This window comes from Miscanthus floridulus, chromosome 3, assembly GCF_019320115.1.
Source record: "Miscanthus floridulus cultivar M001 chromosome 3, ASM1932011v1, whole genome shotgun sequence".
Taxonomy (NCBI): Eukaryota; Viridiplantae; Streptophyta; class Magnoliopsida; order Poales; family Poaceae; genus Miscanthus; species Miscanthus floridulus.
In genome coordinates this window covers 116,247,633-116,318,265 of record NC_089582.1, presented here as the reverse complement: position 1 = coordinate 116,318,265, position 70,633 = coordinate 116,247,633, and the positions used below count along the sequence as shown (strand labels likewise).

At 48.3% G+C, this 70,633-nt stretch overlaps 5 protein-coding genes and 3 pseudogenes across 5 annotated transcripts in view; 6 read left to right on the top strand and 2 right to left on the bottom strand.

The window, feature by feature from the left end:
- The first annotated feature begins 7,425 nt into the window (after positions 1–7,425).
- LOC136544257 (uncharacterized) lies at positions 7,426–8,051 on the top strand (annotated as a pseudogene).
- A 6,618-nt stretch (positions 8,052–14,669) lies between these two features.
- LOC136544256 (uncharacterized) lies at positions 14,670–15,295 on the top strand (annotated as a pseudogene).
- An 18,547-nt stretch (positions 15,296–33,842) lies between these two features.
- LOC136546610 (UDP-glycosyltransferase 79-like) lies at positions 33,843–35,755 on the top strand (annotated as a pseudogene).
- Positions 35,756–39,214: 3,459 nt separating this feature from the next.
- Positions 39,215–41,861, bottom strand: LOC136546609 (UDP-glucosyltransferase UGT13248-like). The gene is made up of 2 exons (XM_066538579.1): positions 40,971–41,861; positions 39,215–40,096 (listed from the first exon to the last, which is right to left on the bottom strand). The coding sequence occupies exons 1-2, from the start codon at positions 41,703–41,705 to the stop codon at positions 39,368–39,370; spliced, it is 1,464 nt and encodes a 487-aa protein (XP_066394676.1). The 5' UTR covers positions 41,706–41,861; the 3' UTR covers positions 39,215–39,367.
- Positions 41,862–43,329: 1,468 nt separating this feature from the next.
- LOC136546608 (acyl-coenzyme A thioesterase 2, chloroplastic) lies at positions 43,330–46,779 on the top strand. Its single transcript, XM_066538578.1, has 5 exons — positions 43,330–44,023; positions 45,138–45,315; positions 45,442–45,929; positions 46,115–46,243; positions 46,363–46,779. The coding sequence occupies exons 1-5, from the start codon at positions 43,430–43,432 to the stop codon at positions 46,504–46,506; spliced, it is 1,533 nt and encodes a 510-aa protein (XP_066394675.1). The 5' UTR covers positions 43,330–43,429; the 3' UTR covers positions 46,507–46,779.
- A 283-nt stretch (positions 46,780–47,062) lies between these two features.
- LOC136546607 (formin-like protein 15) lies at positions 47,063–50,523 on the bottom strand. Its single transcript, XM_066538577.1, has 4 exons — positions 49,282–50,523; positions 48,964–49,163; positions 48,594–48,838; positions 47,063–48,179 (listed from the first exon to the last, which is right to left on the bottom strand). Exons 1-4 carry the CDS (start codon positions 50,346–50,348, stop codon positions 47,385–47,387), a joined length of 2,307 nt encoding a protein of 768 aa, XP_066394674.1. The 5' UTR covers positions 50,349–50,523; the 3' UTR covers positions 47,063–47,384.
- A 5,333-nt stretch (positions 50,524–55,856) lies between these two features.
- On the top strand, positions 55,857–56,556 carry LOC136546606 (uncharacterized). The gene is made up of 3 exons (XM_066538575.1): positions 55,857–56,173; positions 56,241–56,357; positions 56,433–56,556. Exons 1-3 carry the CDS (start codon positions 55,857–55,859, stop codon positions 56,554–56,556), a joined length of 558 nt encoding a protein of 185 aa, XP_066394672.1.
- A 13,808-nt stretch (positions 56,557–70,364) lies between these two features.
- The window catches only part of LOC136544255 (ribonuclease 2-like), a 1,973-nt gene continuing 1,704 nt past the window's right edge, over positions 70,365–70,633 (top strand). The window contains exon 1 of the mRNA XM_066536479.1: positions 70,365–70,551. Coding sequence (XP_066392576.1) covers positions 70,365–70,551 — 187 coding nt within the window. The remainder of the gene's footprint in view (positions 70,552–70,633) is intronic.

Below are 70,633 nucleotides of genomic sequence, written 5' to 3'. Positions count from 1 at the left end.
AAAGCGTTATATTTTTATTGCAACTGATGCTAGAAAAACGGGCCGATGGGTCCGATCGAGAAAAAATTGCAGCTGATGCTAGTTGAGACAGAAGCATGCATTTTCAAGCATGGAGTTTTGCACCTTGTCCAGAAAGTTTACTCATACCAAATTGTTGCAGGGACGTTTTATATGACAGAGGCCACAACTGACCACACCCGGAGTTAGGTTTGCCATACTGAGTCTAATGTTTAGTTCAGAGTAACAGTTCAGTGTGCCACAAAACTGAAGCTACAAAAAAAAGTTGATTTTGCATATCAACTGATGGATGCCAAAGTGCTACGGCCACTTGGTGGTCTAATAATGTCTATTAGGTGTGCCCAGCTGGGAATCTAGAAACATATGTTAAAAGATTCTCCTTATTTTCTACATTTAGCCTCTCCTTATTTTTCATAAAGGAAATATTAATGGTACTAGGGGCCTACTTGGTTGACATCCAAAATTTGCTATGCCAAAAATTTGACAAGTCAAAAGTTGGACAAAAATATTGCCATAGATTTAGCAAGCCAAATGTGAGAGTTTGACAAGTTTTGATAGCAAACCAAATACTAGCCAAAATCATGGCTTGCCAAATCATTGATATGATAAATTTTGGAAGCGAACCAACCTAAAGTAATCATGCTTGCGGACTTGAAGACTCCAACACAGCCTCCACGTCATGCACCACTCGCACCAATAATATGGAATCATCTTATAGACAACAGTTGTCTAGATCACTACGCTTGTCCTAAGCAGAGGCGGTTGTGTTGCTTTTATAACTTTTGCGGGCATATATGAAACTTATATTAATGGAGCAATCACATTGGGTCATTGGCCTAGCAATTGTCATACAAATTTAAACCTACAACTCGATCGCTGTTCGATTTGGACTTTTTTTTTTTTTGAGCCTTGTTCGATTTGGACTTCTTCGTGCTAATAGTGGAGCTAAGATTTATCACACGGTGGTTGAGTCATCGTCAGCCCGATTTGATCTTGTTGTTATTATATAATGTTTTGCGGCGATAGACTAAGTCACGGGTTTGTTTTCCTTATATAAATAAGTCTAATTTGATAGGTAGTATATGCATATTACCAGAGCAATCATGTTGACAGCTATCTGTCCTGAAAATTTTGAACTTCTAATAAGATGCTCAGTTTGGATTTTTCTCCGTTTTCGAGAGAAGACTTTCATGGTTGTACAGTCACCAGATCCCTATTTGGTCAGAAAGGATTCGAAACTCTGAGCTGATATTGGCTAGCACCAATGAACAAACTGTGACGTAGCTTTCTGGCGGGTACACGCACGTTATGGAAACAATCAAGATTTTGACCTTGTCTTGCCAAGCTACAATCATTGTGATGGGTGATGTCGTCGTCGATAGGATCTGGACAAGTTCTCAACTACACATGGAAACACGGATTGGTGCGAGTGGTGCAGATGTTGTGACTTGCATAACCGGCCATGTGATGGGAGGCATGACGCATGAGTGCATGACTACTGAACCTCAAAGAAAACTGAGGTGAAATTTCATAGGTCCATTGGAACTATAAAAAAAATCAAAGGTCCGTTATTTGGGGCGCTCTTTTATAGGGATTCAGCTTTCTGAGATGAACAATAAAATGCACACTCATATCAGGAATAAAATTAGCTGAGGTACTGTTTGGATCTTCAGCTAATGTCACTCTTACCTACCACTCAACCAATAATTAGATATTATAGCTGGTTTTTTGGACATGTTTGAATGCATAGGGCTAATTGTTAGCCAGCTAATTTTTAGTCCTATCTCATCAAAATAAAATAGGGATTAATATGAGGGTTAATTTGTCAACCAAGTTTACAACTAGTGTTCATACTTCTTTTTTTTCGAAAGCGTGCATTAGCACGTGTTTCATTAAGTGAAGTGGGAAATGTTACATGTCCCGTTGCCAATGGTGGCGAGATGCCTCAGTCAGCAAGCGGAACGAACACAGACAGGGAGCATCGGCTTGAACGGTGGCGCTAAGAAGGTGTACTAAGGGGTTAACAAATTGCGCGATAGGAAGTTAGGGGAACGACCCACTCCTAGGTGACCGCGGCGAGCAGTAACGCAAGGGCCCGGAACCCGGCGGCGACACAGGCGTCTGCTCCCTCACGGATGACGGCGAGGGCCTGTGTGGTAGTTCTCGCGAGATGGTTGAAGGTTCGCCTGTTGTGCTCTTTCCATATGATCCATGAGACGAGCAGGATGAGGGAGTCGAATCCGTGCCGGAACGTCTTCGGGAAGTCGGCCCTAGTCTGCAGCCACTAATCGGCCATGGTGGAATCAATGGGTGGCCCAAGATGTTGGAGTCCCACCGACGCAAGGAGCCGCATCTAGACCTCGCGCGTGAACGGGCAGGATGCCAGGAGATGGTCGGTGGTCTCATCGTCTTGATCACAAAGCACGCAGACAGCATCCGCTTGGAGTCCATGGTGCTTTCGGCGTTCAGTGGTCCACAGACGGTCGTGGAGCGCGAGCCAGAAGAAGAACTTCACCTTTGGCAGCATGGAGGCCCTCTAGATGAACATGGCTCCAGGCAACGAAGTCATGCCAAAGAAGAACGCTCTATACGCAGAGGAGGCAGAGTAGTTTCCGCTTGGAGTCCACTTCCAGATATAGCGGTCGGCGACTTGTGGCGACAGCTGGACTGCCTCGACCAAGTCCCAAACAGGGACGTACTCATAGAGTACGGCTACCGTCATAGCACCGGAGATATCCCTCACCCATTGATGGTTCGTGAGGGCTTCCTAATGGTGCGCTTACGCCGGAGGCAACCGACCGCCATGAAGAGGTTGGGCGCGAAGCTACAGATGGCTCCATCCGGAAGCCATGAGTATGTCCAGAAGCACGCAGAGGCACCGTCTCCCACCAGGACGGAGACCGACACCCTAAACATGTGGTCCACTTTTCTCTCGGCCTTGGAAGGCAAGGAAGCCTAGGCGCTGTCCGACTGCGTTCGGCGCAGCCACTCCCACCGTAGGCGTAGGGCGAAGCCGAGAATACGGAGGTCCGGCAACCCCAGTCCGCCAACCTCCTTTGGTGAGCAGACAACGGGCCAAGCGACCTTGCATTTGCCGCCGGTGATGGTGTCCATTCCCGTCCAAAGAAAAGCGCACCTCCTCTTATCGATTTCCTCGATTGCCCAGGCGGACAAGCTACAACAGATGGAGACATAGACCGGGATCGCGGAAAGCATTATCCATGTCAGTGTGGCTCTCCCCGTGGTCGTGAGAAGGCCGGCCTTCCATGTCGGGATTCGGGCGGCGACGGCATCAATTAGTCCTTGCTTGATGTTGCGGCTTAGCTGGGACACCGACAGTGGGGCTCCCAGGTACTTCGTCGGAAAATCCTGGAGCCGACATGGGAACACCTCCTGGATAGCCATGATCTCCTTGATGGAGCACGAAATAGGGGTGATGGCGCACTTCTCTAGGTTGGTCGAGAGGCCAGACGAGCCTGCGAAGAGCTTCAGGATGTGGCGGGTGCAGGCGAAGTCCTGAGGCGTCGGTGCAAGGAAGACGATGAGGTCGTCAGCGTATACCGAGGCACGATACTTGATCACATTGCCCGGTAGAGGAGTTAGCGCCGCGCGATGGTCCGCCTCAGCGATCAGCGCGTTGAGGACCTCCATGGCAATTACAAATAGGAGAGGCGACAGGGGGTCGCCCTGCCGTAGGCCACGGGCATGGCAGATCCGATGGCCAGGCCTGCCGTCGATGAGAACCTTGGTGCTCGCCGTCCCCAGCATCGCCGAGAGCCAGTCACACCACCGCGCGGGGAAGCCGACGTGCTCGAACACCTCGAGCTGGAACGGCCAAGCCACCGTGTCGAAGGCCTTCGCCAGATCGACTTTGAGCAGAACCGTGGGGTGGTTTTTGGCATGGAGCTAATGACAGGAGAGCTGTATTATGCGGAAATTCTCGTGGATACGGCGGCCCTGGATGAACGTGGACTGGTTGATCCTAACGATCTTCGGCATGCGTGGTGCCAGACGCCGAGCGAGCGCCTTGGCGAACAGTTTGCCAACCGAGTGGATTTGGCTGATGGGCCTGTAGTCCTTGAGGCCATCCGGCGCATGCGTCTTGTGGAGTGGAGCACACGGACGATGCACTACCGGAGACGGCTGCCGAGTGTCTCATACTTTGCCGAGTGTTTTTTATTGGACGCTCAGCAAAGAGGCTATTTGCGAGTGCCAGGGAGAAAACACTCGGCAAAAAACTGGCACTCGGCAAATAGGTAGTTTGCCGAGTGCCGAGCACTCGGCAAATAATAACACTCGGCAAAGACCATGTTTGCCGAGTGTCGGGCACTCGGCAAACCAGAACACTCGGTAAAGGGCCGCCACCATTAACGGCTGGCAGCCGCCATTAACCCTTTGCCGAGTGTCTTCTCCTGACACTCGGCAAAGCGCTGATTTGCCGAGTGTCATTTTTTCACACTCGGCAAACCAATTTGTTTTCACTTTTAACCTCCAAACTTTTTCGGCAGTCCTCATACAATATGTGGTACTCTATGTTCCAATGTGGCACATTTCTTGGACCTTTCCTATATTTCTTTCATTTATTTTATTTAATTGAATTTTCTTGGATAATTCAAATTATAACCGCTAGTCATTCGAATAATGAAAAAAATGAATGGAAAAATGATATTCATGTTATTTAGTATAATGTGAGGCCGTATCCAGGAACAGACCACCAATTTCGAACATCTTGTTCCCGAAACATGACCACGAACTTGCGGTCGAGTTGTTTTTAAATTCTATAAAAAAGCAAACGAAGACCGAAAATCTTGAAACTTGTCAAGATGTCATGATATAAAAAGCAAACAAAGAATTCGGTTTGCAAGAATCGTACGTGACAACTTGTGCGAAACCTTATCACTTTTTTATCACAGCCTTCACGTATGATATTATTCTTCGGTTTATAAGCATCATACGTGACAATTTGCGCGAAACCTTATCACTTTTTATCACAACCTCCATGTATGATATCATGACATCTCGACAAGTTTCAAGATTTTCGGTCTTCATTTGCTTTTTATAGAATTTAAAAACAACTCGACCGCAAGTTCGTGGTCATGTTTCGTGAATAAGATGTTCGAAATTAGTGGTCTGTTCCTGGATACGGCCTCATATTATACTAAATAACATAAATATCATTTTTCCATTCATTTTTTATTATTCGAATGACTAGTTGTTATAATTTGAATTATCCAATAAAATTCAATTAAATGAAATAAATGAAAGAAATATGAAAAAAGTCTGAGAAATGTGCCACAATGGAACATGAAGTACCAGGTATTGTATGAGGACTACAGAAAAAGTTTGGAGGTCAAAAGTGAAAAAAAAATGGTTTGTCGAATGTGAAAAAATGACACTCGGTAAATCAGCGTTTTGCCGAGTGTCAGGAGAAGACACTCGGCAAAGGAAATTTTTTTTTAAAAAAAAAACTCTTTGCCGAGTGCTAGTCTGGGTGGCACTTGGCAAAAAAAATTTAAAAATAAAAAAAATACTTTGCCGAATGCCAAATCGGGGGAACTCGGCAAAGGGGGATTTAACCCGCCGACCCAACCGGCCCACACACATCGCACACACGCACGCAGGCACGCCCGCGCCACCGCCGTAGCCGCCCCCACGCGCGCCCACGGCAGCGCCGCCGCCGCACCCCCCCCCCCCCATGCCAGCGCCACCGCTGCCCGCGCCGCCGGAGGAGGAGGAGGAGAAAGAGAGGAGGAGGAAGAAGGAGGAAGAGAAGGAGGAGGAGGAGGGGGGGGGGGCGCCCCAGCCACCGTTGCCACGTCCCCGGTGCTTCCCCAGCCGTCGCCTTGTCCACCGGCGCCCTGGCCCCTTCACCACTATCGTCCTACGTCGCCCACTAGGTATGCCCTACCGTCATCATCGTCGTAGTATTACTAGTAGTTGCGGTAGTAGTAGTGGTGGAGTTGGAGTGGTGGTAGTCATAGGAGTTGTAGTAGTGGTTGTGACATTGTTATATATATGTGGTTGGATATAATCTTCTGCATGTCGGCCATCGTGCCGTTCATATATATGTGTATGTCGGCCATCATGCCGTTGATTTTCTTGCATGTTTTGGAAACCTCACCGTGTAGGGGAGGTGCTGCAGAAATTTTGTATTGACAGTTTTATGTTTCTTTTTTGCAGAGAAGAGCCCGTCGGAGCGAAGCCGAGTACCTCGGCGACCCCGATCGCCTTCCTCGCCGTTGCGGGTCTACCTGTACCGCGTCGCCTCGCCACTGCACTGACCCACCATGGCCCCGCTAGCCTGACTCCATCGCCACCCTAGATATAACCCCTCTTTCCGTATCATGGTCGTAGATCACGTAACCCAGTTAGGCGTCTCCCGTTCGAAAGAGGTACGGTTGAAAATATGCAGATATTTCCATATCTAAAACTGTATCTGTTTCGAATTGTCCACTACTTTATATGATATGTTGAAAATCAAAATAGAAACTAATAATTTTTCTTAATCACTTGGGCAGGAACTGGACGATTGTGGCGAGTGGAGGTGCTCACACACGCCAAGTCAATGGCATCCTCAGTCTTCTGTGCAAGGAGCACTTCTCTAGCCTGGTTGAGTACGCCGGAGTGATGGGGTCGGCCTACTCGTTTGACCACTACGCCACCACCCCCGATGCTATAGATCGGGACCGTAGGGTATTCAACAGCAAAGCAGAGCGGGTGAAGCAAGAGCTGTGGGTAAGTCTTCCACGCACTACATTGTTCAATACATCGCATTCATTGGACATTCTTGAAATAATGAATGGATACATCATGTTTGTATGCAGGATTTCTTTAGATGCTAGGATGGACATGAGGCCAGGGTGGATGCGGTGGCTACCAAATGCTGCAAAAAACTGGTCGTGGACATGCATTACGAGCCGCGCATCCAGGCCGTCGTAACTTACCACGGGACCGTCCTTGGAACAAAGGTCACCAAAAGGGACGCAAGAACCATGACGCTCACCCAGGACTATTACCTGTAGGTAAATACAGAACATTAATACTGATTCCTTTTGAGATTAAGTAGGCTTAATTTTATCTTCTGATATGTCATGTACTTGATGGCATGTAGATGATTCCTTATTGGTATGCCGCGCATCCTCAGTGCTGGGTACAGATGGTGGATAAGTGGTGCTCACACGAGTGGGAGGAGACGCACAACTTGTGCCGGGAGCGGCGTTTGATGATGCCAGGTGTAGCACACCATCAAGGCAGCCGCAGCCTCAGCAGATACGCAGAAACATGGATACGTGAATTCATTTATTTATTCTAACACTCAATTCTACAAGATTTCTAATCATCTTGCTATTTTTCTCGTAGTCGGTGTCACATGATGGCTAGCCTTGCTCCATCTTCAAGGCATTTGCTATGGCCCACAAGGGCAAGGCGACGTCCAACGTCGACTACAACCCGAAGGACGGGCCCGAGGCGTACAACAATGCGACCGTCCACAACCGCCTCAGTGAGTACACATCGATGGCAAGGGAGATCCATAGGCCAGAGTATGATCCGAGCACTGAGGACCTTAATGGAGAAGTCGTCATGAGGGTGGGAGGAGGCAAGAAGCATGGGCAGTACTAGATTAGCGACGGCGCAATCGACTCGGCCGCTACTCCCAGTCTCTTCCAGATTCGAGCAAGAAGCATGAGCACGAGCCTGGCCATACGACATCGGCAGGACACTTCACACCACCGAGTGGAGGTACTAGAGGTTATTCCTGGTTTATTCGTCATTCATTGGTTTTTTCATACCTTTCCTTTGCATTATTGTAACATTGGGGTGAATATATTGTAGGCCCAGCTGGAACAAGAGAGGAGGATACGGGAGCAGATGCAGGCGAAGATGGAGAGGGTGGAGGCCGAGCGGGAGGTCGAGCAGCGGAGGATGGCGGACATTCTTCAGTACATGCAAAGTCTTGGCGCCGCTACGGGTGTAGTTCTACCACCTTCATGATTCGCTCCACCTCCACCTCCTCACTATTCTACTCCTATTAGTATAAATGTTTTAGTTTGTATGTTCATGCTTACGGTCAAACCTAGTGGAGTATGAAAGTTTTATTCATGTATGGTATATATTTATCTTGTCTCACACATGCAATCTCTTCTCCTTTGTGCAGAATCAATCGGCGACATCGAATGATCCTCATGCTTCAGCGAATCCTTCACCAAATCAGTCTCATTGGCCATCTTGATGATGATACTTGTGGTTGTTAATGGTACTTCTATTTGCAATTGTTGTGTAGATGATGGAGCACTTGGATTACTTGTGAACTTATTTGTGTTATATTGTGAGACATGTGATGTTTGTGATATATATGTGGTGTTGGTGATATATATGTGTTGTTGATGATATATATGTGATGTTGGTGATGTTTGTTATATATATATCTTCTGTTTGTTTGGATGGGATGTAAAAAACAAATAAAAAATATTGTTTTCAGTCACTTTACCAAGTGCAATGGCCATGACACTCGGCAAAGTGGCTACCTGGGAACATGCTTTGTCGAGTGCAAAGGCCATTGCACTCGGCAAAGATCACATATTTGCCGAGTGCCACGGGCAGGGCACTCGGCAAAGGTCGTCTGTTTGCCGGGTGTCTTGCCGGTGGCACTCGGCACAGCGGCCAGTTTTGCCGTGTGTCTGAGTCAACGGCGCTCGGCAAAGCGTCGACCTTTGCCAAGTGCTTGACCTTGATACTCGGTAAAGCCGCCATCACGGTGGCGCTCGCCGTCACGGTGACTTTTCTTTGTCGAGTGTCAGATTAGCACTCGGCAAAGGCTTTACTGAGTGTCCGATAAAGTGCACTCGACAAAGAGGTCTTTACTGATAAACTATTTATCGAGCGCCCTTTGCCGAGTGCCCGAGGCACTCGGCAAAGAAGCTGAATCCGGTAGTGATGTCTGGGCCAACAATGTCCCAGGCCGCCCGGAAGAAGGCTCCCGGGAACCCATCAGGGCCCGGAGCCCTGTCAGCCAGCGTTTCCCGGATTACCCGAGCCACCTCGTCCGCCGTGAATGAGGCTGCCTGCTCGTCGAGGTGCAGCCGGGGGAGGTCCAGCTGTGATAGATCGATGCGGTGCTGTCTGGTGAACGGCGTGCCCAGGAGCGCGTTGTAGTAATCGAAGACGATGTTGGCCTTAGCTTCCTCCTCGCTGAACGTTTGCCCACTATGAGATAGGGCGAAGAGGTAGTTCTTAGGTCTACGATGGCAGGCCTGCAGATGAAAATATTTCGTGCAGGCATCACCCTCCCGGAGATGCCTGGATCTTGCGCGTTGCCGAGCCATGGAGCGCTCGAGGGATGCCAGGCCGAGGGTATTCGCCTTGAGTTCACGTCGCAGCTGAATCTCCTCAGACGACAGAGGTCCGGACTCCTGCGCCAAGTCCAGCTCATAGACGACAGCCCGGGCCGCAGCCAGTTGCAAATCGGATGTTTCCAACGCAGGAGGCGCGCCAGGTTTGGAGGGCTTTAGCCAGCGCGTGCAGCCTTGTGGTCTAGGCACCGGCAGATGTCCGCGTCGACTAGACGGCCACCCCAGGCGGTTTTGACGACATCCACGAACCCCTCGATCCTCGTCCAATATTGGTCGAACCGAAAGCGTGGTCTCGCCCATGGCTAAGAGTTGAGCACGAGGAGGAGCGGGGCATGGTCGGAGCAGTCGGAGGAGAGGCATCGGAGGTGGTAGGAAGAGAATTGCTCTAAGCCACTCAAGAGAGGCGAAAGCCCGGTCAAGGCGCTCCAACGTCGGCTCGTCACGCCCGTTGGACCAGGTGAACAGGCGGCCGGAGAGGTGCAGTTCTTCAATCTGTAAGTCGTCGATGACCCCGCGGAATCGGCGCATGTTCGGCGCGGTCCAATCTTCCGTTGCTCTTGTCACTGGCTTTATAAATTAGGTTGAAATCACCACACAGAAGCCATGGGCCCCCAGATGCGGCGCGCACGTCCCTGATCTCCGAGAGGAAGCCTGGCTTATCAGCTCTGGCCGATGGGCCAGACACGTTAGTGAGCCACCACGGCAGGCCCGGTCCGTTGAGAGGAGTGAGCTCGACGGTGATCGAGAAGCGGCGCACGACGGGCGCAGGCGTGCCACGGATCGCGACGCCAGCAGACGACAGCTCCACCGGCGACGCCAGTCGCCGGGAGGTACACATAGTCAAAGTCGACCCCTGTTATTTCATGGCACAAGGTTACACCGAAGTTCGCGACCTTGGACTCCTGCACGCAGACTATCGAAGCTCTCTGCTGGGCGACGGTGTTCCTAACGACAGAACGGCGTGCACGACTGTTTAGGCCGCGTGCGTTCCAGACTAGTGGATGGTCAGCACTCATAACTGAACGATCAGGGGCGACGACTAGAACAACCTTGCCGCGGCCAGCGCGCCGGGGGAAGAGCTCACGCATTCCGGCCCTCTTGGATGACGAGAGCGGCGCCGTGAAGGTGTCGTGGAACTTGGAGGCGATGGCCGTGTCGGGCGTGGAAGATGGCGCGTACAACCAGGAAGCAATATACATGTAAATATTTTGACACGTAGCACCAGCAGTAAGACTAGCTAGCAGTTGTCTATGAAATCAAGTCGTAGGAGAAATTTTTTATTTTGCTAGTTCTGTAGAGGTAGAGCTTAGTTTGCAAACCGGCCATGTACTATATATTTAAACAACCGGTTGTCCAATAGCAATTCTGTATATTTATATATGCATATGTAATAGAACAAGAAGCTTAAAAGCTCAAAGATCAGAGTGTGTACTAACCTGAGTTCCAGCCACTTCAGTGAGCTGAGTGGTTTGCTCCTCTCCTCCCCTGCTGAAAGACCGACGCACAACGCTGCAACTGAAGGCCCATAGACAGCTGGCTGAAAAGGTATAACAACACTTGTCGATGTAGAAAAAGCACCAAGAAGATTTTTTAACGTTCAGAGACATCTCATAGTGGAGGTTTTGTACCTGATTTCAGAATCGTCAAGGTTGTATAATTTGTGCACAGGGGTAAAAGCAGATGCTAAATCAAATATATATGTGAAGAATTACTAAGAAGAAAAAGAGAATAATTTCAGGGAAAGTGAGGCTTTTAATTTTCCATTCAGCATGGCAGATTCAAAAAGTAAACTGGTGATCAAAATGCTTTGTAATTGATGTAACATGTAAGAGAAGCTATGCCTACATAGCCTTCTCTAAATTCCCTTTATTATTTCATTTTTTCATAACAAAATAGTTTTGGACAAAAAACTCCATCCGAGGCTACTACTATAATATATACGGAGTAATTCCTACTGATTTTACTGTTAGGTTAATGATGTCACTCCTTAACTTGCAATCAACATTAGATTTCATTGTTCGGTTGATGATGTCACTCCTTAACTACATAATCATGGCCCCAACATGCTTGTTCCATTTCTGACCACAGCGTGCGGCTTCATTTTTTCCATCTCAATGGGCCCCGCGACCAGTAAAAGAAGAGCAAAGTTAATGCCCTGCGTTTTTTAGATAATGAAAGAAGTACTACGGCAAACGAGTTCTTTGCCGAGTGCAAACTTCTTTGTCGAGTGTCAAAAATCGGACACTCAGCAAAGACCTTCTTTGCCGAGTGCCGCACTCGGCAAAGAATTGCACTCGGCAAAGAATTCTTTGCCGAGTGCCGGGCACTCAGCAAAGAAGGGCACTCAGCATAGACTGTCCCGCGTAACGGTGTTCGGCCACGTCATTCTTTGCCGAGTGTCTGCTGTTAGGCACTCGACAAAGATTTTTTTTTCGAAAAATACTTTGCCGAGTGCCCCTGACACGGCGCTCGGCAAAGTTTAAATAATTTTTATTTGAAATGTCTTTGCCGAGTGCCTGATTCTTGGCACTCGGCAAAGACCCCATTTGCCGAGTTCCATGCCCGGCTCTTGGCAAAAAAAAAATTGTTTTTGGCCTCTAAATTTTTTGTGCAGACCTTTTTAAGTACTAGGAACTCCTCATTAGAATTTGGGGATTTTTTTGTGGCTTTTTTATATATTTAGTTACTTTATTTCGTTTACTTGAATTTTTTCGAAAAAATATAAATTTGAACTGCACGTGGTACGAATAATGGAATTTAATGATTCAAAAAATGATAGTCATGTTACTGAATGTAGTGTGAGGCTGTATCCAGGAACGGACCTGAAATTTCGGACATCTTGTTCACGAAACATGACCGTGAATTTACGTTCGAAGTATTTTTAAATTCTATAAAAAGAAAACGAAGTCCGAAAATTATGAAACTTGTTGAGATGTCGTGATATCGTATGTGGAGGCTATGATAAAAATTTTAGAAGATTTCGTGCACGTTATCACGTACGATGCTTACAAACCAAGACATCTCCACATGTGATATCAAGACACTCGGCAAAGAGGCGGTTAAAAAAATTAAAAACCCCTTTGCCGAGTGCCAGATCTGGGGCACTCGGCAAAGGGGGATTTAACCCCGTCGGCTGGACCAGCCCACACACCCCGCACGCACGCACACACGCACACGCCACCGCCCACGCCGTCGCCGCCACTGCCACCACGCCCGCGCCGCCCGGCCGTCCGTGCCCGCGCCGCCCTGCCCGCGATGCCAGGCCACGCCCGCACCGCCCGCGACGCCAGGCCGCCCGCGCGCCCGCCAGCCACCGGGCCGCCGCCGACGCCACGCGCTGCTGCCCCTCCCCGCGCCGCACGCTGGCGCTTGCCCCCTACCTCGCCAGCCCACGCCCCTACGCCCGAGTGTGGTAAAAAAAATACTTTGCCGAATGCCAAATCGGGGGAACTCGGCAAAGGGGGATTTAACCCGCCGACCCAACCGGCCCACACACATCGCACACACGCACGCAGGCACGCCCGCGCCACCGCCGTAGCCGCCCCCACGCGCGCCCACGGCAGCGCCGCCGCCGCACCCCCCCCCCCCCATGCCAGCGCCACCGCTGCCCGCGCCGCCGGAGGAGGAGGAGGAGAAAGAGAGGAGGAGGAAGAAGGAGGAAGAGAAGGAGGAGGAGGAGGGGGGGGGGGCGCCCCAGCCACCGTTGCCACGTCCCCGGTGCTTCCCCAGCCGTCGCCTTGTCCACCGGCGCCCTGGCCCCTTCACCACTATCGTCCTACGTCGCCCACTAGGTATGCCCTACCGTCATCATCGTCGTAGTATTACTAGTAGTTGCGGTAGTAGTAGTGGTGGAGTTGGAGTGGTGGTAGTCATAGGAGTTGTAGTAGTGGTTGTGACATTGTTATATATATGTGGTTGGATATAATCTTCTGCATGTCGGCCATCGTGCCGTTCATATATATGTGTATGTCGGCCATCATGCCGTTGATTTTCTTGCATGTTTTGGAAACCTCACCGTGTAGGGGAGGTGCTGCAGAAATTTTGTATTGACAGTTTTATGTTTCTTTTTTGCAGAGAAGAGCCCGTCGGAGCGAAGCCGAGTACCTCGGCGACCCCGATCGCCTTCCTCGCCGTTGCGGGTCTACCTGTACCGCGTCGCCTCGCCACTGCACTGACCCACCATGGCCCCGCTAGCCTGACTCCATCGCCACCCTAGATATAACCCCTCTTTCCGTATCATGGTCGTAGATCACGTAACCCAGTTAGGCGTCTCCCGTTCGAAAGAGGTACGGTTGAAAATATGCAGATATTTCCATATCTAAAACTGTATCTGTTTCGAATTGTCCACTACTTTATATGATATGTTGAAAATCAAAATAGAAACTAATAATTTTTCTTAATCACTTGGGCAGGAACTGGACGATTGTGGCGAGTGGAGGTGCTCACACACGCCAAGTCAATGGCATCCTCAGTCTTCTGTGCAAGGAGCACTTCTCTAGCCTGGTTGAGTACGCCGGAGTGATGGGGTCGGCCTACTCGTTTGACCACTACGCCACCACCCCCGATGCTATAGATCGGGACCGTAGGGTATTCAACAGCAAAGCAGAGCGGGTGAAGCAAGAGCTGTGGGTAAGTCTTCCACGCACTACATTGTTCAATACATCGCATTCATTGGACATTCTTGAAATAATGAATGGATACATCATGTTTGTATGCAGGATTTCTTTAGATGCTAGGATGGACATGAGGCCAGGGTGGATGCGGTGGCTACCAAATGCTGCAAAAAACTGGTCGTGGACATGCATTACGAGCCGCGCATCCAGGCCGTCGTAACTTACCACGGGACCGTCCTTGGAACAAAGGTCACCAAAAGGGACGCAAGAACCATGACGCTCACCCAGGACTATTACCTGTAGGTAAATACAGAACATTAATACTGATTCCTTTTGAGATTAAGTAGGCTTAATTTTATCTTCTGATATGTCATGTACTTGATGGCATGTAGATGATTCCTTATTGGTATGCCGCGCATCCTCAGTGCTGGGTACAGATGGTGGATAAGTGGTGCTCACACGAGTGGGAGGAGACGCACAACTTGTGCCGGGAGCGGCGTTTGATGATGCCAGGTGTAGCACACCATCAAGGCAGCCGCAGCCTCAGCAGATACGCAGAAACATGGATACGTGAATTCATTTATTTATTCTAACACTCAATTCTACAAGATTTCTAATCATCTTGCTATTTTTCTCGTAGTCGGTGTCACATGATGGCTAGCCTTGCTCCATCTTCAAGGCATTTGCTATGGCCCACAAGGGCAAGGCGACGTCCAACGTCGACTACAACCCGAAGGACGGGCCCGAGGCGTACAACAATGCGACCGTCCACAACCGCCTCAGTGAGTACACATCGATGGCAAGGGAGATCCATAGGCCAGAGTATGATCCGAGCACTGAGGACCTTAATGGAGAAGTCGTCATGAGGGTGGGAGGAGGCAAGAAGCATGGGCAGTACTAGATTAGCGACGGCGCAATCGACTCGGCCGCTACTCCCAGTCTCTTCCAGATTCGAGCAAGAAGCATGAGCACGAGCCTGGCCATACGACATCGGCAGGACACTTCACACCACCGAGTGGAGGTACTAGAGGTTATTCCTGGTTTATTCGTCATTCATTGGTTTTTTCATACCTTTCCTTTGCATTATTGTAACATTGGGGTGAATATATTGTAGGCCCAGCTGGAACAAGAGAGGAGGATACGGGAGCAGATGCAGGCGAAGATGGAGAGGGTGGAGGCCGAGCGGGAGGTCGAGCAGCGGAGGATGGCGGACATTCTTCAGTACATGCAAAGTCTTGGCGCCGCTACGGGTGTAGTTCTACCACCTTCATGATTCGCTCCACCTCCACCTCCTCACTATTCTACTCCTATTAGTATAAATGTTTTAGTTTGTATGTTCATGCTTACGGTCAAACCTAGTGGAGTATGAAAGTTTTATTCATGTATGGTATATATTTATCTTGTCTCACACATGCAATCTCTTCTCCTTTGTGCAGAATCAATCGGCGACATCGAATGATCCTCATGCTTCAGCGAATCCTTCACCAAATCAGTCTCATTGGCCATCTTGATGATGATACTTGTGGTTGTTAATGGTACTTCTATTTGCAATTGTTGTGTAGATGATGGAGCACTTGGATTACTTGTGAACTTATTTGTGTTATATTGTGAGACATGTGATGTTTGTGATATATATGTGGTGTTGGTGATATATATGTGTTGTTGATGATATATATGTGATGTTGGTGATGTTTGTTATATATATATCTTCTGTTTGTTTGGATGGGATGTAAAAAACAAATAAAAAATATTGTTTTCAGTCACTTTACCAAGTGCAATGGCCATGACACTCGGCAAAGTGGCTACCTGGGAACATGCTTTGTCGAGTGCAAAGGCCATTGCACTCGGCAAAGATCACATATTTGCCGAGTGCCACGGGCAGGGCACTCGGCAAAGGTCGTCTGTTTGCCGGGTGTCTTGCCGGTGGCACTCGGCACAGCGGCCAGTTTTGCCGTGTGTCTGAGTCAACGGCGCTCGGCAAAGCGTCGACCTTTGCCAAGTGCTTGACCTTGATACTCGGTAAAGCCGCCATCACGGTGGCGCTCGCCGTCACGGTGACTTTTCTTTGTCGAGTGTCAGATTAGCACTCGGCAAAGGCTTTACTGAGTGTCCGATAAAGTGCACTCGACAAAGAGGTCTTTACTGATAAACTATTTATCGAGCGCCCTTTGCCGAGTGCCCGAGGCACTCGGCAAAGAAGCTGAATCCGGTAGTGATGTCTGGGCCAACAATGTCCCAGGCCGCCCGGAAGAAGGCTCCCGGGAACCCATCAGGGCCCGGAGCCCTGTCAGCCAGCGTTTCCCGGATTACCCGAGCCACCTCGTCCGCCGTGAATGAGGCTGCCTGCTCGTCGAGGTGCAGCCGGGGGAGGTCCAGCTGTGATAGATCGATGCGGTGCTGTCTGGTGAACGGCGTGCCCAGGAGCGCGTTGTAGTAATCGAAGACGATGTTGGCCTTAGCTTCCTCCTCGCTGAACGTTTGCCCACTATGAGATAGGGCGAAGAGGTAGTTCTTAGGTCTACGATGGCAGGCCTGCAGATGAAAATATTTCGTGCAGGCATCACCCTCCCGGAGATGCCTGGATCTTGCGCGTTGCCGAGCCATGGAGCGCTCGAGGGATGCCAGGCCGAGGGTATTCGCCTTGAGTTCACGTCGCAGCTGAATCTCCTCAGACGACAGAGGTCCGGACTCCTGCGCCAAGTCCAGCTCATAGACGACAGCCCGGGCCGCAGCCAGTTGCAAATCGGATGTTTCCAACGCAGGAGGCGCGCCAGGTTTGGAGGGCTTTAGCCAGCGCGTGCAGCCTGTGGTCTAGGCACCGGCAGATGTCCGCGTCGACTAGACGGCCACCCCAGGCGGTTTTGACGACATCCACGAACCCCTCGATCCTCGTCCAATATTGGTCGAACCGAAAGCGTGGTCTCGCCCATGGCTAAGAGTTGAGCACGAGGAGGAGCGGGGCGTGGTCGGAGCAGTCGGAGGAGAGGCATCGGAGGTGGTAGGAAGAGAATTGCTCTAGCCACTCAAGAGAGGCGAAAGCCCGGTCAAGGCGCTCCAACGTCGGCTCGTCACGCCCGTTGGACCAGGTGAACAGGCGGCCGGAGAGGTGCAGTTCTTCAAGCTAGCTGTAAGTCGTCGATGACCCCGCGGAATCGGCGCATGTCGGCGCGGTCCAATCTTCCGTTGTTCTTGTCACTGGCTTTATAAATTAGGTTGAAATCACCACACAGAAGCCATGGGCTCCCAGATGCGGCGCGCACGTCCCTGATCTCCGAGAGGAAGCCTGGCTTATCAGCTCTGGCCGATGGGCCATACACGTTAGTGAGACACCACGGCAGGCCCGGTCCGTTGAGAGGAGTGAGCTCGACGGTGATCGAGAAGCGGCGCACGACGGGCGCAGGCGTGCCACGGATCGCGACGCCAGCAGACGACAGCTCCACCGGCGACGCCAGTCGCCGGGAGGTACACATAGTCAAAGTCGACCCCTGTTATTTCATGGCACAAGGTTACACCGAAGTTCGCGACCTTGGACTCCTGCACGCAGACTATCGAAGCTCTCTGCTGGGCGACGGTGTTCCTAACGACAGAACGGCGTGCACGACTGTTTAGGCCGCGTGCGTTCCAGACTAGTGGATGGTCAGCACTCATAACTGAACGATCAGGGGCGACGACTAGAACAACCTTGCCGCGGCCAGCGCGCCGGGGGAAGAGCTCACGCATTCCGGCCCTCTTGGATGACGAGAGCGGCGCCGTGAAGGTGTCGTGGAACTTGGAGGCGATGGCCGTGTCGGGCGTGGAAGATGGCGCGTACAACCAGGAAGCAATATACATGTAAATATTTTGACACGTAGCACCAGCAGTAAGACTAGCTAGCAGTTGTCTATGAAATCAAGTCGTAGGAGAAATTTTTTATTTTGCTAGTTCTGTAGAGGTAGAGCTTAGTTTGCAAACCGGCCATGTACTATATATTTAAACAACCGGTTGTCCAATAGCAATTCTGTATATTTATATATGCATATGTAATAGAACAAGAAGCTTAAAAGCTCAAAGATCAGAGTGTGTACTAACCTGAGTTCCAGCCACTTCAGTGAGCTGAGTGGTTTGCTCCTCTCCTCCCCTGCTGAAAGACCGACGCACAACGCTGCAACTGAAGGCCCATAGACAGCTGGCTGAAAAGGTATAACAACACTTGTCGATGTAGAAAAAGCACCAAGAAGATTTTTTAACGTTCAGAGACATCTCATAGTGGAGGTTTTGTACCTGATTTCAGAATCGTCAAGGTTGTATAATTTGTGCACAGGGGTAAAAGCAGATGCTAAATCAAATATATATGTGAAGAATTACTAAGAAGAAAAAGAGAATAATTTCAGGGAAAGTGAGGCTTTTAATTTTCCATTCAGCATGGCAGATTCAAAAAGTAAACTGGTGATCAAAATGCTTTGTAATTGATGTAACATGTAAGAGAAGCTATGCCTACATAGCCTTCTCTAAATTCCCTTTATTATTTCATTTTTTCATAACAAAATAGTTTTGGACAAAAAACTCCATCCGAGGCTACTACTATAATATATACGGAGTAATTCCTACTGATTTTACTGTTAGGTTAATGATGTCACTCCTTAACTTGCAATCAACATTAGATTTCATTGTTCGGTTGATGATGTCACTCCTTAACTACATAATCATGGCCCCAACATGCTTGTTCCATTTCTGACCACAGCGTGCGGCTTCATTTTTTCCATCTCAATGGGCCCCGCGACCAGTAAAAGAAGAGCAAAGTTAATGCCCTGCGTTTTTTAGATAATGAAAGAAGTACTACGGCAAACGAGTTCTTTGCCGAGTGCAAACTTCTTTGTCGAGTGTCAAAAATCGGACACTCAGCAAAGACCTTCTTTGCCGAGTGCCGCACTCGGCAAAGAATTGCACTCGGCAAAGAATTCTTTGCCGAGTGCCGGGCACTCAGCAAAGAAGGGCACTCAGCATAGACTGTCCCGCGTAACGGTGTTCGGCCACGTCATTCTTTGCCGAGTGTCTGCTGTTAGGCACTCGACAAAGATTTTTTTTTCGAAAAATACTTTGCCGAGTGCCCCTGACACGGCGCTCGGCAAAGTTTAAATAATTTTTATTTGAAATGTCTTTGCCGAGTGCCTGATTCTTGGCACTCGGCAAAGACCCCATTTGCCGAGTTCCATGCCCGGCTCTTGGCAAAAAAAAAATTGTTTTTGGCCTCTAAATTTTTTGTGCAGACCTTTTTAAGTACTAGGAACTCCTCATTAGAATTTGGGGATTTTTTTGTGGCTTTTTTATATATTTAGTTACTTTATTTCGTTTACTTGAATTTTTTCGAAAAAATATAAATTTGAACTGCACGTGGTACGAATAATGGAATTTAATGATTCAAAAAATGATAGTCATGTTACTGAATGTAGTGTGAGGCTGTATCCAGGAACGGACCTGAAATTTCGGACATCTTGTTCACGAAACATGACCGTGAATTTACGTTCGAAGTATTTTTAAATTCTATAAAAAGAAAACGAAGTCCGAAAATTATGAAACTTGTTGAGATGTCGTGATATCGTATGTGGAGGCTATGATAAAAATTTTAGAAGATTTCGTGCACGTTATCACGTACGATGCTTACAAACCAAGACATCTCCACATGTGATATCAAGACACTCGGCAAAGAGGCGGTTAAAAAAATTAAAAACCCCTTTGCCGAGTGCCAGATCTGGGGCACTCGGCAAAGGGGGATTTAACCCCGTCGGCTGGACCAGCCCACACACCCCGCACGCACGCACACACGCACACGCCACCGCCCACGCCGTCGCCGCCACTGCCACCACGCCCGCGCCGCCCGGCCGTCCGTGCCCGCGCCGCCCTGCCCGCGATGCCAGGCCACGCCCGCACCGCCCGCGACGCCAGGCCGCCCGCGCGCCCGCCAGCCACCGGGCCGCCGCCGACGCCACGCGCTGCTGCCCCTCCCCGCGCCGCACGCTGGCGCTTGCCCCCTACCTCGCCAGCCCACGCCCCTACGCCCGAGTGTGGCCGAGCGTGGCCAGCTCGCCCACGCCGGCCAGCCAATGCCAACGGGTGGAGGAGGGGAGGAGGAGGAGAAGGGGGAGGAGGCGAGGAGGAGGAGGAGGAGAAGGAGGAGGGTAGGAGTCGGCCCTGCCCCCGGCCGCGCCCCGTGGACCGCCCGCCCCGACGCCGCCTGTGGCCGACCCCGTTCCCGACTCCGGTGACCCTATCCCCGACCCCGACGCCGCCCGACCCCGACCCCCGGCGCCCGTCAGGTATGACCTCTCTCTTGTTGTTGTCGTGGTAGTGATAGTTGTAGTAGTATTAGTTGTAGTAGTAGTGCTAGTGGTAGTAGTAGTAGAACTAGTGGTAGTAGTAGTAGCAATAGTGGAAGTAGTAGTAGAAGTAGTGGTACTACTTGGATATATTCTTCGGTATGGATTGATATCCAAACTACATGGCTTCTGTTGAGACATATGTGCTTGTCGGCCATCGTGCCGTTGTTTTTTGCAGGTTTTAGAAACCTCACCGTGCAGGGGAGGTTCTGCCATTTTTTTTAAAATGATAGTATTTTGTTCTATTTTTGTAGAGAAGAGCCCATCGGAGCCGAGTCAGAGTTCCCGTCGCCGTGCCGGTCTGCCTGCACCGCATCGCCTCGCCACTGCACCGACCTGCCACGGCCTCGCTAGCCTGACTCTGCCTCCACCCTAGGTATAATCCCTCTTTCCGTATCATGGTCGTAGATCGCGTAACCCAGTTAGGCGTCTCCCGTTCGAAAGAGATACGGTTGAGGTATGCAGATCTTTGCATATCTATGACCCTATCTGTTTCGGATTGTCCACATTTTTTGGATAGCCAGCGGATGCGTAGATGGGTTAGTTTCCATGGTCTGCTCCGGTCTGAGATAGAGCTTCGGCATCACCTCCCTGTTGTTCTCTGGATACGCACTCTTCTTTGGCAGGACGTGTATCTGGAGAACAGCGGGGAGGTGCTGCCGAAATTCTATCTCGGATATGAGTAGAGCATGGAAACTAACCTCATCTACGCATCCACAGGTGGGATTATGACCTATCCTCACCTATTAGATAGTAGGAACACCATGTAGATGCAATTGATGGTTACATTACTCGCTGATACATATGTTAGAGGATGGATGACCGTGAGTGGATGTACATGGGCCGGAGAAGTCAGAGTGATTACACCACGGAATGGATGAACAAGACCGATGCTTTCTTGAACAGTGCATTTGGCAAGGCTACTAAAGGACATTGCCTAGTTTTGTGTCCCTGTAGCAAATGTGGAAACAGGAGAAGGGTAAACAAGGTGGAAATGGGTAAACATCTTGTGAAGAATGGATTTACGCCGGACTACACCTGATGGGTCCACCATGGTGAAGCCCATCATATGAGAGAGGAGGTGGTGAGACCACGGGTGAAGGCTTTTGATGCTGATGACAGGGTAGCAGACATGTTAGATGACTTTCACCAAGGATAGTTCAATGAGGGACGTGAGAAGGAGGAGATGGAGGCAGCCGCACAGGCGTTCTACGACATGATGGACTCGGCACAGAAACCTCTTCACGATCGGTCAACGGTGTCTCAACTGGATGCCATTGGATGCTTAATGGGGTTGAAGTCTGAGTTAAACTTGAGTCGAGAAGGCTTCGATAAGATGTTAGCCATGATTGGCACCCTGCTTCTAAAGGGCCACATTCTGCCAAAGAGCATGTACGAGTCACAGAAACTCCTTCGTGCATTGAAGATGCCGTATGAGCAGATACATGCTTGTCCGAAGGGGTGCATCCTATTTAGGAAAGAACACGAGCATGCAAAGTTCTGTCCAAAGTGTAAATCCTCCAGGTACCTACAGGTAGACTCTAATGATGGCCAGAAGAGGCAACTTATGATCCCCGTGAAAATCCTACGGTACCTTCCATTCCTACTAAGGATCCAACGGCTATACATGACCGAGGAATCCGTGAAACAGATGACATGGCGCAAAAATGGCAAACGATACAATCCTGACAAGATGGTACATCCATCCGATGGTGAAGCTTGGATCCGCTATAATGACAAACATCGTGATAAAGCAGATGAGGCTCGTAATGTACGTGTCGCGCTGACAACAGATGGGTTCAATCCTTATGGAATGATGGCTGCCCCATACACATGTTGGCCCATCTTTGTTATCCCCCTTCATCTCCTCCTGGTGTCTCCTTTCAACGATATAACGTATTCTTGTCGTTGATAATTCCTAGACACCCAGGGAGTAATATGGGTGTGTTCATGGAGCCTGTGTTTGATGAATTGGTCCATGCTTGGGACGAAGGGGTATGGACATACGATCGAGCTACAAAGACAACCTTCAAAATGCACGTTTGGTACCACTACTCCCTACATGACTTCCTGGCGTATGGGATATTCTACGTCTGGTGTGTTCACGGGAAGTTCCCATGCCCAATATGCAAGGATGGTGTGAGGTTCATTTGGTTGCAAAAGGGTGGTAAGTATTCGTCGTTCGACAGATATCGTCAATTCCTACCTCTTGACCATCCATTCAGACAAGACATCAAAAACTTTACGAAAGGTGTTAAAGTGACAAACCCTGCACCGTGGATGATGATTGGTGCCGAGGTTCATGCTCAGATAGATGCGCTCGTGCCCAATGAAGAAGGTGGTTTTATGGGATATGGTGAGCAACATATGTGGACTCATATCTCGGGCATGACGAGGCTCCCCTATTTCGATGACCTTCTTCTGCCACATAACATTAATGTAATGCACACTGAAAAGAATGTCGCCGAGGCACTTTGGGCAACACTCATGGACACTGAAAAGTCTAAGGACAACCCTAAGGCTAGAGTGGACCTGGCAATGTTGTGCGATAGACCAAATCAAGAGATGCAGCCTCCTAGTCGTGGCAAGACCTAGAGAAGGCCTAAGGCTAATTTCATCTTGAAAAAGGACCAAAGGAGGGAAGTACTTGAATGGATCCAGACGCTAATATTCCCTGATGGGTATGCAGCGAATCTAAAGAGGGGAGTGAACTTAGGCACTCTGCAAGTCAATGGGATGAAGAGTCATGACTACCACATATGGATTGAGCGGCTTCTTCCGGCGATGGTTCGAGGCTATGTCCCAAAGCATGTCTGGCAAGTGCTGGTAGAGTTGAGCTACTTATTTCGCTAGCTTTGTGCCAAGGAGCTCTCTCGGACCGTCATTGATGACTTGGAAAAAGCGGCACCCGTGTTGCTCTGTAAGTTGGAGAAGATCTTTCCACCCGACTGCTTCTTGCCGATGCAGCATTTGATTGTGCACCTCCCGTATGAGGCACGGATGGGGGAGCCCATGCAGGACTGTTGGTGCTATCCAATCGAGAGATGTTTGAAGACTCTTCACAAAAAATGTAGAAATAAAGCCAAAATTGAGGCTTCTATTGCAGAGGCATACATTCTAGAGGAGGTGTCAAACTTCATAGAGAAATGCTACACTGAGAACCTTCCTAGCGTTTATAATCCACCCCCTCGTTACAATGCTGGCAAAAATGAATCGAACCTCAGCCTTTTCCAAGGGCAACTCAGAAGCGCAAGTGCATCGACCACTAAGCAATTGAAAAATGAAGAGTGACGCAGTATCATGCTATATGTGTTGACCAACCTTGTCGAGGTGTAGCCGTTCATTGGTTAAGTTCTGAACGAACTTGTTTCATTTCGCCGTATGTCCTTGTTTCTTCGCTCAACCCCCTTGTTTCTCGTTGGTATAGGGAATTTCTTCGTCAATCCTAGCATGGATCAAGGCAACCTACCCCGCAAGAAAATGATACCCTTCTTTCACAGGGTGTGGGACCAGAGAGCCCCGATTTCATTTGTTGCTTCAAACAGAAAGCCCAAACTGATGCGCCTATAAGTGATGAGCTGAGACAGGTTGCAAATGGTTGTGCCGTTAGGGTCAAGTCATTTACCGGATATAACATGAATGGATATCGTTTTCACACAGCAAGCTACGAGCAGAGTCAGCCCAATCGAAAAACCTCAAACAGCGGAGTTGTTACGCCCGACACTGATGGACTCGACTATTATGGAAGAATTGAAGAAATCTATGAACTATCATTCTATGGTTCCAAACCTCTTACTCCTGTCATATTCAAATGGCACTGGATTCATCCTAGAGTAATGAGACAGACCCCTAAGCTTGGGCTAGTTGAGATTTGATAGGATTTCATCTATCTAGAAAAAGATATCTACATTGTGGCTCAACAGGCCGTCCAGGTTTATTATACGTCATACGTGTGCAAAGACATCGAGCATCTTAAGGGTTGGTCTATTATGCACAAGGTATCGCCACACGGTAAACTACCTGTCCCAAACGATGAAGATTACAACTTCAACCCAAACACATATGATGGAGAGTTCTATCAAGAAGAGGGGCTACAAGGGAGGTTTGACATAGACTTAACCGAAGAGATAGGAATGGAAGTAGACAATGAAAGGGATGATGACGAGGACGCTGGAGACGAGGTGCGAAATCTAAAGGACATACAAATGCTTGAGCGATTATGTTTAGGCAATGACAATGAAGACAACATTCCTCCTTCGGATAGTGTTGATGAGTTGGACAATGTTGATAGTGATGACGAGACCTATGATCCAGCTAATCTCAATCATGAAGATTATTTCTAATACATATAATACTATGTTTTTTGTAATTATGTTTTGTTCATTTTTGCATATATTTCTAATACATGTATTACTATATTTTTTGTAATTATGTTTTGTTCATTTTTGTACCTATTTCTAATTACGTCTTATTTTTCTTTTTTATTGCAGGTGATTGAACAAAGATGGCGGGCGACCGTCATAGGTCCGTGAACTCGATTTACCAAAGACCACGCCGACTGCAGGAGGAGACAGAGGGGTGGAGGAGGGATCGGGCACGAGGAGGAGGTGGCGCCCATGGATGAGTCGGATGAGGAGCTGGTTCGGCAGACGGACCAGGAGGAGGGGCCGCACGAGGACGACGAGTGTGAGGCGGCAGGCACAGGTTCCGCTTCCTCTGACTCCTCTTCGAGTGTCTACTTGTGAGGTCCCGTGAGCCTCCCACAGGTTCTGCTTCCTCACCAACGCCCAATGATTCGCCCCGAAGGACAAAAGTAAGTAACTTTATATGTTATCACCACTACTTCATATGATATGATGAAAAAACTAATAATTTTTCTTAATCACTTGTGCAGGAACTGGGTGGTTGTGTCAGGTGGTAGCGCACGTCTAGTCAATGGCATCCTGGGTCTTCTGTGCAGGCAACACTTCCCCGGTATTATCACGTACGCATCAAAGACGGAGCCGGCCTACTTGTTTGACCACTACGCCATCGCCATCGATGCGGAGTACCCCAACAAGGCGGCGTGGGTGAAGGTAGAGTTTTGGGTAAGTCTCCCTCGCACAACATTGCTCAATACATCGCATTCATTAGACTTTTCTTAAAATGTTGAATGGATACATCACTTTTGTATGCAGACTTATTACAGATCCGAGTAGGGATTTGAGGCCAGGGCGAAGCAGGTGACTAACAAAGCCTGTAAAAAACTCATCATCGACATGCATCACGAGGCGCGCATCCAGGCCATCCTAACCTACTATGGGTCAAAGCTTGGAGAGAGGAAAACCAAGAAAGACGCAAGAGAGATGCAACTGACCCAGGAGCAGTACCTTGAGGTAAATGAAGAACATCAATATCAATTTGTTTTGAGATTAAGTTGGTTTAATTTGATCTTCTTATATGTCCAATACTTGATGACGTGTAGATGATTCCCTGGTGGTGCCAAGCGTATCCCGAGTGCTAGGCGATGATGGTGGAGAGGTGGTTCACGGAGGAGTACCTCAAGATGCACAGGGATGCCCAGGACCGTCGTTTGCAGATGCAAGGTCCAGCACACCATCAAGGCAGCTGCAGCCTCACTGGATACAAACAAGCATGGGTACGCGAATTCATTTATCTATTATGACGCTTAGTTCTGCCTAATTTGTAATCATCGTGCTATCTTTCTCATAGTCGGTGTCACATAGTGGCCAGGCTTGCTCGGAATTCAAGGCATGGTGTATGGCCCACAAGGGCAAGGCGACGTCCAATGTCTCCTTCAACCTGGAGGACCCGCCCGAGGCATACACAAACCCGAGCATCCACTCCCGCATCAGTGAGTACACTGAGGTGGCAAGGTCGCTCCATGGGCCAGACCACGATCCAAGCACCCAGGACTTCGATGGAGAGGCCGTCATGAGGGCGGGGCAAGGCAAGAAGCATGGGCGGTTCTGGCTTGGCGACGGCATCATCAACATGGCCTCTACTCCCTCTCTCTCCCAGATCCGAGCACGGAGCACGAGCGAGAGCCCGGCCATTCACACACGGCCGACCGCTGCACAGCATCGGGTCGACGCACTCGAGGTTATTCCTATTTTACTCGTCATACATTGATCTTTACACACCTTAATTAGCTTTGCATTACTGAAACATTGGAGTGAAATATTGCAGGCTCGGCTGGAATAAGAAATAAGGCAATGTCAGGAGCTGGAGGTCGGGCACCAGAGGATGGCGGCCCAGCTGGAGGCCGAGCGGGCCGAATGGGAGGTCGAGCTGGCCGAGCGGCAGGCCCAGGCGTAGAGGCTAACGGACATTACGGAGTTCCTACAAGGGCTTGGGCAATGTGTGGGCTTCTCTCTGCTAGCTGGGCTGTTGGTTCCACCTCCGCCTCCGCGTCCTGTAGCTCCAGCTACTCCTGTGAGTATGAAAGTTTTTTACTTTTGCTTGTGCTTTGCTTGTATGGCCTCTACCTTCCTAGATTAGCTATCCAAATAATCTTGTCTTACATGCAATCTTTTCTCCTTTGTGCAATCTCCATCTGATGGTGGTTCGAATAATCCACCTCATGCACCTCCGAATGATGGAGATGGACCTTCACCACAGTCGCAGTGGCCGAGATGAGTGCACGTTGTATTTTTTTCATTTGTTGTTCACTTGGTGATGGACTTGTGATATACTTATGATGCACTTGTGGACTTTGATGGACTTGTGGATTTATTTAGATGGACTTGAGCACTTATTATTATATATGTGATATATATTGTGATGGATGTGATATGTGCGGATGAATGTGTGGATGGATGAGATATATATGTGATGGATGAGATATATATGTGATGAATGAGATATATATGCGATGGATGAGATATATATGTGATATATGTTTGTATGAATTTATTTGTCATGATGGAATGTAAAAAAAAATTAAAAATTGTCGTTTTGGGTCACTTTGCCGAGTGTTGCACTCGGCAAAGGACCCCTTTGCCGAGTGCCATGGTCACAGCACTCGGCAAAGCTAGAAAAATGGGCGCTCAGAAAACCATTTTTCTAGCTTTGCCGGGTGTCATGACCATGGCACTCGGCAAAGATTAAAAAAAATCAAACTTTGCCGAGTGTCGGCCAGAGGGCACTCGGCAAAGAATTTTTTAAAAAAAATCAAACTTTGCCGAGTGCCGGCCAGAGGACACTGGGAAAGGATTTTTTTTAAAAAAAAATCAAACTTTGCCGAGCGCCGAATATAGGGCACTCGGCAAATAATTTTTTTTAAAAAAAATTAAAAAATCTTTGCCAAGTGCTTGCAGGGTTGGCACTCGGCAAAGCGACCGTCAACGGGACCGGCGCCATGACGGTCGCTTTTCTTTGCCGAGTGCCCTCGGGGCTCTCGGCAAAGCCTTTGCCGAGTGCCCGATAAAAGACACTCGGCAAAGAGGACTTTGCCGATCAATTTTTTGCCGTGTGTTCTTCGCCGAGTGTCGTACTCGGCAAAGGCTTTGCCGAGTGCAATTTGGCATTTGCCGAGTGCCTCAACCTGAATCCAGTAGTGAAGTATCCAGCTTCATCTGAAAAAAGAGGAATATTACATGTTCACATGTAGACACTCATTTTTAGGCTCCTTCTAGCTACGGATTAGCACTGTAGCAGGGCCAGGAGAAGCTCCAAATATGCCGTTTCAACAGTTGTTCCTGTTTTGTGTAGTTGGTTTTAGGCAGAGCTAGAGTCGTTTCCTAAGCTGCTACAGTAGTGTGTTGCAACACGGTGTATGCTCATATTAATTACTTGTGAAAATGAAAAGATGCAAAAAAGTTTTTTTTAAAAGAAAGTTGTGAGGGTTATGTGATGGTTCGCGAATGTTTGCTGATTCGGAGTCGAGGTGAGATATTAGATAGCAATGGGCAAAATGCCTGTGGATACCGGTGTTGTGCGCCCGCTCCTGCCACCAGCCACAGGTGCCATCCTGTGCCCGCACCTGCTATCCATAGGCATGCCCTCGTGTGCCCGCAAGAACTGGAGGAGGGCGGGGATGGTGAGGACGACTGCAGGGTGGCGAGGACGACGGCATACATGTGGGTGGTGAGGATGGCGACGGACATGTGGGCGGCAAAGACGGCATGTCGGTGTGATAGGATGGGCGACGACGGTTGCCAGGCTGGGTGGGGCAGCTCGACGAGGATGTTGGCCGGGCGGGGCGGGTGAGGAGGACGTCTGTCGAGCGGGTGCTGGGGAGCCTGTGGGTCTCGAGGAAGCCGTGGGTCTTGGTGAGGTTGGAGCGAGGGCCGAGGAGAGCGTGGGGGGAGGAGACACTACTACAAAAAGCATTTCTAGGGGCGGCTGGTAACCCTTTGTAGGGGCGGTTTGCCCAGCCGTCCCTACGCAAGGGTCTCTATAAATCATGCATTTGTAGGGGCGGTTCTCAGGCCGCCCCTACAAATCGATTTATAGGGGCGGCTGGTGTTTCTAGCCGCCCCTACAAATTGATTTGTAGGGGCGGGGGGGGGGGGGCTGGAAACACCAGTCGCTCCTACAAACAGGTATTTGTAGGGGCGGTTCAATCTAGAACCGCCCCTACAGTACGTTTTCCCGCAAAAAATCAGATTTACAATTCAAAATCACGTTGCCGAACGTCCCACGACCAACGTTCCGAACCACGTTCGCGTTGCCGAACACCCCGCGACCAACATTCCGAACCGTGTTCGTGTTGCCGAACGCCCCGCGACCAGCGTTCCGAACCGCATTCGCGTTGCCGAACGCCCCGCGACCGCGACTACAAGCACAAGAGTATTCTATAAACTACAATTATAAGTCCAATTCATAAGAATATATACAATCCATCATTAAATATATAAATTCCATACACATTGTTATCAACGTCCTAGAGCTAGCCTTTCAGTCTCACGAAGGTGTTGGTACTGAGGATTTGTACCTAACTCAGACTCTCGGTCATGGTAGGTGCCTCTGACGTGTACAATCTGGTCCAATATGAAGGACCACATTTCATGCAAGTAGCAAGGGCCAAGCGCCTGTATTTGATGAACCATGTGAATCATGAGGTGTGGCATTATATCAAAAAAAGCAGGAGGTAAACACATCTCCAGTTGGTTTTGTGTCTCCACCATACATTCATGTAGGTCACTCAGCTCTTCCTTGCCAATCGTCTTCTGTGAGATCTTCGAAAAGAAGTAGCACATGCGGGTGATGGCCATTTTCAAGAACTCTGGCTTTATAGCCCTGATTGCAATAGGTAGAAACACTGTCAGCATCACATGGCAATCATGAGCCTTGCAATGTGTTATTGACAAGTCCTTCATCGATACTAGCTTCTTCACATTTGCTGAAAACCCAGTCAGGACTTTGATCCCCCTCAGGAAAGTGCATATAGCTCTCTTCTCGTCTGGTGTTAGGTTGAAGCACGCCACGGGCAGAGTGTATTTTCCATTAGCCTCAGGTACCAGGTTAAGCTATGGCATTATGTTTAGTTGCACCATGTCTTTCCATGCTTTCAAACCATCCTTTGACTTGCTTGTGTCCATCAAGGTAGCAATGAGACTCTCAAAGACATTCTTCTATACGTGCATAGCATCAATGGCATGGGGGACCTCCAAGTCTATCCAATAAGGCAGATACTGAAAGAAGATCGATTGTTTCTTGAAAGGTACGCCTTCGATAGGAGGTGTGCTTCTATCTCTGTTCGTCCCATCCAGATTCTTCTTTCCATAGACGACACGTATGTTTTTCACCATTCTGTACACGTGTTATTCGTTATGACGTCTCTCCGGAGGGGGTTCAATCTCCGAGGCGTTGTCATAAAATCTAAAGAACAATTTGCTGCGGTACTTGTGACTTGTCTTTAAGAAACGTCGGTTCCTTAGGTAAACTATCTTCTTGGATGCATCTAGGTACACCCATGTAGTACCATCCAAGCAAACCAAGCATCCCGTCTTCCCTTTGATCTGTCCAGACAAAGCAAACAACGTGGGATAATCATTGGTAGTAACAAATATTATTGCTCTACATATGAAGTCCTCCTTTAGGAACGCATCGTACATCTGCTCTCCATGCCTCCATGGCCTCTCCATTATCTGCTCCCCATGCCTCCATAGCCTCTCCATTTCTTGCATCAAGGGCTCGAGGAACACGTCTATATCAAAGCCTGGTTGTTTAGGGTCAGAAATAAGAATAGTGAGGAGAAGGTACTTTCTCTTCTGACACAACCATGTTGGGATGTTGTATATGGTCAAGATCACTGGCCATGTGCTATGGTCGCTCATCCTCTCATTGAAGGGATTCATTTCATTGGTGCTCAAGACAAACCGTACATTCCTTGGGTCATCGCTGAATTCTTTGTGCTTCTCACCAAACCTTTGCCACTGACTACAATCAGCCGGGTGTGCAATCTTATCATCATCCACCTTGCGCTCATCATCCCACCATGTCATGAGTGTGGCTTCTTTAGGGTTTAGGAAGATACGTCTCAAGCGATCGATCACTAGCAGGTACCACATTATCAGGGCAGGAATTCTTCTCTGCTTTGCATCGTTGCCTAATGGAGTGTCCTCTGGGGGCTGAGATTCTTGTACCACCTTTTTTGTACCCTTCTTATTCCTCTTTTTCCCCATGGAGGGTTCGTCCCCACCGTAAAGGTCATTGTTCTTGTACCGGCTGGCCCCACACCAGGGACATTTATCCAGTGACTTGAACGTTTCGCCACAAAAAAGTATACAGTGGTTGGGGCATGCATGGATTTTTTTAACCCCCATTGTCAATGGACTTATGACCTTCTTTGCTTGGTATGTGTTGGCAGGAACTAAGTTTGGTTGTGGCAGCACCCATGACAGGAGATGTAATAGATCATTAAAACTACAGTCTGACCAGCCACACTTAGCCTTCAGGATGAGCAGCTCAAGCACGAAACATAGCAATGTCCAATGTGTCGAACAACCCTTTTCAACACCATACATAGTCTCCTTCGATACTTTTGTCACTCTTTCTAAATTTTCTAGACCTTTCGGGTTATTTAGTAAAATCTCTAGTCCAAGGGCTTGAATCATGTCCTCCAAATCATCTTCATCTCCGACACGTGCTCCACCATCATTATTGGCACCACCTTCGTCGTTACCATCCCAACCACCAGCATCACCACCTTGTTCATTACCAAACTCGAAATCTATTCGTGCATCAAGCTCTGCTGAATATTGGGACAGAGATTCTATGGTTTCGTCGTCGTATTCCTCCTTATCCTCGTCGTTAACAATAACCGTTTTACCATGATGAATCCACACTGTGTAGTCCTCAACAAATCCTCGCATAATCAAATGTGATATGATGATAGTAACATCTATCCATGCCATACGGTTCTTGCAATTTTTATAGGGGCAAATAATTGTATCATTATTCTCTTTCAATGTCGTTGCATGCTTCTTTGTGGCTTCAATAAATTTATCCACCTCTTCACGGAAACCTGCCTTGAACCTTAACGAACCATACATCCAAGAGTCCATGTACTCCATCTTTTACAACAACAATAAAACAAACATTAAAGGACTACTTATTATGATATATATAAAAATGAATCAAAGTAATAATTACTTGAGAATAATTGTATATACTTTAGATATATATGAATATAAATCTAATATAATTACATGAAGCATACAAACACACCATGGTAGAGGAAAATTAATTAATGGCCCATTTATCCATAAATAATTAAAATACATATTTATTGATTACAATAAACAATTTCAAAGACAACAATTAGCAACAATTATACTTTACCCAATATCTTTCATACAAACCCTAGTCCAATTTCATCAAACATAAATTTACAAAAATGAAATTAATAAAAAAACCAAACCCTAGATCTAGATCCACATGCACATGAAACATCCATAAAACTAACTAATTGTTCACTAAAATCAAGAAACATAGACCAAATAAGGGTATGATCTTATTCCCCTTCCTAATTTACCCTAGTACATTTAAAACTTCGGTCTAATTTGCTTCATAAGTGGCTCAAGCACCATAGAAGAGAAAGAAAAACAAAACTCTAATTACTCACTAACCAACCATTAAAACTTCAAAAAAAAGTGTGGAGTAGCATTTTCTTACCTTCTACAACCTCTCCACCAAAGGATTTGAGACCAAAACCTTCCCCCTTAGTAGAGCAATTTTTGGAAGGTGCCCAAGGCCTCCCCACCTTTCTTTCACGGGTTGAAGTGAGTGACCCAAGGAGGAAGAAGGTTCTGCAGTGTTTTTATATGTGGGTCATTTGTAGGGGCGGCTGGTGATTGAGCCGCCCCTACAAATCACAGGGGCATTTGTAGGGGCGGCTCAATCACCAGCCGCCCCTACAAATAGAAACTCCAGGGGCGGCTGGTGATTGAGTCGCCCCTACAAATCAGACCCCATTTGTAGGGGCGGCTCGTATCACCAGCCGTCCCTGCTGTTCCATTTCTAGGGGCGGCTGGTGTCTGGGCACCCGAGCACGCCACTATAGGGGCGGCTCCATCACCAGCCGCCCCTACAAAAAAATCGAACTGTTGCTAAAAATCATTTTTTACGTAGTGAGAGGAGCTAGCACTACCAGATGGATGGGTTGGGGGCCCAAGGGGCGTGTGGCGGTGGGGGGATGGGTTGTGGGGTGATACCTTATTTTAAGACCCTAGTTTTGGAATATATACTCAGTTCGATGTGATTCCACGTGTCAGAAAGCGGAGCGGGTATGGCATGCTGGTTTGCGGGCATAGGTAGAACATTTTCTTGCCCGTCAAATGGTACCCGTCGGGTTTGGGGACGTACCCGCATCTATGCCCGTGGACAGACTCAAGCTCTCGTATCCTTGCCCAACGGGTCTATTGCCTGTGGGCATATGCGGTGCGGGAATGTGGGTATTTTGTACCGTTGCCTCATATTACCATGTTTTTCGTCAATCGCTAGCTAGGCTACTATAGCAGACGACTGCTAATTATTAGTATCCCCACACTAAACTAGGCTACTATAGCAGACGACTGCTAATTATTAGTATCCCCACACTAAAAACATGCCGTAGAGGCAATATATAACAGCCGACCGAGCTGACAATATATCGGATTCAGTAGAATTTTACAATTCGTCTCGCATAGACAAGAGCTAGGGTTGCTACGGTGATGGAGCTCTCAGTATGCTAAGGTTGGGCCACAGCCATACCTTGAGTTTGCACATGTCTATTGTATCACGTCATTTCATGAGCTCAGGTGCTACAAATTACAGCTCATCGCTACGTCAGTGCGTCTACGTCATATCTCAGATTCTCACTTGTCCTCCGCTACCAATAATATTTTTGCTTAATTTTATTTTAATTAATAAAAAAATACTTCAGCTTAATTTACTCTTCATCGACACACACAATAGCAACAGCGCAAGGGCGTCTCTCTCTGTATATAGCGTGGACCTCTTTCGTCTTTCCCTCGAACATCGGGCTAGCATTGTTACACCCACTGATACTAGCTACAGCCATGGTGAACTACACCGATCACAGCATCCACGTACATCCTCCTCCTGCCATACCCGTCCCAGGGCCACATCAACCCGCGCCTCCACTTCGCCAGGCGCCTCGCCGGCCACAGCGGCGTGCGTTGCACTCTGGCGGTCACCCGTTTCGTCGCCAGCTCGACCAGGCCGGCCACCGGCTCGGTCCACGTCGCCGTCTTCTCCGACGGCTGCGACGCCAGCGGCCCCGACGGGGTAGGAGGGCACCGCGGGCCCTACTTCGAGCGCGGCTCAACTTCGCCGGGCCGGGGTCGGTGGACCGGCTCCTCCGGTCGGAGTCGGAGCTGGGCCGGCCGGTGCACGTGGTGGTGTACGACGCGTTCCTGCCGTGGGCGCAGAGCGTGGCGCGGCGGCGCGGCCCGGCGTTCCACACGCAGACGTGCGCCGTGGCCGTGCTGTACTCGCACCTGCTGGCCGGCCGGATACCGTCCCCGCCGGTGAGGGTGGAGCTGCCGGATCTGGCGGGGCTGCCTGTCCGGCTCCAACTGGCCGACCTGCCGACGTTCTTCGTTGACAAGAACCGTCCCCCGGGACTTCTGGAGTTGCTGACGAGCCAGTTCTTAGGTTTGGGCACCGCGGACCACGTGCTTGTCAATTCATTCTACGACTTGGAGCCGCAGGTGAGTGAGTATACTGCACGCTGCACGCTAGCTGCACACGCCTGAAAATGCCGTGCCACTGACTGGTACTGTGTGCTACCAAGTGTGTGTGTGTGTGGACATGTATTAGTTTAGACACTGGGCATCATGTCATTGTCATCCTCTGTATATCACATTCATTCACAGGAAGCAGATTACTTGGCTTCGACGTGGGGTGCCAAGACGGTAGGCCCAAACATGCCATGGTGAACCTCGACCACCACCTTCCGGACGACGACGACGACAACGTATCCTACGGCGTCCACCTCCACACCCCAATGGCGACAGAATGCAAGGCCTGGCTGGACGCCCACCCGCCGGTCTCCGTCTTGTACGTCTCCTTCGGCAGCATAGCCTCCCTGGGCGCGAGACAGATGGAGGAAGTAGGCGAGGGGCTTTGCAGCAGCGGCATGCCGTTCCTGTGGGTCGTCCGGGCCACGGAGACCCCCAAGCTACCCAAGAACTTCGCCCGCGAGGCAATGGCGAGGGGGCTCGTCGTGCCGTGGTGCCCACAGCTGGACGTTCTGGCGCACCCCTCGGTTGGGTGCTTCGTGACGCACGGCGGATGGAACTCCACCTTGGAGGCGATCAGCTCCGGCGTGCCCATAGTGGCGATGCCGCACTGGTCGGACCAGCCGACGAACGCCAAGTACGTCCAGGACGTGTGGCGCGTCGGCGTGTGGGTACGGCCGGATTCTGATGGAGTGGTCACAAGGAAGGAGTTGGAGAGGGGTGTGCGGCAGGTGATGGAAGGGGAAAGGAGAGAGGAGTTCAGACTGAAAGCTTTGGAGTGGAGTAAGAAGGCAAGGAAGGCCATGAACAGTGTGGCAGCTCGGATATCAACATCTCGGATTTCCTCTCCAAATTTAAGAGCCACAAATAATCGACATCAAGGTCATGAAAGGCCGCCTTCAGAATAAATGTGATCGACTTGCAACAACGTGAAAAGCTTCGCGTTGTATTTAGGCCCGTTCGGTTTGCTGAAACTTGGCTGAAACTGACTGAAAACACTGTTCTGGCTGAATTGTTGGGAAAGAAAAACACTGTTCCGGCTAAAAAAACAAGTCGAACAAATCGGTTTCTGAGTAAGCCGAACGGGCATGTGGTTATAACTGTAACGCGATCCTACTACATCATGGAAAAAATTATTGGTTTGTTATAAGTATATAGTACTAAATAGCACCATCTGAATTATCACTTGCTACCGCTACAAGACAGCGGGTCAAAGATAGCAAGTTGAAACTTAGGGCCCCTATAGCACTTAACATCCGCTATTGTTATTGTTGGACCGCTATTCACTATGTGAATAGCTAGTTCAAGTGATAATTTAGATGGTTCCAATGATAATAAAAATGTTAAGATGGTGATGTAGACCATCATAAAGAATAATTAAATGACTAATGGTATTATTTTCAATTGATATGAGCATGTGTGATGTGTCTTCTTTATATCTTCTTTATTTTATATGCTTCTTTGTGATTTTATGTTATTATAAAAGTAATGATTAATTAAAAGGTTCTAATTATTTTAAGCAAACATGATATTAGTATTGACATATGCTCCAAAAACTTGTTATTGTTAATATTTCACGATTAGAACTTAGTGTCTGCTATAGCACCCATTGTCGCGATCTGAGTTCGTTATGAAGCCGCTATCTGCTATTTATTATTTGGTTATAAACTGTGGAATTTGTAGTTGAGCGATGTTTAGTACTTGGTGACTACGCGCTGCACTTCAACTTGTCCACGGATTTCAGTAGTTCAACGGGTGTATATGGTGCAAATCACATCTTAGGTGGAAATATGTAAACCATTTCAAAAATCATACTTTGATCGTTCAATTTTTTTGAAACTTGGTACATCCACAGTGCATTGATATATGTACTCATATACAAAAACTGAGATGCAAACTCAAACTAGAAAAAATCATTAAAAAAAATTAACAAAATTTATGAGCATGTGCTCTACAAGACGAAATTCTTAGGTGACAAAATTCTTTGGTTTTTGTCTTGTAGTGTAAATACATATGAAATTTGTCATTTTTATATGATTTTTCTAGTTTGATTCAGCTTTTACATGTAAGTATATATATATATATATGTGTGTGTGTGTGTGTGTGTGTGTGTGTGTGTGTGTGTGTGTGTGTGTGGATTCATTATGGATGTACTAGGTTTCAAAATTTTTTGAATAACCAAAATACTTTTTGCAGGTTTGCACCTAAGATGTATATTTTTCCCGTTCAAAGGCCTAAGCGCTCGTGATTCGTGAACACATGTTGTTGATTAATTCCGGAAAAAATCCACATTACATCCCTCAACTTTTGCGAAAGTCTGCTTTTCCTCCATGAACTCTAAAATCGGGTGTCGGGTTCATAAACCCGGGGTCCCTAATGGACCTGCTTCTTAGCAAAAGCTTGGCCCAACAGACGACGTTGCGAACGACGCGCAACTCCTGGGCCGGCCCGGATACCTAACGACAGGCCGGAAGGACGATCTAGTCTCCAACCGGAAGGTCTACCCAAGGAGAGGATGACACTCGCTTCCGACTCCGACTGACCTCTATGACCGGAAGGCCTGGCCAAGGAGAGGACGACGCTCGCTTCTGACTCCGACCCGCCTCTCCGACCGGAAGGCCTGGCCAAGGAGAGGACGACGCTCGCTTTCGACACCGACCCGCCTCTCCGACTGGAAGGCCTGGCCAAGGAGAGGACGACGCTCGCTTCCGACTCTGACCTGCTTCTCCGACCGAGAGTACACCGAACCTCTGCTTACAGCTCTTCTCCGACCGACACGGTCGGAGCCGACTGGGAACGACCGAACGGGGGCGCCCGCTTGGTGAGGACCCGAGAAATCAGGCGGAGCAGATAAGGTAAGGCGCACAAGTCAAACGCAATACCAAGGACCGTACCCTGCACACCTGTAGGACAGCACTGTCAGGCCATGTCAGAAGGGTACTTTACAACCTTCCAGACATGTCAGGACACGAACATTGTTGTGGACGCCGACATTTGTCCTATAGTATGGTAGGCGTCGATATTTGCCATACCAAAAGAACATGATGGAATCAACCACATGCATCAGGGCGTCAACAGTATTGTAGGCGCCGACAAACCGTATTATACCCGACGACGTGGGCAACAAGACTAGGTAGCACACACTCCCTCTCTCTCACTTGTAAGGCCATCTCCTTCATCTATAAAAGGGGATGTGCTCTCTCCTAAAAGAGAGGGTCGATTCGACGAACAACAGACAACACACGATCATTCCGACTCACTCTCTGCTATCTTTAGACACTCTAAAGCTATACAGAGCATACATTTCAATACTTAGCGCACGTAGGAGCTCCCGTTACTCTCGGCCCTTCGGTCTAGAGTCCGAATAGACCTCTAACACCCCCATCTTACTCCTACTCGTTTGTAACCCCACAGCAAACTTTGAGCACCTAGACTCAGGAATAAAGTCACCGACCGACTCAAACTAGATGTAGGGCACGTTACCTGAACCAGTATAAACCCTGTGTCATTGAGTGCTAGGCCACATTCGATCACAACGTACGACAAAACGACAAATATTTACTAGTTGGTCACTTTTCGCACCGACACCGGGCAAACCACCTTGAACTTTTAAAACCGTTTGTTTTACCTCCCTGACACGTTATAAGCGGTTTTCATATGCGGTTTTGTCTTTTGCTCTTTTTATATTTCGGTTGAATCTTACAAAAATCATAGTAAATAACAGAAAAATAATAAAATAAAAAATCTAATTTTGTTGGACTCCATATCAGTAGATATACACAGTGAACATATAATATGGTATGCTTTAATACAACTTTTTGTTGTAGCTTTAGATCTATGTTTTTCTTTAATTAATTCATAGCTGCAGTTTTCATGGTCCAATTATGATGAAATTTTTATGGTGGGCAAGTTATTGTATTCTTGAACTGTAGTAAAAATTTTATACTCATTGGATCATGTATAACTTAGTTATAGATTTATAAATACTTTTTAACAAGCATACACCTAAATAAATCTAAAGCTACAGTACAAAAATATGTACTAAAGTATACCATATTATATGTTCACTATGTAGATCTACTCATTTGGAGTCCAACAAAATCAGATTTTTCTTTTTATGATTTTTCTGTGATTTACTATAATTTTTTAAAGATTCAGCCGAAATAAATAAAAAAGAAAAAGACAAAATTGCTTTTGAAAACCGTTTATAACAAGTCAGGGATGTAAAACGAACGGTTTTAAAAGTTCAGGATGTGGTTTATCCAGTTTTAGAGTTCAAGGAGGAAAAGTAGAATGTCGTAAAAGTTGAGGGATATCCTGTGGACTTTTTCCATTAATTCCTTTGTAGGGAAGATGTTTCTGGCCCATAATTCCAGCTCATGTAAGTGACATTAGCAACCTTGGGCCTTTGGAGTATAATTTGGACAGCCTAAAAGCCCCAAAGCATAGCAGTGATCTTTCAATGGGCCAGTACTGGTTTCACACTGTACTATATCACGAACTATAGTAGTAGCATAAACAAAGAGACAAGAAGACCCGATAAACGAGCAGACCAAATAGTGATGTTTACATCATTACATTGCAGGTTTTGAAATGCAGAGTTGTAGGTAAGGTTAGTTAGATCAGATGTGTGTGTGTGTGTGTGTGTGTGTGTGTGTGTGTGTAGGTAAGGTTAGTTAGATCAGATGTGTGTGTGTGTGTGTGTGTGTGTGTGTGTGTGTGTGTGTGTGTTGTGTGTGTGTGTGTGTGTTTTGACATCAGATCAGATGTGTTTTGGTACAACCCTGTGTAGCAAAAGGCGCCTTGGAATAATGCATGGTCGAGCGTCTTTGTTTCTCTCATCACTTGGCGTCCGAGTCGTACTTGGCCACGAACTCGGCGATGTTCCTGTCGGAGCTGCCGCCTTCCCTGCTCGCCGCCCTGGCCTTCTCCATCCACACGTCGGCGTTGCTCCTGTACTCGGCACTCCTCTCGCCGTCCATCACCTCCTCGATGCCCCTGACCACCTCGCCCCTCCGCACGAGGCCGTCGGGCGCGGCCGCGCGCGCCCGCACGCCCACCCGCCACAAGCCCTCCACGTACCAGGCGTTCATGGGCTGGTCCGTCCACTGCGGCACGGCCACCATGGGCACGCCCGCCACCAGCGCCTCCACGGTGGAGTTCCAGCCGCAGTGGGTCAGGAAGCACCCCACGGCGCGGTGCGCCAGCACCTCCAGCTGCGGGCACCACGACACCACCAGCCCGCGCTGCTGCTCGGCGAAGCCCGCGGGCAGCTTGTGGGTCTCGGACGCGCGGACGACCCAGAGGAACGGCCGGCCGGCGTCGAGGAGGCCGTGAGCGATCTCCCGCATCTCTAGCGGGTCGAGGTCGGACAGGCTGCCGAAGGAGGCGTACACCACGGAGCGCGGCGGGTGCGCGTCCAGCCAGGCGATGCACGGCGCGGCGGTCAGTTCGTAGAGGTGCAGCCCGTACTTGGTGTCCGTCGGGAGGCGGTCGTCGCCGATGTAGGACGCCGGCACCGTCGGCCCGATCGTCTTGGCGCGCCACGCCGACGCCATGTACTCCGCCTCCTGCAAGTGGACGCCATGTACGCTGCTCGTTAGTGCAAATGCCAGCGTCGTCGATCGACATGGCTGGCCCAGCTCGGCCAAGATATTTTCCCGACATAGCTGTCAGGACTCAGGACTAAGGCGGGGGACCAACTTGACACATCTGTTCGAGAACCTGGTATTCGCTAGGATATGGTTGCATTGCATGGAGTACACACTAGTGAGCATCGATTCGCATGATTGTGACGATAAGGTGCAAATGCGTGGTGTGTGGAATTTGAAGGGGAAAAAAGAAAGATACAACTGAAAACGATACAGAAATGCTATACAACACACATATGTTTCAGCATAAAAAACATATGGATTTTTTTTATCTCTCCCCCTCTCACTTTCTCACCGGCGCGCACACGGCGAGCGCACGCGGTAGCGGAGAACCAGCACCAGCACGCGAGCAAGCGCCGCGGCCATCGGGCGAGCGCACACCGGCACGCGAACGCACAGGGCGAGCATGTCGCGGCTCCGGCGAGTGGACACGGCGGGCGAGCATATGTGGCTCCTGCGAGCGGACGGCTAGCATCCTAGGAGGAGCGCCGAGTGAGGCAAAGGCGGAGGCGAGCAGCCTAGGCGCCGGCGGCGGCTACCTGCAGCGACCGCGACCTGCGGCGGTGGCGGCGACGGATCTGTGATTTGTCCTTTCATAGAAAAAAAATTGTTTCATGTGATCTGTGATTCTGTGATTGTCTAAAGGTAGAAGAAGGGTGAAAGTTTACGGTTGTATAGTAGACAGTATCTGTGTCTGAAACTCGGAAGCATGCATGCATCTACGGCTGCACATGAACTCATGTAGCTAGTATGCACGGTAGCGACAGGACAAACAAGCGCGCACGCAGCTCACCTCGGGCTCCAGCTCGTAGAACGAGTTGACAAGCACGTCGTCGGCTTGCTCCAGCCCCTGGAACTGGCGGAGGACCAGCTGGAAGTAGGCCGGGTACGGGCCGGTCCCGACCTTGAGGAACCACGGCAGGCCATCCGGCTCGAGCGCCGGCAGGCCAGGGAGCCGGAGGACCGCCCCACCATCCACCGGCACGCGCAGCCGGCGAGACCACACGTGGCCGTACGCCACGTTGACGGCGCACGGCTGCGTGAAGAAGGCCGCGGCGCTGGCGCCGTGCCGCCGCGCCACGCCCTGCGCCCACGGCAGGAACGCGTCGTAGACCACGGCCCGGACGGGCCGGCCCCGCGCGGCCTCGTCCCGGAGGAGCTCGCCCAGCGTCTCCGACCCGGCCGCCTCGAGCTGGGACAGGTACGCCGTCACGTCGCCGCACTCGCCGAAGCCGCCGCGGTCGAAGCCGTCCGAGACCGCCGCGAGGCCGACCGCGCTGGCGCCGCCCAGGCCCTGCAGCGCGGCGGCGTCGGGCGCGCAGGTGGTGAGGATGAAGCGGGTGACGGCCAGCGTGGGCCGCAGGCCGTGGTACGCCAGGCGCTTGCCGAACTGGAGCATCGGGTGGACGTGGCCCTGGCTCGGGTACGGCAGGAGGAGCACGTGGCTTCCGCCGCCGCCGCCGGCGGCTTCCGGGGAGCCGGCGGCGGCGGCGGCTTTCGGCTCGTTCTCGCCGGCGTTGGAACCCATGCCCGTGTCTTGGCTAGCTATCTAGTGACCCTAGTGTCTACTTGCGTTTAGGAAACGATTGTGTGGCACTGTAGCACTGCCGTGTAGAAAGATTGATCTACATGACTAGATTACTAGTGCGCAGCTTGGCCCGGTGCGTGTCAGCAACTGAGCGCGATCGCGACTACAAATGGCAGTCGCCAACGCAAATTTTACCGCAGTTGTCACCGCGATCGCGACTATAGATGGAGAACCCTCTGAACATATGCTATACATACATACATACATACATACCTGTGAAGATTTTTTAGAAACCAAGATGTGCATATTGCAGTAAGCAGTAAAATGCTTCATTTTGTGTTCACTCGCCCACGACAAAAGAACATAGCGGTCTACGTACGCCGCCGATGCATATCCGGTCGCGGCTGCTCAACTCCAAGCAAGGCGGTCGGCATCAGGCCCCCCTTTGTCGCACGCACGTATGGTCTGGTTGGTCGCTAACTTGGCATACCTGCTGTCGATCAGGCTCAGGCAGCAATTTAGACGTTGGCCCCCCTGCTCATTTGTGATGTTCACGAATGAGCTTAAAAATGGCAAGCTTTACTCCCTCCGTTTCAAATTATAAGACATTTTGGTTTTTGTAGATACATTGATTTTTTTTCTCTATGTATCTAAACATAATACATATCTAAATGCATAGAAAACACTATGTATCTAGAAAAGTTAAAATATCTTATAAGTTGGAATGGAGGTGGTATTTGATTTCTCTATCTGCCCCCGCTGAACTTACTGCCAAGCTCTGTCACCGGACCCAGGTAGATTGGCCAGGCCATCAGCTAAACACCCACATTTGGTTCAGAGTTCAGTACTTCAGTCTCACTTTTGCAAAGTTTACCAACTTGCATAATCAACCATTGGTGGAAGGCTGGAAGAGGGTTAGTATAAGGTAGTATAAGGTCGCAAGTAGTATGAATCATCTTTATCATTTATTCGACCTTCAAGTAACAGAGTCTAAATAGAGGTGAATTGTGGCTTCGGATTAAAAAAAAACAAAGGTCCTTCAAACAGGGGGAAGAACAACAAGCCTGCTCGTTTGTACTGGCTGCAGCTGCAGCTGCACCATCCACCAGGAAAAGGAACAGTAAAATTTAGTTTTGAGCTGCAGCAACAGGCCAACAGCCTGAACAAATTAGAAGAGGCAATCACACCCATCGATATGCACAAGGAGGAGACATCTTGACCTATGACTTTTTTACAAGCTTTGTTGCATCTACAATATTTGTTCATGTTCTTCGCTCTTGTTTTTCAAATCCATATGACGAATGCATTTACAGTGTCCGATCACAACACAAGTCTTTCTTATTTTTTGTGTCAAAAAATACCTTCTTCTTTCTTCAGGTGTTAATGTTTCTTCTATATGTAGTGTGTAGCTGAGAAATGTGTCAGCAGCGTCTGAGCGGCAGGCAACCACATGGGCCCTACATTAGGCCAGGCCTTTTCAACCTCGTGGACCAAATTCACTCTAGCAGCAGTACCCCAGCTCAACCTCTCGGCCTTTGCGGCCCATTTCTACCGGTACCGAGCCACCGACGCACCCAACTACCCAACCGTCGACTCTGATCGCAGTCGAGGGCTCAACGCGAAAAAACTGTTGCGAGGAAGCCGTGGCTCACCTGCCCCTCTTCCTTCTACCCCACCTTCCCACAAGGCCGGACTCGGAGCCCCGCATCCGCGGCCAAGTACCCATGACCACGAGGCTGACAGCGACGTCGCTGCTCTCCAGAACCCTCCTCCGCCGCCGCGTCACCTCGCGAAGCTCGACACCCCTCGGCCCCATCGGCCTCGAACCATCCTCAGGGATCCCCATTTCCCAGCCAACACGCGCCTCCTCGACCGCCTCGGGAGATCGGGGCCAGGAACCACCACCACCGCCCATGGATTCGCCAATCAAGGTGGTTTCCCACCTGGGGGCCGGACGAGGAGGGGGAGAGGGAGAGGGAGGCGGCGCGGCGATCGACGCGGGGAAGTCGGCGCGGAGGCCGCTCAGCCTGTGGCCCGGGATGTACCACTCCCCGGTGACCAACGCGCTCTGGGAGGCGCGGTCCAGCATCTTCGAGCGGATGATGGACGCGGGGAACGGCGGCGCCACCTCCTCCGCCGAGCAGCGGCCGCAGACGGAGCTGCTCGTCAAGACGCCCGCGCAGAGCCGGACCAGCATCGTGTACAAGTTCGGCACCGACGACATCCTCCGGGAGCAGTACCGGGACCCCTGGAACGAGGTGCGCATCGGCAAGCTGCTCGAGGATCTTGACGCCCTCGCCGGCACCATCGCCGTCAAGGTAACGCCTAGTGCGGTACTCGTTTCGACCTTCTTTCTTGCGTTGCGTGTCTCCTAGTAGCACGTGTGATCAGTGAGAGAGAGATAAGTGTACGTCTGCTGCAAGTATTCATCAGAGTTTTAGTTATTCCCGGTGTTTGCTTATGATTTGGTCATCTTTGACTTGACATCATCAGCGGATGAATTGGTGCCCACCACCTGGCCCCATGCCTTAATTTGTTAAATTAAACCCATAGTGTATGCTAGGGAGCACGTGTGCCAATTTCATGATTTTGAATTGCTAACAGAATCACAATTTTGAAGTAGACGCACCTATGAAAATCTTAAAATGTAGAGTCTAGACACTCCGCAGTTTAACAATTTCCTTTCTGGGTCTGGTTCAGTTGAGTTGAGACGATAATGGTTCATGGTTTCTGGCATCAGACCAGAACAATTCGTACTGACATAAGACGCTAGTAAAATGATGGAACTGTCTCCCTGACTCCCTCAACAACATAAGTGAAGCAGGTTCATTGAAGCGTTACACTTATTGACTGAGCAATAGCACCAGATTGTTTAAACGGCCTCTATAAGTTGCCGCTATATTTTTTGGGAGCTTGTTGCTTTGTTCTCATGAAGAAATATTGGTTTAATGAAATTTATTGTAATGAATCTTGCAAACTGTTTAGTTATGGGCTACTGAAATTGTGAAATCTGAATCCTGTGAGGCTGTCAATGTGGTCTTTGTTCTTTAGTACCATAAATCTGAATTCACGTGCCTGAACCTTGATTGCTTCTACTGGGTTTCAACTCTAGCCTACCCCAACTTGTTTGGGACTTAAAGGCTTTGTTGTTGTTGTTGTTGTTGTATGAGAGTTGTGGTGTTGAATTAATGGCGCCAGTGTGGTAGTGGAAGCAGATGCTACATTGGTCTTACCATTCCATTGACTTAGCTCACAGAGTGGTTAAGTTCTGTATTACCCTTTGTTACAGACCTGTATTTTTGGAGATGCCAATGGGTGATAGACGTGCGATTTTGTCTTCTCTTTGCTTCCCGATTCTTATGCTCCTGGGTAGTATGATAGTATCTTTTGGCATCCTGCTCGGATTTTCTTGACAACTTGATTTACATGCAGCACTGTTCAGATGAAGATAGCACAACAAGACCCCTTTTGGTTGTGACTGCTTCTGTTGACAAAATGGAGCTGAAAAAGCCAATTCGTGTGGACACTGATTTGAAGATAGCTGGAGCTGTTACTTATGTTGGGCGCTCATCAATTGACATACAGATTGAAGTGACTCAGGTTGATAAAGGTATTATTGGTTCAGTTGAATGTTGACCTAGCTCTTAATTGATTTGAACCAAGTGATGCATATGGTAGATTTTGTTTTCTGCTTTTCTTTAACTGACTTGTCTCAAATGTGGTTATGTTGCAACAGATGGTGATAATCAGTCTGATCCCATTGCATTGACCGCTAACTTCACCTTTGTTGCGCGTGATTCCAAGACTGGAAAATCTGCTCCAGTGAACCGCCTTTCACCTGAAACTGAAAGGGAGAAGCAACTATTTGGAGAAAGAGAAGCACGTGATAAGATGAGAAAAAGGAAGAGAGAAGAACAGAAGGGAGGACTTGAAAATGGGATACATAAGCTCCGTGCTGAGGCTGAGAGGCTGGATGTGTTGCTCGCAGAGGGTCGTGTTTTCTCTGATCTGCCTGCTTTAGCTGATAGAGATAGCATCTTGCTGAAGGATACCCGTCTGGAGAACTCTCTTGTCTGCCAGCCTCAGCAACGAAACTTGCATGGTCGAATATTTGGGGGTTTCTTGATGCACCGAGCATTTGAGCTTGCCTTCTCAACCGCATATGCTTTTGTTGGGCAGAGACCTTGTTTCCTTGAAGTCGATCATGTTGACTTCTTGAAACCAGTAAGTGAATAGCATATTCTTTTCAGCAATATGAACAACGCAAATGTAACTGGTATTGAAATATTGGGCCATATTTTCCTATGTAAATTGGTAGTGTCCACAAATGAACATGTTATATATTTTCTGAAACTACAAATTCATTTTCTATCAGCAATAGGTATAAACATGTCGTTGTGCTTGCACAGGTGGATGTAGGGGACTTCCTTCGATTCAAATCATGTGTCTTGTATACCCAGCTTGACAATCCAGAGCAGCCCCTGGTCAACGTTGAAGTTGTCGCTCATGTAACAAGACCTGAGCTCCGGAAAAGTGAGGTAATCCCAGAATCCCACTCAGTTTACCACGGATGCTACTTGCCTTGCATAAGCTCCACCCTGAAATCCTTTTTCTTGAATGCTTAGATGATTTGCTGACCATGTTGTCCAACGAACAGGTTTCCAACACGTTTCATTTCACCTTCACGGTCTGTGGTGACATGTTGAAGAACGGGTTGAAGATTCGCAATGTTGTTCCCTCAACGGAAGAAGAGGCGCGGCGGATATTGGAGCGCATGGAGGCAGAGGGTTTATGTAACTAATCCTTCCGCAGATCCACTTGTTTCGGACGTACTTTACTTGATATATACCACGTACCAGCTAAGGGTGAATTTAGCGACGATTTGAACAGCAGCTATCAGCAGATAAGTAACACGCCGGCAATAGAACGGCATAGCTGTAGCTCCATGGTACTATTTGTGTTTTTTTATACAAGCCGCATGTTGCGTATAATAGCATACTCCTCGAGACTCAAAATGTTCTTTAGAGAAAGCACCATCTTCGTGCTATTAATTTATTTTTATTTGCTCTTGAAACGGTACAATGGCCGTTCCCATGTGTCCCTTTTTCTCAACTGCCTTTTGCATCATCGCTTTGTCAAACGGTCGTCGGTGTAGCACGTTGCGATGATCAATTCGCTTTATGCATCTTTTGTAGTCAATTCAGCAAGTGCGTTCATTTCAGCATGCTGTAAAAGCTTATTTAGTTGCTCAGGAAGTATAAAGTAAAATAAAACTAGTATGTGAAAAGCAGAGGAGGGTTATAGTGAGAATTCCGTCAGAACAGGATCCTCAAAACAGATTAAACTTGTCCAATGCTTTTATCAAGAACTAACGACAAGATAGTACTATCTACTATTTAGCATGAGATTGAGCTAGATCATCAGTTGCTCAAAAGCTCCCATCCAACAGTAGCGCTCAGCATGCAGAATCATGTACAATGCCACTTTCACCTTTGGTAGGCCATTGGCAGGACGATGTTCATCACGCTGAATCATAGGCTTTACTTTACAAACTATCTTCTCCAGGTACAAAATATTTAGTAGTATATCATGGTCCTACTACGTAGGAGCCTGCACTGCTGTTCTTCTAGACAACAGGATGCAGATTCCTGCTCAGACATCAGTGCTGCATCCCAACGGCTAGGGCGACGAGCTCTCCTCCGACGAGCTGGTGGATCGCACCGCGTTAAACACCGGAGGAACGTGCATGTTCCCCACCCGCCGCGACGACCCACCGGCCGCTGCCCGCTCGTTCATCTTCACAACGTCCTTGCAGACGTGATCGAGGGCCGTGAGGAAGTCGCGAACCACCATGAAGATCCTCAGCGGGTGGCCTTCCTCTTTGGCCGAGTCGCCATGGAAGAACTCGGTCGTCTCACTGACGATGGCGAGGGCGCGGCCCTCCTGAGCCTGCACCCCGGCGATCTCGGCCTCAGCCTTTCGCAGGAACTCGCCAATGGAGGTGCGGAACCTCTTGCAGCTGTCTTCGGAACTGAGAAGCTGCTGGTTCAAGTGCAGGACCTCGCTGATCTTGCTGACGCCGGAGGAGAGTTTGGAGATGCAGCTGGCCAGAGCGTCGGAGTCCATTGCTGCCGCCTTCTTGACACTGTTGAGCTCACCGCCAAGGCTTGCAACGATTTTCAGGCCTACCTTTTTGCATTGCAGATCATCTGCAAGGGCACTCGCTTGGTCAGATGTTTGGCCGGTGGCTAAAATGTTAGCTCCTTCAGACTTGATGATTTCTTCGATGACGAAGTGTAGGAGAGTCGTCTTGCCATCTGCACCCTTTACATCGACTAACTTGAGGAGTGCGTCCAACTTAAAGGCATGGGCGTTTCCACGGTTCGTGCCAGTGTTCATGCGGTTACCGGTCTTCAGGACTGCGTCTAATATCTTGTGGAACAACCTGCTGCCCTGCAGCTCTTCGCATGCTGCCTGAAATGACAACAAATGTCAGCAATTTGTCTGTGCTACTTTATTTCCAAATAAACAGGATAACGAGATGAATTTTGATCAGGCATTTGGCATTTCTTGTCTTATGCAAATGAGATTTAGACTTCGGTGATAAATTCCTAAGTAATAGAGAATTCTGAAACGCTGATTGGTTGCTCATAGAACTGTCAATCTGTCCCCAAGTCGTTCATTTACCCATCAGGACAAACATACTGCCACGGCTATATGGAGATAGAGTGTAGGGAAGCAAAATGATCTGAAAGAATGCATCACATAAATGAACAGCAGTCCTAAAATCTGATTTAGAACCATTGTTATGGCACACCTCATTTCTGTATTCTTATTCATTCAAGTCTCTCAATGGAACTATGCTGGTGAAGTCGTAAAGATTACTACCTCAAGAGTTTTGTAGGAGGTCTTGAGGTAGTCGACCTCTAAATCGAAGTTGGTGATGTACAGCATCGCTTCCACCCTCTTGAAAGCGAATGGAATCGCGAGCACCGCCTTGAGGAAGCTCTCAGCAGGGCCAAGCTTAGACACAGCATCCTCCCTGTATTCTTTCAACTTGATCTCCTCTTCCCTGCTAGGCGCCATCTTCAGCAGCATCTCCAAGAGCTCAGTTCCAAGGCTTTCTGCCTGCCCTGCTTCCGATAATGGTAGTACAAGCAAATGTTCGTGAAGCTGAATGTTTCAGAGGAAAAGTTCTGTGGATGCTTGTTTACAGAATAATAGATGTATTAGGATTATCTCATCTCAGTGTACTCACCATCTAAGATTGCCTTGCACACTTCTTCCTTGGTCGCATTGAGCGCCCTTAGCATTATCGCAATGTTTTGTGATTTCTTCGGGTCGAGGACCTTGTTCTCCTGGCTGCACAAACTGGAATTTGGCCCCTTGGTTCCACTCTTGGACGATCTCCATGTCGAATTTGAGACGAATAATGTCTCAATCATCTCTTCGTTCACTCTATTCGCATGCAGAAAGAGTTTGAAAGAGTAAACAATGGAAGCACGTTAAGTTATCATGTCAGTAACTCTAGTCGAGTGCAAGCAATGCCAATACACAAGAACGGACACGGCCTCACCGGAAAGAGCTCGCCTTCAGCTGATCCCACACCGTCGGTCGGCCAGAGCTCGCGCGCACCTTATCCCAGTGCAACGGCTTCAGCTTCGGCAGAGCAGCCGCGTCCGCGTCCGCGTCCGCGTCCGCTTGTTTCTCTGGCGGCGTGCGCCCTGGAGACTCTTCTGGGTGAACTGCGCTCGCCGAGGCCCTGATCACCGTGGTCGCTGGGCGCTCGGAGTGCCGCCGGGGCAACCAGCCGCTTCCGTTGCCGGCTCGCGGCAGAGGAGGTGGCGGCGCCGGAGGGGCTGCTGCTGCTGTGGCGCCGCACTTGTCTTTCACCCGTGGCATTGGAGGCGGAGGTGGAGGAGGCGGAGGAGGAGGAGGAGCACCCTCTGATGCTCGCTTACCTCCTGTTCCGGCGTCAAGAACGGATTTTGAGCATGACGGCAAGTTCATCCGCGTCTGCTGGAACTGCCGTGGCAAAGGCGGCATCGGCCTGAGCTCCGGCGAGCTGGTGCTGGAGACGGTGGCCGTCGAGCCACGGCCATGCTGGTCGCCACCATCGTAGAGTACAGGGTTGACCGGTACAAGCGAGGAGGGCTTTGTGTACACTTCAGGTTCCTCCTTGGGAGTGTGACGACGTTGGCGGCGGGCGAGGATGTAAACGAGCGCGGCGGTGAGCACGGCCGCAGCAACGGCGACGACCAGGACGAGGACGGTGAGGAGGCGGTGGGAGGAGAGGAAGGACCGCAGCGGCGCGGTGTGGGAGGAGACGGGAAGCGCGGCCAAGGACGAAATGTTGGCCGGCGCCGTGGGGTGCGGCGACGAGGAGGAGGACGACGCGTCACCCGCGCCGGTGTCCGCCGGGGTGGAGGCGGAGCCAGCCTCCGGCGTCACCGTCGGCGGCGCCGCGGCGCCTGGCAAGAACGGGAAGAACGGCGCGGGCGGTGGCGGCGGCAGCGCGGGCGTGCTCTCCAGAGGGAACAGCGGCTCGTGCAGCGCCCTTCTGCCCCAGTAATGGCGGTGATGGTCGGCCGAGGACGTGGCGGCGAGGAGGAGCAGGTGCACGAGCAGCACCTGCGCCAGCATTGCGGCGGCTGCCGAGCCCGGGAACGGCAACGATGTCCCCGGTCCCCACGAGGTTGCTGAGGATTACTACACAGAAGTGAGCAAGCTTGCGAGGTGGGAGGAGGACTGGAGGAGGGTGAACGCGCTTGTGAACGCTGAAGCGACCACAGCTGTGACTGCGACTGCAGGGAAAGGAGGAGAGAGGCGGGGCATGGGAAGCGGTGCATGCCTGCCATGGAGCGGTGTACTGGGGCCTTGCAAAAAAAAAATTTGCAAAATGGCTACTGTAGCGTTTTGTTGTTATTTGGTAAATAGTGTCCAACCATAGTCTAATTAGGCTTAAAAGATTCGTCTCGTAGATTCCGTCTAAACTGTGTAATTAATTTTATTTTTTATTTATATTTAATGCTTCATGTATGCGTCCAAAGATTCGATGTGACGAGGAATGTAAAAAATGTAAAATTTTTTGCAAACTAAACCGGACCTGGTGTGGCGTGATGGGAATGTGTGCTTTGGATTCTTGCCGCTTTTTTTCCCCCTGTGACATGGAAGGAAGAAATGATGGGCTGCGCACTGCACTGCAATGGCTTTGGCTATTTGCCTATTTGGCCTGTCTTGGGTTCGGCTCTCCTCTACTGCTCCAGTTTTTCTATTTCCGCTCCACCAGCTCTGGCATGTCGCACGGCGGGTTAAAATAGGACACCGTCGGTGTCGTATTTTGTATTTTAACACGTCGTGCGACACCGGCTTTCAGCACCGTGGAACGATGGAATTAGCTTCATCTTCGTGGATCCGGCTATTACGAGGAGAATTTAGATTTCTTGCGGATACGTGTAGGTAATCTAGCCGGTGTCGCTTAGCATGTTAAAATGCGACACCGTCGCATATAATTTTGTTCTTTAACGAAAAAAATTATATGTGACGGTGTCGTATTTTAGCACGTCGTGCGACATCGACTCTCAGCAATGTGGAACGGTGGGATTAGCGTCATATCTGTGGGCGCTATTATGACAAGGGTTCAGATTTCTTGAAATGGATCCGTGTAGGTAATCTAGCCGGTGTCGCACGGCGTGTTAAAATGCGACACCGTCGTATATAATTTGGTTCCTTAACGGAAAAAAATTGTAAGCGATGGTGTCGCATTTTAGCACGCCGTGCGACACCAGCTCTCAGCACTGTGGAACGATGGGATCAGCTTCATCTCTGTGGGCCCGGCTATTATGACGAGGGTTCAGATTTATTGAGTGGATACGTGTAGGTAATCTAGCCGGTGTCCCATGACGTGTTAAAATGCGACACCATCGCATATAATTTTGTGTTTAACGGAAAAAATTGTATGCGACGGTGTCACATTTTAGCACGTCGTGCGACACCGGCTCTCAGCACCGTGGAATGGTGGGATTAGCTTCATCTCTGTGGGCTCGGCTATTATGATGAGGGTTCAGATTTCTTGAAGTGGATACGTATAGGTAATCTAGCTGGTGTCGCACGACGTGTTAAAATGCGACACCGTCGCATATAATTTTATTCCGTGTGTTAACTAGACCATGTATTCTAAGGTCAGCTCCAATAATCGACTTTTGAGCTAGCAAGCGTCTGGAAAAAAAAACAGATAAAATATTGGGAACAGAAGCTTGCAACATACGTATCAACTATTACAACATATGTAACATCTCGATATACTTTTACAACATCCGTATAAAACACTTACAAAACATACCTCTTAATCATCTAAAACACTTAAATATACGCTTGCAACATACGCTTTTAGCATAATGTCACCTTGCTGCTTGGACGAATGGACGCTCGTCGTTGCGGAGCTCGACGCCGACGCGGAGGTCGGTGGCGGCGCATGGAGCTCGTCGGTGTAGCAGCAGTGCGGCCCTCCTGCGATTCTCCAACGCCTGCTTGCGGTCCAGGCTCGCGCCCGTCGGCGCGACCGTGTTGCTACTACTCTAGCGCCGCTGCTCAACCACAATTGTCCAGCGCCGTCCGCTCGTAGGGGATGGGGTGCGGCGTGATGCGGGAAGGGCACGACGCGATGCCATGACGGGGGAGGGTGAGCGGTTGGGGAAGGGAGCGCGTGCGCGGGGGAGACGGATGAACGGCTCAGAAATGCTTAGCCACGCCGTGACGAGCGGAGGGGGGATTTTTTTTTTGAGAGGCCAGTCTGTTGAGCAGGAGGCAGGACTGGGAGCCGCGTCCGACGCCCGTGGGCCGTGGCTGAGCATTTCCGATTTTAAAAATGTATCATTAAAGTAGGTTAAGTTGGACTAAATTTATATAAAAAATACTAATATTTGTCGTACTAAATAGGTACCATTAGATTCACCATCAAATATATTTTTATAGTATACTTACTTCCTATCTTAAACTTTAGTACTTTTATTTATATATTCAGTTAAACTTTAGTCTTTAATCGAGAATACATCTAAAATTGTTTTTTTTCTTGGACGGAGGTTGCAGAAAACACACAAAGAAGGTAGGCAGCGAGGGGGAAAAGCGGATGCGTAGCTTGATGGGGCGATTTGGCGACATGAAAGCTGCCGAGGATGGGTTAAAATGGACATTTGAGTGACAATCTGGGTTACTGTACGAATGTGGGACGGTGGCCTGAGGACCAGAGGTTGCAAACGAGATGGAGTGATGGACCATTCCATATATCCTTCGTCTACAAATATAAGTGGACTACTAGCAAATATGACGTACATTACCATGGAACCTGCAACCCAATACTTCTTCCAATCAGACTTCGACATAAATTGTTCTAACTCATCTTAAGTACGGATTGTAAGTTCGGATCACATAGCACCCTATTTTGCAGCACTATTTTAGTAGTACTTTTCAACGAACGAATAATGTTTTTCTCTCACAACAAATCAGCATAAGCATCAACAGCAGCCAAATTTCAGCGAAACGAATATGGTCATGGACTACAGATGTGAGGCCACTTTGAGAAAGAAGACGGACCGAAGAAAATATTAGGTATACATAAGTTTTTCTAAGTCAAGCTATCCCATGTTTGATCATGTTTTATAAAAATAAAATAATAAAATAATATCTACAATATTAAATTAAGAGAATTTTTACAACGTTTGGAAAAAAATGAGAGCCATCCGTTAGGATCCGAAAGGTTAAGAAATGGGAGGAACCTACTAAGAGGAACTTAAGTTATGGGTCGGAACCAAAGGGGGCTTTCGGCTGACACAAAAAACACTGTAGCGACTGAAAAATTAATGTTCGCGGCTGAATTTGTGAGAGAAAAACACTGTTCCGGATGAAAAAATAAGCGGATCAAGCCGGGTTTAGGGTCAGCCGAACGCAGCCTTAGTGGGCTCGAAACTAGCTCTAATGAAATCATGAAGGGTAAAATGTACTCTTCTTCACGATCATCGGCAACGCGGGCATCTTCATTTGTATGCACAGTGGAGACCTTCTCGGCTTCCTGACGCTCCTCCGCGGTGGATGGGCAAGTTGATCAGTTCAACAAGTAAGTTGCTGGGTCCTCATCGAGAAAATTGCTATTATAGGACGCGAAACGATGGGCTTCGCTATTATAGGACTCCAATCGTCGACTTCGCTAAAACGACATTTGAAACGTTGGCACTTTGTTTTAGATGACATTTGGTGTAATTCTTGATTTTAGTAATCAAAATACATGTATTTTGCTCCTTAATTGACTCTTTTACCCTTCTGGCCTTAGTATCCTTTTGCATGAGCCCGACGTCGTTTCATCTTCCGACGTTTCGTCTGACGCACTGCTCGCAGCCGCCGCCGCACCGCCGGCGAGGCGACTAACCTCCTCCCCCCCCCCCTCCCCACTGCTGCGCGTGACACAGGCTCATTGGACCCTCTCTACTCAGGACCGGAAGAGGAACCGAGACGCCACCTGGGGCCTCCGACGCTGCCTGGTCTTGACTAATCGGTAGGCACATCAAATACGTATTTTTATGTTAGATGCGTAGCAGATTCCCAAGCCGGATGCGTGCACCTGCTGCTCTTGGATTACGATGCCCTTGTTCCAAGATTTTTTTTCTTTTCCTGCTGGGATAGTCTGCTGACCGGCGGATGTGGGAAGTACCTGGTTCGTCCTATGTCTGGCACTGGTTTAAGTGAGAAGTGACTTTAGGGATTGTTTGCCATTTTTCTTTTCCATGGTGGGGATTTTCCAGCGCAAGTCTAGTCAAGTGGAAACAGATTTAGTTGATACGATTACATGTTCTACTGAATTCAGGTAGTCATACCAGATGGGTGATATGTATTGGACTAGGGATACAATGCTTAATATCTAAACTCATCTGTAATTTGTCTTCAGGCGTTGGCCGACCCTGGCATGGCCGCGCTGGCAGCAGAAGGCATGGACGCGACAGTAGAAGGTCTAGGAAAAGGTCTGGACAAGCCGGCAGAAGGCATGTCCACTGCTCTAGCCCTAGCGAGATCGCTTCTTCCAACTGCTCCTCTCCCGGCAGTAGAGTGCAACCTTCCTGTTCTTGAAGTGCAAAGGTATATATATGCTTGTATGCTTTCTGTTTGTTTTTTTACCATGATAGTAGTACATATTAGTTAAAGTTGATTTCACTTGTTTAGGTCCCAAATAGATCATGTGGAAAATATGGAAAGAGTTGATTGGGATACGATACAAATAGTGGAGACACATGATGACGAAGGTCGTATTGCACTTATGAGTGAGTCACATATTTGTGAGATTTTTGGCTTGACAGAGGAGGGCACAACAAATATACCTACACAAGGCTTTGATTGTCGAATGGATGAAGAGGGGAATGATAATGAGATTGGGCAAGATACTGATGGTGCTGCCATTCCTACTAGTGATGCCGTACCAGGTGAGATGGTCATTTTATATGATAAGAACAACCCATCAATGGAGGTAGGAACACTGTACCCAACAATTGAGGAGTTCAAGCTGGTAGTGCGGCAAGGGCTTATAGAGAGGACATATTCTATGACAATATAGCAAAAATGGTAAGTGAATCAGCACAAGCAGTGAAATGGTTACAGACTAATCATAAGTTATTATGGTATAGGTGTGGTTTCAATCCATAAATTAAGTATGACTACATAACTAGTAATATTGCTGAGTCATTTAATAACTAGATTAGAGACCATAAAGACTTACCTGTTGCTGACCTTGATGATAAGATCAGAGAAATGATCATGGTACTTTGGAACAAGAGAAGAAATATTGCATACAGGCTACCTGAAGGCAGGATACTTCCAGCTATTATGGTTCAGCTAAAGGCAAATACTAGAGGTTTGGGACACTTGAAAATTGTACCATGTTCTAATTGGAGTGCAGAGGTGTGGGACCATAGCAGCCGAGCTGAGAGGCATATTATCAAGTTACACCAAAGGACCTGTACTTGTCTTGAATGGCAGCACACTGGTAAGCCATGTCAACATGTATTGGCCTATGTAACCCGCCATCGGGGAGTTGACCTAGAACAGTTTGTGCATGACTACTACCCGGTCAATAGATTAAGGGCTGCTTATGGAAGAGAGATTGAGCCGATGACAGATAAAACACAATGGCCACAAGTTGACCTACCATTTTTAGTTGGTGCACCTCTTGCTAAACTACCTGTTGGACGACGAAGGAAACTAAGAATGAAGGGATGGATGGAAGGTGGCCACAAGAAGAAAGGTTCCAAAGATGGTGAATTTACCAACGATGGTGAAGGTGAGAAGGGATGTGACAACGATGCAGCTCCAACAAATGGAAAGGGAAAGAAAATGATCAGAGGACCTATGACTTACAAAAAATGCGGAGAAAAAGGTCATAGGCAAGCTAGTGCCAAGTGCCCACTCAATGGGACCGTAAAAAAGAGGTATGAACTGATTTTCTTTACCTAGAAACTTGTAAATGTCAATATTAATTTATTTGATTACTTGTAGGAAGCGTAGGCAACCTAGGAAGAATGTTACAAAAGCTGTGCCAGCAGAACCTAGCACCCCACAGAGGCCGACTAGAGAAGAAATTCTACGGGATAGTCTAGGAAGGGTCACAAGAAAGTAAGGAATATTAACACATTTATCGTGCACTAATTCTTTTCATACATCTAATTGTGGTATCGTATTTATGTGCAGCAAGCTTGCGATGTTATTAGGAGAGGGCACATCTTCACAAATCGACACCACTAGTCCCGTGAGGATACCTACAGCGGCAGCACCAAAAAAGATGACTCCAAAGAGAAAGCTACACATTGGATGAATTATGGTCTTCTGAGATAAACTTGTTTATGCTACAATCATGATTTTATGAGATGAGCTCATTTGTTCGCAAGTTGTCTGATCTTTTATTAAAGTATCAGTTGATTTTACTGACCACTTAGATTAGCTTCGAGATATTCATTTTTAGAAAATTGCTCAAATTTACAGACTAAGCGCTCTCGGTTGGGCCTTGTGTAAACCTACTACTACTATGCCGATCTGAGTTTCGTTGTCGCTGGCGGCTGGTCCATTTCATGCAAGCAAATAATTGAGATCTGAATAGCTGATCTTGATGAAGATTGGCAACTGTGTCTACTCATAATATTTGCAGTCGATATTCGGCAAAGCTATCGTGGCCTTGTTGATTCTGGGCTGCATCAAGCATTCAAGCATTTCTTTTTTTCCCCATCTGAAACATAGCCAGAATCTGACGTCTGCTGGTCGTGAGTCCTGACAGCACGTTAACCACGCAACGGGGAGCGCAAAGCAAGCAATGTCCGTCAGCATTGGACACACCCGGGCACTAGGCCGCCAGCCTGCCCAGGCGGCAGCGGCGGCAAGCCTGCCAGCCAGGCAGGCTAGGCGACGGCAGTAGCAGCCAGGCAGCTCACGCACCTGCCTGCCCACTCTTATGTGAATATGATTGAAGGGCAATACGACCATCCCACAACAAAATACATGTATTTGAAATAAGAAAAGTGATTAAAAGGACCAAATGTTATGTAAAACAAAGTGCCAACGTTTCAAATATCGTTTTAGCGAAGTCGACGATTGAAGTCCTATAATAGCGAAGCCCATTGTTTCACGTCCTATAATAGCAATTTTCTTGTCCTCATCTGGGATACTGGGATTGCCTGGAGTTTGACTTGTACGTACTGGATCTACTAATTCGGTACATCACCTAGCAGTGACCTCTAGGAGACTAGGATTGCCCTTCCCGGTGGAGGCGTCCCAAGCCCCACGCTCCTGCTCTGCACCTCCCGTATGTTCAATTGTAAGAAGAGCGCGTCGAGGATGGCGAGATCCCCGAGCTCGATTGAAGCTCGCTAGACGCTGCGCAGCGAGCGTGGGCATCAGAGCGGCGGGCGGATGGCCAATGGCACGAGAATTTTTTTTTAATTTTAATATTTTTTAGAAACTAATTTTAAATCTAACATTGTTGGGTTTTTTAACTAACACTTTTGGCCGCGCCTATTGCCCTGGCGCGGCCAAATGCCTGTGCCGCGCCATGCATGGTGGCGCGGTAGAGGGCTGACGTGGCGGCAACCAGAAGCGCTGGCCGCTGACGTGGCAGGGCTCTTTGTAAAAGTGCATCTAGCCCTTTAGTGGGTTTTGGATGATTGAATGACAACGTGATTAAATGACTAACCCATTTGTTAAGTGTGGACAGGTAATAGGTTATCTCACAGGTACTTAATGAAAGCCAAAATGATGTGTTGTTGTGTAAACAATCTAGTTCAAGCACAAGACAACAATGCAAATAGAATTCATGCAAAGGCTTATTTATTGTGGGATTTCCATGTTCTATGTGAAAGCAAGCTTGTAAGAATTATTTAATGATACATAAGGGATTGCATATGGATTGGTCTCATACTTGAAGTTTGCTAAATTGAAATGAAAAAGATAACAATACATGAATGGATGATTCAACACAAGATGTGACTTGATGGCTTGAGATGGTGAAGATAGCAAGGAAAGGCTTTGAGGTACTAAGCAAGTGTGAAGGGCAAGCGATGGCTTGGCGGCCGAAGAACCTAGCTAGGGTGAAGAAGGAAGTACTTGCATTTAGTTGAGGTACTAATCAAGCTATGATGTTCATGTTTATGTGGAGGATCAAATCACTATTGGAGTGTTTGATGGAAGTGACTTGATACATTTGGGATTATTCAAATTTGATGAATGGAATCAAGTCACATGCTCAAGATGGCTATGCTCAAGTGTAAAGATCAACATCAACATGTTGGCACCCTTATTTGGTGAAGATTGAAAGAGACGGCATTAATTCAAAAGAGGTCAACTCAAGTGGTATAAATTTATTTTTCCTTTGATCTTGAGTTTGATAGGTATGCCGTACTATTAAGAGGGATGCATCATGTTGATAGATAATGTTTCATAAGTGCTCAAGCCAACCCATGTGAGTTTTGAGTATTTGAGCGATAAAAGAGCTAACTTTATTTTTGCTGGTCTGGCAATACCGGACGTGTCCGGTATTTGCCCAGTAGCTATAAAATTATTGTTCTTGGGTTGGTTCATCGGGAGTTCCGACATAGGTTGGGAGTTTCGACGGTCGGGAGCTCCGGCAAGGGTCGGGAGTTCCGACGTCTCACACTTTAACTGTCCTGGAAGGTTCACTGTCCTGGTCATACCGGACGTGTCCGGTATTCATACCGAACGTGTCCGGTATGCATGACCAGAGGCCAACGGCTAGTTTTCAAAAGCCTTAAGGGTCGGGAGTTCCGACGTGAGTTGGGAGTTTCGACGGTCGGGAGTTTCGGTATTCATCGGGAGTTCCGACACCTCACTAACTTTAACTTAGTTACATGTTTTTCAAAATTGCTGAGGGTCGGGAGTTCCGACATTCATCGGGAGTTCCGATGCCTCACAACTTCACTGTAACTTAGTTACTGTTGGCGCAGTGTAAGTGATACCAGACGTGTCCGGTATGCACATGTCCAGTATGGCAACGGCTATAAAACGACTAGTTTTTCAAGGGGGCTATAAATACCCCTAAGCCTCCACCTTTGGAGGCTGCTGATTCTGCTAACATACACACACGTTTTTTAGCCTTGCTAACTCTCCTAAACCCTCTCTTAGTGAGTGTGTGATACAAATTGCAAAATCCATTTGTGGGTTAAGAGAGAATTTGAAAAAGAGAGCAAGCCACCACTTGAGCACTTGTGCATATTGTCAATCTCGTGATTTGCATTTGTTACTCTTGGACTCTTCGGTCCTAGATGGTTAGGTGTCGTCGGAGAGCACCCGAGAGATTGTGGTGTGCCACAGAAAGTTTGTAACGGTCGATTCCACCGCCTTGGAATCATTTAGTGGAAGGAGGAAAAGGAGTTGGAAAAGACTCCAGCTAGAGTGACCTTCGTGGTACCCTCTAGGGCTGACCTTCGCTGGGTCACCCGCAGCCCCCTCAACGGAGAGTAGGACTCGAACGAGTTCAAACTTTGGTAAAACAGATATCGTGTCTCAATTCGCATTTTATTTGATATTTGTGTTGCTCCAGCTCTTGTGCAGGTTCTCTATGTATATTGATATCTCTAGTAGGTATCTATAGTTTGGTTTGAAGATAGAAATCGAAAGGAGCAAGTTCGGGGCTGTTCTGCAGAAACCGTGCATACCGGACATGTCCGGTATTAGAGCTCTGTGCTGAAAATATTTATTTTTAGTTCTAACTTTGTGTTGCAGGGTTATAGCTTCTAGATACATTATTTATACCTTGTACACTGTGTGGCTAACTTGTGAGGGGTGATACTACTCTTTATTTGGAGTTTCCAATTTAGAAACTCCCTTTACTAATTGTTTCCGCATTTAAAGGTGATAATTTTTAGAAACGCCTATTCACCCCCCCTCTAGGCGGCATCCTAGGTCCTTTCACTCTGCCACGCCATAGATCTTGGCACGGCAGCGCCGTGCCTTGATCCGTGGCGCGGCAGAGTTGCGTATAACCTCCGCCGTGGCCCGCGTGCCCGAGCATCGCCATTCCCTGAGCAGCGCAGCGAGGCAGCCTGGCCGCCGAGCACGTCGTCTGTCGCGGCCGCGTCCGCCCACACCAGCCAGCCCACCCGCGCCAGCAAGCCAGCTACGTCCGCCAGCCCACGCCAGCCAGGCGGCCACCCGGTGCGGCCGCCGCGCGTGCTCGCCGGCGCACCTCCCCCTCCGCCCAGAACCTCCGGTCACGCACAGCGGCTGCCCACCTAGGCCTATGTCCGCGCCTCCCGACTCGATCTTACACGCTGCAGCGAGGTACTCCACTAATATAGTTAGCACAGTTAATAAAGTTAGTAAAATTATTAAAGTATAGTTAGTAAAGTTAGTTAGTTTACAGCCTGTTCGGGAGGCCATATCGTATCGTGGATTATTTACTGCTGGCTGGTTTGGTGTGAGAGAAAAACACTGTTCCCGGCTGGAAATTTGCGATCGTTTACGAGCAAGCGAACAGGCTGTTAGTTAGTATATGTAATATAATAAGTTAGTATATGTAGTAAAGTTAGGTAGTTTAGTTAGTACAGTTATTGACTCTGGTTGTACATTGGATTTAGTCTAATTAGTTGTTGTAGTTAGCCTTGTATAGATGTTAATATTTGATTAGTTAGTATAGTTATAGTGGACGAAATGCTTTCGATGACTTGATGAAGTTTTTTGAAATGCTTTTGTAGATGGATTGTTGTGTTAGAGTTTTGTACGGAGAAAGTATTAGGAGAGAAGATGGTATGTTTGAGGATATGGAAGAAGAATTGGAATGGTTTGATGAACCTCCTAGCTTCAACGACCTTTGTGTCTTTTTGAATACAAAGTTTGGCGGTGATTTCACACTAAAAGGGCGGTTTGATACTAGGAAGACTAGGGCACACTATGTCCTCATGCCCTTGCGTGCCCCTACTCACTGGTCCCCCTACACTAGGGTTCTCCAAGGTTCCAATGTGCCTATGGCTGAGGTGGTGGTGGAGAATGGGTACAGGATGCATGGTGTTCAGGACGACCCGTCCATTGATGGTTTTGGAGGCAATGAACAAGAATTTGGGGTCGAAGGGGAAGCAACTCAGAATAACATGGATTTGGACGGTTAGTTGACGCAGGAGCAATTTTATTCAACTGCAGTAGGCTGTATAAGCAATGACTTCATTGTGAATGAGTTCGAACGGAAAGAGAAGGAGCAGGAGGAGGAGGACAGGATCGATGATGTACTTAGCAGTGATTCAGACGATTCTGATGATGACCAAGGAGGTACAGATGCTATGGCAACACCGGCTGATGCTATGCCAGTACCGGTTCATACTATGCCATTACCAGTACCAACTAAGGTTTTGCAAGGTGTCCATGCTCAGGGCAGACTAGTCATAGATTTGGCTACAGATGATACCCCCTATGATTCATGGGCCAAAATTAGCGAAGCGCAGCAGTATGTTCCACCATCACCTTACACAGCGACTGAGCTTGAGAAACTAAGGTCCAAGAATGTACCTTTCAGGGGCATCCCGAACTATAGGGATGTCAGCATGACAGATATGACAATTTGTGATACTAGTCTCTAGCTGTGTAGGAATTCATTGTATAATCATGAGAAAGAAACCCTTAGGAAGGGGATGATATTTAACATAATGTCAGAGATGAAACTCTTCCTTCAAGACTATGCTGTGTACCACCATAGACCGTACACCATCACTCATTCGGACCAGGAGTTGAGGTACCACTTGATATGCAAAAACGGTTGTCTGTGGAGGTTAAATGCACAAAGGAGACAGAGTGATGGCAAGTGGAGGATAACTAAAATTGTTAAACCCTATACTTGCCTAGACAATAGGGGAAGGAAAATCATCATAAGCTCACTGTACGTTACCTTGCCCGTCGTATATTGGGGCTCATTGATGACAATAACGACATCTCGGTGTCTTCTTTACAACAGTCCATATCTAGATTCGTTACGTACGATGTGATGTACGAAAAGGCTTGGCGTGCTAAGCAAATTGCTCTAGCGATTCGATGGGGTACTTGGGAGAAAGCGTACAATAGGGTGCCCTGCATCTTATGTGCAATACATTATTACAACCCTGGCTTGAAATGGTTTGTGGACACCGGAGGGATGTTTTTCTGGGACCCATTAAGGCATGTCCTCTATCATGTGTTCTGGTCGTTCGCGCAAACAAAACATGCATTTCAGTTTTGTCGTCCAGTCATACTAAGTACTGGGGCACCTTGATGATGGTTGCTGTTGTTGATGGCACTTTCCTGACAGGAAAGTACTGGGGCACCTTGATGATGGTTGCTGCTGTTGATCCTGAGGACCAGATAGTACCTGTGGCTTTTGCTTTGGCAGAAGGAGAGAACAATGAATCATGGTCATGGTTCATGTGGCTTCTACGTGTGCAAGTGCTTAGTCCAACTCGCACTATATGTTTGATCTCCGACCGTCACACATGGATTCTTAATGCTGCAGCTGAGCATATAGATGGGTTCCCGCCTCTAGTACATAGATGGTGCATGAGACACTTTGCTGCTAATTTTTGGCGACGTCAGCGGAAGCAGGAGGTATGTGACAAGGTAAAGGCTCTATGTTGTGTACATACAGAGCACCAGTTCAAGGAGATAAAGAGAGAACTAGACAAGATGGTAAATGTAGCGGGAAAGGCCTGGTTAGTGGCCCAGATAGAACAGAAGACTCAGTGGGCGTTAGCATATGACGAGGGGGGTTTCAGGTATGACATCATCACTAACTCCTCGGAGTCCTTCAATCGTGTATTCACCGGAGTTCGATCGTTGCCTGTGTCTGGAATTGTTGAGTTCTCCTTTCATAAGTGCAACAAATATTTTATGAAGAGGTGAGAACTTACGCAGAGAAATATAGCTGAGCAGGGGCATTTTGGAAAGGCTGGAGCTGAACATTTGAAGGAGGCCGATGAATTGGCCAAGCAGCACACCATCGAGCCGTATGGACCCCGCCGCCATATCTTTAGTGTACGGGGCAAGGGTGGCACAAGCTTGGATGGCGAACATTATGGTGGACGAAACTATCGAGTTGATCTTGAAAAGGTAGAGTGCAGTTGCAACATCCCTTAGATCATGTATGTCCCATGCTCTCATATGATCACGACCTGTAGGGTTCGCGGTTACAACTATGAGGATCAGCCATATATGTCACCCTTGTATCTCCGTTCGAACACCGTTAGTATTTGGGAGATGAGCTTCGAGCCATACCTTGACCCAACATAGTGCCCACCTTATAATGGTTATGACTACGTGCCACATCTAGATCTAATGAAGGTAGGGAAGGGTAGGAGGAAGAAGAAGCGACTAAAGGGGGATATGGACGCTATGAGAGGGTACGATGAAGACATGTACGGCGGGGGAGGCTTCAATGATACCCATGGCAGGAATCTTTGCTCCATTTGCAAACAATCTAGCCACAAGGCTAGCCAGCATAGAAGGCAGCAGATGATTTCATATTGTGTTCGTATTGCATAACAAGTAGTTCAAATTTTGCAATGCTACATAATGTTAATCTAAAAATTGTTAATTTGAATACTCTAACCCTTTGTTTATCATTTTGTAACAGGATGGCCCCTCCCACTCCACACCAGCTGTACCCCCTTCTTGATGTGGAGTACGACGACCCCTTTCTTCTACCGGACGACGAGGTTTCCAAGAGACGTTCGAGGGATCCTTACATTCATGGGCCTTAGTTCGTTACGTCGAACTTATGTTGAATGAATATTGTCGTCGAAAACTTGTAGACTCATAAACCAATCAAAATGTTGTGTGGTAACTTATCGTCCATTTATTTGCTTCATGTTCATTTTGTACAGCACTTGTAGTTTTGTACAGCACCGACAACAACTCAATTGTAGCTGGCCGTTGTCTGTCTGCGTCACTGCCGCGCCGTGGTCTATGGCGCGTCACTGACGCGCTATATACTATGGCACAGCACAAACGCACCGTGGGCCCTAGCGTGGCACAACCATGCCTATGGAGCACCAGAACCTAGGCTATGGCACGACAAATGATTATATTCATTTTAGAAATTTTGAACGCATGATACAAACAGATGTGATCACTTAAGATCGATCATGGATAATTTGAGTACATGATACATGGATATAATACATCAGTAGTTCAAATGGAATATAAGACAACACATAGAATTTCTACTACATGGCTATATTGATCATTAATGAAGCATGGAACTAACAGACGGCACAATCAAAAACCCTAAGTCAGAAACATACTGAGTAAGCAACTCGTCGTCTGAGTACCAATCCTCAACCACAACCCTGTTGCTGTAGCTAGGGTCACCTGCATTACCCTGATCTGCCTTTCGCCTATAGTAAGCGACCTCCGCTTCATCTACGGCCTCTGCGGTCTGAGTGAAGAACACATCGTCATCTTCCTCCGCCTGCAAGCCCGCCTCTACTAGAGCGATGAGCTCACTTAGTCTGCCAGTGTCATCCTCAACATCCTCCCCCTGCAAGCATACCTCTGCTAGAGCGATGAGCTCGCTCAGTCTACCAGTGTCGTCTCCAGCCTCATCCGTCTGTAAGCCCGCCTCTGCTAGAGCGATGAGCTCGCTGAGTCTGGCAGTGTCATCCTCATCCTTGTCCCCCTCATTAGACAACACAATCGGTGATTCAACGGTATGACCAGCTCGCTTTCTGTGCTCATCTATCTTCTTTTCCTTGTACATTGCACGGGCCACCTCTGCAGCATGGTCCTCGCTGCATCCAATCCCTTTATGTATAAAATGCAATCAGTTAGCAACGTGATTATATTATATTTAAAATCAGGCAACGAAAAAAGGCTTTCAAGCACTCACTGGCACATAATGAAACAACATGCTTGTTCAAGACCTGTATTTATACTCTTGTCTCCTCCCTTGCCTCCTTTCCTGCCCTCTCCTCCTCTAATGCTACCCGTCTCTCCAATCCCCATTTGACAAGCCCAACGTTGATCGGGTTATAAATACCGCGCTGTCTAACAAACTCACACATCTTGTCTTTGTGATGTTTAATAAAAAGGTTGACGTAGTCAGGTCTATATCCCCTCTTCCGTGCAATTGCTTGCTTCTCCTTTAGTTCATCCAAGAACTTAGCTTGACCATCATAACATTCCCACCTGTATTTCCTTGTGCCCTGTTCAAACGATATATTATATCATATATGCCTTAGCAAAATAAATAAAATACGATTTCATGGTTACCACAAAAATAACCAACCTCATCATAGTCAATCATATGGCCACAATAATGGCCTATTCCAAGCTCCGAAGGGACTAGACCGTAGTTGGATTTAACACCACATTCGCGCTTGACTGGTAGTGCTTTGTAAATTAACCTTTCTTTCTTCTTTTGTTTTGCTTTTGGAGGTTCTTTGGGCCATTTGTTCTTAGGACCATACAACCACTCCTTGAAACGACACTTCGCCATTGAATACACCTAAATAACGTGACATTAGTACATGACACGTATAGCTCAATATTTCAACAAATACATTTTGCACTTACTTCATGCTTGTTTGGACACACAAACTTCAGCGTATTGTCAAGATTTATCACGGCTCGGTCTCCGCAATGGCACAGAGGAGGTTCCTCGAGTTGTCTAACTGCGGCTAAGTGTTTCTCCTTAGCCGTCATTGGGGGGTTAGGGGGAGGTGGAACCCACCGCTCGAAGTGCTCTCATGGATGTCGCCCTCTCCACCAATCGTCGAAAAGGAGGTATCTGGGGTCAAACTTGTCTGCACCGTCGATCCACTAAAAGAAAAAGCACCTCTCATGATACTACACAACAAAAATTCAACAAAATATTAGTAATCTAGTAATACAAATGAAGAAGAAAAAAATAGTGGAAACAATTACTTATATTAAAACGACTGCACGTGTAGAAGCAATGAGCCGCTGTGTCCGCATGTCTCGATTGAAACACGTCGGCCGGACGACCACAGTCACAATTAGGGACAGGGAGTTCAGGAGGGACGGGGGTATCTTTGCTAGACTCGTCGGGGTAAATTTCTCTAGGATGACCCCGTTTTCGCCATAACTGCTCCCGAAACATGTCTTCCATCTAATAAAATGGTTCAAATTAAACATCAATCAAAACAAGGCAAATTAATGTAAATATAATCATTTGCAATGCAACTAAAATTTTATAAACAACAATTATAGCAACAAAAATATACATGGCAAACATACTTCTAACTAAATAATTAACCTTAACATTGACAAAATCAAACTAATATCTTCATCATAGTTCTCAAACATAATTTTCCTACTAACTTTAACTCCCATTCATGATATCCTATCCACCATTCAAACAAAATTAAAATGTGCATCATTACCTTGAACTAGGACGAGGAGGAAGGGAGGCGGCCGGGGAATGGAAGGGAAGGGAGGGAGGCGGCAATGGAGGGCCGGGCTACCTCCGTTCGTGGCGCGGCGGCCGGCGTGCTTGGCGACGGGCGGGCGCGGGAGCGACGTCTAGGCGGCCTTGCTGCTCGGGCAGCGGGACTGGTCACGGGGTTATACCCATCTCTGCTGCGCCACGGATCAGGACGCGGCACTGACGCGCCAAGATCGATGGCGCGGTAGAGCTCTGCCACGTCAACGGTCAGCGCTTCTGGTTGCCGCCACGTCAGCCCTCTGCCGCGCCGCCATGCATGACGTGACACAGGCATTTGACCGCGCCAGGACAATAGGCGCGACCAAAAGTGTTAGTTTAAAAAAAACCGACACGGTTAGATTTAAAATTAGTTTAGAAAAAATGTTAAAATTAAAAAAAAATTCCGGCACGACACGGCGGGTGGCACCGTGAGGTGCGCGCGGACGGTGTGCGGCGCGATGATGCAGGTGAGCGTGGAATATGCGCGCCTTCATCAATCCGCGTCACCATCGACGAGTCCACGGCTCCACCCTCGGCCACTCAGGCCTTTTTTAGATCACCTCTAAATTCCAAGTTTTTCACTATCTCTCCATTACATCAATTTTTGGATGTATGCATGGAGCATTAAGTGTAGGTAAAAAAAATAACTAATTGCACAGTTTGGTTATAAATCACGAGACGAATCTTTTGAGTCTAGTTAGTCCATGATCGGATAAAGTTTGTTAAATACAAACGAAACGTGTTACAGTGTCCAGATTGTAAAAATTTACAATCTAAACAAAGCCTCACCCTCGGCATGCTCCAGATGATAGGAGAGGATCTGTAAGCCGACTATGGTGTAGAGAAGTCCTGCCACGACCAAGCTGTCCTTGTTGCCTACGGAGTACCACAAGCCCCCATTCGTCACGGTGACCCACAGAAGTGGCAGGCAGGCGGCAGTGACCCAAGGAGGCGAATGGCGGCGACCAGGTGCAGGATGCCGGTTGGCGGTGGTGACGTAGGGAGTCAGAAGGACTAGAAGTACTAAGTTACCCTTAGTGACAATTAATAATTTTTTTCATGGTGAACGGTTGCCAAATTCCGTTTTGTTCTTCGGCATTGCTTTTCAGCGGATAAATAATATTCTTCTCTCACAATAAATCAGTATAAACATTAGTATTACCTAAATTTCAGCTAAACGAACCGTTTTTCTGTAGGGAGGAACCACAGGTTCCACCCCAGCACTGTAACAAGTCTCTTAAATTAAAAAAAAAATAGTTTTATAGCATCAAAAGATCATGAAAATCAAAAAATACCAGTGAAAAAACTCTTATATGAAATACCATTGAAAGATGGAGCTGTTATCTAGAAATTGCATTCCGCCACGTCCGAGGCAACTGCGTCGGCACTGGGCATCTCCGTCGATCTAATAAAGGAAAAAAAAAATCCACTCCAACCTCGATATCGCGGGTTGCGCATGCGCTGGCGCCGCCTGGCGGCCACGATGCCGAGCTCCGCCGCGCCAGCACCCTACCTCCACCCAGGCTGGGGCTGGCTGGCCGCGCGCTCCACCCTGCCTCCGCCCACGATGTCTGGCGTGCTCCGCTCCACGTCCGTGCTAGTCGGCAACAGGGCGATCGCGGGGGCCATGCCCGAGGCTGGCGGCGGCGGCAGCGGCAGCAGCAGCAGCAGCACTTGGCCTCGTCGATGCCAACACCTCTGCACGCCCGCGCTGGTCGGCGACAACGCCATCTCCCTCAGCGGCAGGGGCCATGCCCGGCGGCGGAAAATAATATTCCTACGGTTTATTTATTTGATGTGATCGATGGTAATGTTGTTAACTTAATTAAGTTTAGAATAGTCTGATGAATTATGTCAATCTCAAAATCTATCATATCAACGGAGGGATTAGATCCAAAGGCTGAAAATATTTATAAAATCCAGGTGTCTCAAATATACGGAGTACCAGCATTACTTTTATTCTTACCGGCTAGGACAGCTATGCTGAGAGGGCACTTAACCTGCAAACGCCGACCAAAAACCAACCTACTCCTAGTTGAGACAGCTTAAACAAGGTTTGTCAAGCTATGCTGAGTAACTTTGTTTATAGAACAAAAACCAACGTAACTTACGTACTACTCCTAGTTGAGACCAAGGTACTAAATACGCTATAGCGGTAGCGGCTCTCTGTCGCTACCACTATGACGTAGCGGGTTGGAACTTAGCGTCCGTTATTTGACGCAGCAAGCCGCTACAACGACCGATTATTTGACGTAGCAGTCCGCTATAGCGGCATAAGTCGAGAACATAGATAGTTCATTCTTAATCTAAAATATATTTGATCAAGAACCAACTCTTAGAATACAATTAAATATCTATTTACACTATGTTATATTTGGTTGATTTTTCTAATGTGTAAGAAAGTCATTTTTAAGAAATAAATATACCTAAATTACATGAGATTATTATATAATGTTATTGGAATTTAGCGTCCGCTATGTCAATCCGCTATTTATTACCTTAGTTAAGACAGCCTAAACAGGGTTTGTTAAGATTAGCAGGACTACTGACACTTTGGCTAATGTGGTGGCAGCAAAGCCGAGCAAAGAACACGGCAAAGCTGCATGTCTGCAGTCTGCTAGTGCTAGTGCCCAGTGTCCTCCTGTGGCTCGCCTCAGCCTCACCCGTCAGCGTCACCTCCTCAGATTCCTCGTGCTCGATGCACGGTCTGCAGCCTGCAGCTGCACGCACGCGTACTCACACGAGGATGGGGTCACTCCGTCACTGGAAGTACCGAAACTGCCGACAGGCCATTATCCCCATGCTAAACTTGACGGTAATGGTACGGCAACTCGCTGATTAATTGCTACCCCTACAGTACTCCAGTGTGAAATGGGGGTGTGACCGGAGGAAAAGCAGCAGAAGGGCTGTGGAAAACTGGAGAGAGCATACGGCTTCTTTGACCAACGTTCGGCTGCAGGCCTGCACTATGGCTACAGCACCGTGTGAGATATAGCCCCGTTCCCTTAAAAATAGTTTGTTCGACTTTTTTTTTAGCTACAATAGTATTTTTCTCTCATAATAATTTAGCCGAAACAGTATTTTTCAGCTAGTTTCAACCAAATTTTATACTAGCGAACGGGGTGTGATCGTTCGGTGGGCCCCAGCTTCTCTGCTGCAGGAGTACGGGCTTTGGCCCTTTTTTTCTCCTCTTGTTTGTATTAATATATATAATAATAATCCAGTGCGCACGGCAGCAGGCGCGGCTTTAACACGCAGACATATGCCAGGAAACACGCGGACATGCCGTGCGTTGACGCTTTGACTACACGGCCCGTTGGAGTCTGGGTCCCATTCCAGGCCTTTTTTTTTTCCCCCTTGGGAGAGAGCTGGAGGTAGGAGATGCACTTTACTGTATCTCACGCATAGTCTGACGATTGAAGAAGTTCATAGAAGCATCAGGGCCTGAGCCCCGAGATGGAGCGAGCGGAACTTAACCGACGATCGGACTGCAGCCGATCGATCCAAGCTAACCGCACGCGGCGCACCGCACTAACTGACTCAGGCGCCTTCTAGTCTAGAACGGTAGAACCGAACCCTGCTACGACGTTCCAGACTTCCGGTGGAACTCTCTCCATGATCGTCGCTGCAGGCTGCAGCATCTCAGGGCCATAACAAATGTAGCGTCAGAGTACACGCATCTGACTGAGTGCCACCGCCTGAACGGAGGGAGAACGACGATGATCCTTCTGCTGCTGTTGGCGTCCCTGCTCGCCTCCCCGTCTGCCTCCACGCGGCCGGGCTTCGACTACTTCGTGCTGGCGCTGCAGTGGCCGGGCACCGTCTGCCGGAGCAGTGCCGCCGGCCCATGCTGCTCGTCCAATGCTCGCTGCCGGTCAGTACACCTTCCTGTGTATTCGGAAACCAGTACCTCGTGCATCAAGTTCATCCAGGGCACTGATCGAAATGCATGTTTGCTGCATTCTTCTTTGCAACTCGGCAGCTCTGA

Bases quoted from the DNA above. Each gene is read 5' to 3' on its own strand.
- LOC136546607 (XM_066538577.1), bottom strand. From the start codon at position 50,348: ATGCTGGCGCAGGTGCTGCTCGTGCACCTGCTCCTCCTCGCCGCCACG. The intron at 48,839-48,963 runs GTGAGTACACTG...TATCGGAAGCAG, and splicing joins GTGCAAGGCAATCTTAGATG to GGCAGGCAGAAAGCCTTGGA. The intron at 48,180-48,593 runs GTAGTAATCTTT...TTGTCATTTCAG, and splicing joins CCTCCTACAAAACTCTTGAG to GCAGCATGCGAAGAGCTGCA.
- LOC136546608 (XM_066538578.1), top strand. From the start codon at position 43,430: ATGACCACGAGGCTGACAGCGACGTCGCTGCTCTCCAGAACCCTCCTC. The intron at 44,024-45,137 runs GTAACGCCTAGT...ATTTACATGCAG, and splicing joins CCGGCACCATCGCCGTCAAG to CACTGTTCAGATGAAGATAG. The intron at 45,316-45,441 runs GTATTATTGGTT...ATGTTGCAACAG, and splicing joins AGTGACTCAGGTTGATAAAG to ATGGTGATAATCAGTCTGAT.
- LOC136546609 (XM_066538579.1), bottom strand. From the start codon at position 41,705: ATGGGTTCCAACGCCGGCGAGAACGAGCCGAAAGCCGCCGCCGCCGCC. The intron at 40,097-40,970 runs GTGAGCTGCGTG...GTCCACTTGCAG, and splicing joins TCTACGAGCTGGAGCCCGAG to GAGGCGGAGTACATGGCGTC.
- LOC136546606 (XM_066538575.1), top strand. From the start codon at position 55,857: ATGACAGATAAAACACAATGGCCACAAGTTGACCTACCATTTTTAGTT. The intron at 56,174-56,240 runs GTATGAACTGAT...GATTACTTGTAG, and splicing joins AATGGGACCGTAAAAAAGAG to GAAGCGTAGGCAACCTAGGA. The intron at 56,358-56,432 runs GTAAGGAATATT...ATTTATGTGCAG, and splicing joins CTAGGAAGGGTCACAAGAAA to CAAGCTTGCGATGTTATTAG.